The 71498-nt window shown below is 41.8% G+C and overlaps 5 protein-coding genes across 5 annotated transcripts; 2 read left to right on the top strand and 3 right to left on the bottom strand.

Moving 5' to 3' along the window:
* The first annotated feature begins 1866 nt into the window (after positions 1-1866).
* Positions 1867-4724, top strand: LOC133898305 (AUGMIN subunit 1-like). Its single transcript, XM_062338955.1, has 5 exons — positions 1867-2345; positions 2913-3047; positions 3152-3278; positions 4221-4358; positions 4442-4724. The coding sequence occupies exons 1-5, from the start codon at positions 1927-1929 to the stop codon at positions 4550-4552; spliced, it is 930 nt and encodes a 309-aa protein (XP_062194939.1). The 5' UTR covers positions 1867-1926; the 3' UTR covers positions 4553-4724.
* Positions 4725-21147: 16423 nt separating this feature from the next.
* On the bottom strand, positions 21148-23466 carry LOC133899507 (xyloglucan endotransglucosylase protein 7-like). Its single transcript, XM_062340495.1, has 3 exons — positions 23188-23466; positions 22898-23097; positions 21148-21535 (listed from the first exon to the last, which is right to left on the bottom strand). The coding sequence occupies exons 1-3, from the start codon at positions 23464-23466 to the stop codon at positions 21148-21150; spliced, it is 867 nt and encodes a 288-aa protein (XP_062196479.1).
* A 9739-nt stretch (positions 23467-33205) lies between these two features.
* On the bottom strand, positions 33206-34506 carry LOC133899373 (xyloglucan endotransglucosylase protein 7-like). Its single transcript, XM_062340364.1, has 3 exons — positions 34169-34506; positions 33879-34078; positions 33206-33672 (listed from the first exon to the last, which is right to left on the bottom strand). Exons 1-3 carry the CDS (start codon positions 34445-34447, stop codon positions 33282-33284), a joined length of 870 nt encoding a protein of 289 aa, XP_062196348.1. The 5' UTR covers positions 34448-34506; the 3' UTR covers positions 33206-33281.
* A 13940-nt stretch (positions 34507-48446) lies between these two features.
* LOC133898484 (two-component response regulator ORR12-like) lies at positions 48447-49456 on the top strand. The gene is made up of 5 exons (XM_062339200.1): positions 48447-48540; positions 48854-48900; positions 48995-49072; positions 49213-49283; positions 49375-49456. The coding sequence occupies exons 1-5, from the start codon at positions 48447-48449 to the stop codon at positions 49454-49456; spliced, it is 372 nt and encodes a 123-aa protein (XP_062195184.1).
* Positions 49457-55476: 6020 nt separating this feature from the next.
* On the bottom strand, positions 55477-58903 carry LOC133899793 (endo-1,3;1,4-beta-D-glucanase-like). The gene is made up of 7 exons (XM_062340856.1): positions 58607-58903; positions 58495-58516; positions 56555-56672; positions 56328-56415; positions 56115-56204; positions 55892-55992; positions 55477-55817 (listed from the first exon to the last, which is right to left on the bottom strand). The coding sequence occupies exons 1-7, from the start codon at positions 58827-58829 to the stop codon at positions 55677-55679; spliced, it is 783 nt and encodes a 260-aa protein (XP_062196840.1). The 5' UTR covers positions 58830-58903; the 3' UTR covers positions 55477-55676.
* Positions 58904-71498: the final 12595 nt, after the last annotated feature.

Below are 71498 nucleotides of genomic sequence, written 5' to 3'. Positions count from 1 at the left end.
ATTCACCAACCAAGAAAAAAAGATTTAATAAATAGATAACGTGCAACATCAAGCACCTATTCTATTGTTAAACTCCACTCGTGGTTGGTGAAAATGTTCATAATAATTATCTCAATAAAGCGACATGCAGTGTGTATTGTACCCCGCTCTTCTTCCCTCTGCAACAACACCCAGAGCTTTTTTTATCCAATGTATAGCTCTGAAAATAACTTATGTAGAAAAGTGAATTATTGATTTATCAAACATCACGTCATTTCGAGCGAGCCAAATTGCCCTATAGACACGACGTGCCCCAACCAAAATTTGTATTTTTAGCTTTATTTTCTATTTCATTTAACTTTGATCCAAACATACTGTATATACTAGTAGAAGGTCACGGAGTAAGGCACGATATGAGCTGCAAAGCCTTCCAAGGTTGTCGATGATGGCACCATCTGTTCATGTCATCCTTTTGTTTTCCCAAACCCGTAGCAATATACACATGTGTCACTGATCCGAATCATAATCGAAGCTCCCCCCAATTAAAAACAGCTTTCAACTGAGAAAGATTTGAAGTTTTCGCCTTAAAACTTAGAATATTCATTTTTCAACCTCGAACAACTGTCTATGTTAGAGGCACCAGGTTTGGCACAGAGCAACAACACTTTGCAAGAAAAGATGGCACCGGTGGTAATCATGATGTGGCCATTAAGGCAGGTACAATGATTCATGTCAGCCGTCTTATATGTCGGCCGTTTGGTGCATTGCCGTAAAGGATTTTAGGTAACAGAGGAAAGAGTGGGAGGCGAGATAAAGATGATGTTTTACCAAACAACTGCCTAGGAACCTGAAATTTAGTGCTACGTGACGACTGACACACTATTATATCTTGTGTCATTACGATAGATGTATTTTCTACCCTTCTACGGACTCACAAATTAAGAGATGTCGAGTTATTATAGGTGTGTTTGGTTATCCGGATCCTCTCTGGTTCAGCAGATGCATAAAATCCTGAGAAGAAGCTCGTTGTTTTTCTGCATCTAATGTTGTAGTCTGGCCCGATGGATACAAATATATGACATTATCCTGACATTCGAGCTTCACTTCACAATCTGACTCAGTGAATGCAGGAATGCAGGCTCTACATTCGCTTATATAGACGGATTTACTTGTCAGTATTACAAAATTATCTTTATACGAGTAATCAATCATAATCTCAATTATTACATCAGCTTATGCGATCTCAAATTCAATCAATCAAACAAAAATTCAGCTCAGCCTATTCAGACAAATACAACCAACAAGCACTCTACTTTTCAACAAATTTGACTTCACTCAGCCTACTTATATAATACAACTCTATAAAATCTCGTCTAGAAAACCAAATATACTCTATGAGATAACTAAAAAGATAACCTATTATATATCTTAACTTAAGTCGTGTCGAGGTTACATAGAGGCTACAAAGTGGCCTATAAGATGATCTATTGTCATTGTCCTAAGGATTTTGAGTGGGACAATCTAGCATTTTTGTTTTATCGTAATATAGTTCACCTTCACATTCACGCGAATAACCCATGTGTATTTTATTGCACTTTATTGAGATAGATATGCATACTCTTTTATTATTTCCGGAGTAGGAACACGCATTTTTTAGTGGAGAATATGCTTTTTTTTTTTTGGTGGGGAAGGAGAGTATGCATTTTTTTGCCAGAGCAAAACCCATGTTAATTCCAGCCCAGAATCGGCTAGGCCTAAGTGGGCCAAGTGGGCTGGACTTGGCATCCCAATTTACGCCCACGGCCCACTTCTCAGCCAAACCCAACCCAGCCCAGCCCAAAAACGCCCTTCCATTTCTCGAAAATTTAATCCCCACAGAATTCAAACACCAACCTATCCTCCGTGTCGCCGGCTACCCACTGGCCCACCACCCGCTCGACCGCCCCCATGGATCACGCCGGCGACCACCTCGACCCCGCCGCGTCCGCCTCCTCCTCCGCCGCTGTCGCCGAGGTCAACGCGTGGCTTGCCTCCCTCTCCGCGGAGGCCGGGTCAGGGGGCGGAGCGGGAGGGCGCGGCGGGGCGGCCGCGGAGCTGTCTATGGGGCCCGAGCCCACGCCGCGCGGGGTGGCGTACCTCCGCGTGCTCGCGGCGGCGTCGCAGGCGCGGTCCCGGGCCGCCGGGATCGCGGCCGCGGGGCTGCGCGCGCAGGCGGCCGAGTACCGCACCGAGGCAGCGCGGCTGCGGGAGGCGCTGGAGCGAGCGGGACTCGCGCGGGACGCGCTCCCGCCACCCGCCGCGGCAGCGGCGCGCGCCGTCGCCGCCGTCGCCAACCTGCTCGCCATCCGTGACACCGAGATGAGCAGGTGACTGACTGCGCTAGGGTTCTGAGTTTTTTAACCCTCTTACTGTCAAATTATCGATAGGACACGGCTTTTCTTTTCTCTCATCGACGCAGGAAGTGATAGATCTGTATTCCTGGCGGTAGGCTTGTCCACGCGTTCCTATTTTATCATCAGCATTTCATGAATTGCGGTGAATTTTCCATTTCAGTAAGCAGGGTATTGGGGCTACCGTTGAAGATTTTGGCCAAATGGTAAAATCAAGACATGACTGGAGGCACCGTGCTATTTTTTTTCATTGATGCTCTGGTTTCAATCCACACAGAAACTAAATTTAAGAATAAAGGATTTAACATCCCTTGTTGCAACTCGAAGCAAACATCTAGATAGGAGAAACATGAAAATGCTCTTAATGCATCATCTAATGTGTGCATTGAATCTAATTTTGTAACATTGTCATCAACTCTGAGTAAGTGTGCAAATAGTGATTAATAATGTTTAGTCTTTGGGTGTTGTAGAGGCTATCCTGATTATTCTTTTTCTGTGTTTAGTTGTTTTTTTTTATTTGTTTCTGAAATGGTGGTTTTGCAGCTTTGTAGTGGCCAGTGCAGACTTGTCGCTGAGGCGAGCAGAGGTGGAGGAGAAGAGGGACAAAGTGCATAAGGAGTCAAAGGCACTCCTTGATTACACGAGAAAGGCCATAACCAAGCTTACTGAGCTCAAGAAGTGAGTGGAAAATTGTCCAGTTCTTAATTGACTCTAGGATCACTTGCTAATCATTGTCACCTGTATTTCTTGGGTGAAGATGATACAAAATATGTTGTTTTTAGGATGCTGGAGAAATTTAAAAATGATGTTGAAAAGCAACAATTGGGGCAAATGGCGGATTGGCAGACCAAGTTGGTCATGATGGACTCAAAGGAGCGGCAGTATATCCTCCAAGTCTCAAATTATAAGGTGACTAGCATTTCTGTTTATATATATATGTGTGTGTGTGTGTGTGCACGCTCGCGCGCGTGCGTGGTTATGGTTTCCATTGCTAAAGTGGCCTAGGAGTTGCTAGAAACTGTCAAGTATTGGAAGTATGTAGCTAGCTATTAATTCCATGTACTAGTGAATTAGGTAGGGTAATATGTGAATATGTGATATTTGAACTGAATGTACTACTTCCAAATCATTTCAGTTAACGTATTTCTCAATTTGAAGAGGCTCTTGATAAGATATTTACTCAGCTGTCATGCTTATGCATCCAATGTTTCAGTCTGAACATTCTGTTTAAGCAAGTGTTGTCATTTCAAGTCTACGCTCTCAGAATTCGTTTCCTAAGTTTGATGGAGCCTCATAAGGGGACATGCCTTTATTAAGGTGGACTGCAGAACTGAGTAACTGACACTATAATCCTAGTCATATGAACATGCCCACGTATATGGATACTGAGATTCCTTCAATTTTTTTCATGCAAAGACTAAAGATAAGAATTTTTCGATGGGTCTAAAAGGAGCCTGTATATCTTTGACTGGCTTGTAGGATAGGAACATGAGGACGATGTGTATTGTGAAGCTTTGAAATCATTGATGATGCATCCAACCAACCTGTATAATTTGGTCTAACAATGTTATTATTTTCAATCCTGTGATGGTTAGCTAGCAATGAACTAAGTCATATGATCATGAATTGAATAGTATGCAATGCCTGATATTGTTACTACAAAAAATGTGTTGCTACTGATTTTTAGAGCTGATATGTTATGTCTTTTTGTTCTTACCATAGCGACTTAGATATCTAGAGCTATGCGCCCTTTGTAGACCAAGTTTGTCCATTACTCGATTACATACTGTTATCTGATTAGAAAATTTATTTTGGCGCCTTTTAGATTAATTTTCTTCTTCTCTTTCTCAGGCAATGCTTAGCCGAGTGGGATACACACCGGAGATCAATCATGGCGTGCTGATGGAAATGGCGGAGCATAAGAAGGATTTGGAGAGGAAGACAAAACCCATCGCGGACACATTACGGAGCTACCAAGACTTACCTCCAGTATGCCTTTTACCTCTGTTTTGTTCCTTTTCTTTTGATGGAAATCTTTTCTTATTCTTGGGTACTTCTGCAATTGTAATCAGGATAAAGCACTAGCTGCGCTAGCTATAGAGGACAAAAAGAGGCAGTATGCAGCTGCAGAGAAATACCTTGAAGACGTGTTGCAATCTGCTTTAACTACCCCTGGCCTATGATTTGTATGTGATAAAGTGCATACTTCTACTTTGTGTGTCTATGTTGGCATTTATTGAAGGTGTAATGGTCATTAACCTTCTTGTAAGTTGTTACTTGGTACTACAATCCCTGTAAAATCCCTATCCTATGCTTTTTTTTTTGAAACCAGCTGCACCATATATTACTCATCCACCACATTACAATCAGAGTTCAGAACCGAAATTAAGAAAATTGGTGGAAAACTAAACCACGAATTAGAGCACTTATTTAAGCAGCTATGTTTTGCTAACAAGTGTGCCACCTCATTTGCCGAACGCCGTACCCATGATAGTCGAAATTTGTCAAAATCATATGCATTCATCTTAATATCTTTGACAACAGAACTGTATGTCGAGCGATCCATAGATTTAGCCATGATCATATTATGGATGGCCAAACAGTCCATTTCTACCCATACCTTCGGAGACTTGTCTCTTCAGCGAACAACAAAGCTCTTTTACAAGCCAACAATTCAGCCATCTTTGCTTCATGGATTTGTTCCATGAATTATGTTGCTGCTGACAAGAAAGAGCCATCTGCATCTCTACAAATCACCCCGCAAGCACCATGCATCTCTGCAGCCTTATAGGCACCATCAACATTAATTTTTACCTAGCTCGCTGGTGGCGCACGCCATTGATCAGTAGGCATAGATGATGTTTGTTTCGCCACACTCAGATCAGCCCATTCCTGCAGGAGATAGAGCACACGGTGTGCCACCTTACCAGGGTCTTCTGGTTGCCAAACATTCCTAGCATCATTCATTGCCCGCCACAGCTCATAAAGGATGGTGATCAAAGCGCTTAGAGATGTCTCATCCAGCTCCAACACTCTATCAAGTAGCCAACTTGATAGTCTTTTATGATCCGCACAATCCCCTGCCGGAAATTCAAATTGAAAGGAGCTCAATTCGTGGACTTGTGTCCACACCCACAAAGAGTATGAGCATGCCCAAAATCTGTGGTATGCCGTTTCCTCCCTCCCACAAAACAAGAACATAACATCCATCCTAATCCTCCTCCTTTTTAACTCTGAACCCACTGCTAACCCATTTCGAATAAGCCACCAAAAGCGCACTTTCATCTTATTATGAACATCAGCCTACCAGACCTTCAACCATCCCCTATGGTTCCAGGCTAAAAAATCCTGACCATCCCACTTCGAAAGAGGAATACAAAGTATATCCACCACATCACATTCATAAAATAGCATTCGAAGCTTCTCTTTGTCCCATCGCTTTTCATGTGGCAGGAGGAGATTGCACACCCTCATAGCATTTGATTGCACTTTCCTTCCCAACGGGATCCCACATCCGTCTCTAGGGATCCATCTGTCTGTCATGATGTTGATCGATTCACCGTTACCAACTCGCCAAATAAGTCTTTTCCTCAGCAAATCCCTATCATGCAAAATACTTCTCCATGTGTATGACGCTCGGCGTGGACAGGAGGCCTCCATAAAGTTTCCATTCCTAAAATACCTTGCTTTTAGCACCTGTGCGCAAAGCGAGTCGGAACCATAACCAACCTCCATCATTGTTTCACCAATAAAGCTTGATTAAACACCTGAAGATCCCTGAATCCTATACCACCTTCTCTCTTTGGAATACATAACTTATTCCAAGCTATCCAGTGCGTTTTCCTCTTTCCATTAGTTGTACCCCACCAAAACTTAGATGTAATACTTGTTAATTGTTGGCACAGATTCTTCAAAAATTGAAAGACACTCATTGTATATGTTGGCACTTCTTGCAGCACCGACTTGATAAGAAACTCTTTTCCAGCCTTTGATAAAAATTGACCCTTCCAAGATCCAACCTTTCCCCATGCTCTTTCTCTGATATGTTTGAAAGCACCCTCCTTTGATCTACCCACCCGTGTGGGTAGACCCAAGTATTTTTCATTTAACGCCTCCTCCTGGATACCAATAACCTCCATCAATTGATTTTTATTATCTTCCGTGCTGTCCTACCAAAGAAAATGGATGATTTCCATAGATTTACTCGCTGCTCCGAGCTTGCTTCATACCATTGTAGAATTGAGCGCAGCTCATACAAGTTCTCCGATTATGCTTCCACAAAGATCACACTATCATCTGCAAAAAAAGTGGGTGATATGTGGCCCACTGGCCCCAAAACGAACCCCCCGTATTGTATTTTGTTCTTTTGCATGTTTCAGCAGATAAGAGAAACATTCAACACACAAAATGAAAAGATACGGTAGTATTCAAGTCTGGCTAACTCCTCTAGGTTTTGCACCTTTGGAATAAGCACTAAAATAGTAGCATTCAAGTTTGGCGGCAGCGATCTACCGTGCAAAAAATCTCCGACCGCCCTACAAACCTCCCCTCCTACCAGTGGCCAGTGCCTTTGGTAAAATAGGGCCAGTAAACCATCTTGTCCTGGCGCCTTAGTAGGCCCCATCTGGAAAAGAGCTTCTTTTATTTCCTCATTTGTGAACTCAGCCAATAGAATTTCATTCATCTCATCAGTCACAAATGAAGCCATAGAATGTATAACACTATCAATGATGCGCATTTGCCTGATCTTCCTAAAGGTAATATGATAAGTCGATTGGTGAAGCTTTGATGTTGATGATCCAAATACTCTGAACAAAATAGATCGAGAACCCTCGCAATCACTACACCACTACTTCGTGGTTATTTACCGTACCAAGACGCGGTTGATCTCGTCAAGAAGGTTTTTCCTGCAAGCGAATCTAGAATACAAGTAAGAATAGGTAGATGCAATTTGAATATTGCTAATTACCAATGAAGTACTTGAGTTGGGATTCAACAAACTGATAAACGGCGAAACTATCTAAAACAGAATAATCTAAGCTAAACCCGAGCCTAAACTACGACGGCTACTGTGTTTATATAGGGGGGATGTGAGAAGGTCGACCTAGGGTTGTGCAGCCATGGAAAGAGGCATGCACAACCTGGACTTCGACCCCGACACGATTACAAGACCCGATAGGGTCCAAAACAGTGATGCAGCACCTTATTCCTTCGACTCTGATTAAACTATAAGGAATATTTGGTTGAGCTCATATCCATTAGAAAAGGCTCGTCGTAAGCTTTCCAACGAGTCCAAGATCACCTCAATAGGACTTCGTATGAGAGAGTTATGCCAGTTTTACGAACATGATGTCTTAGGACTCCGAACAGAATTTGGAGTTCGACAAGGACTCGATTTTGACTCCGAGTAGACTTGGCCTTCGAGTGATAATATTTAGACTAGGCCTTCGAATGATGGTGTCCAGACTTGGCCTTCGAATGATGACGTCCAGGTGAACTTTGTGATGCTTCCAGGTAAGGCTGTGGTGCTTCTCCCTTGTTCCTAAGCAACAAAACAACACAAAACTTAGTGGTATTCTATTCTCTATGAAAAAAATATGAACAATAAGGAATGAATTCACCATGTGTGTATCTGAGGGAGCTATGGGCTCATCATACTCCCCTTCTTTACAACAAACCATCCTCGGGTTGCATATAGTATTGTCTTGTCCATAAACTTCTACACAAAGCAAAATGCGCAAGAAACTCTCGTTATGCAATATCATAAGTTCTTTATCAAACAATTGTAATTCTCTTTGAAACGTTTGTACCTGATCATCATTGGCCATAGTAGATACCATTGGTACAATGTATGCATGTATCACTTCTTGCTCTCCTTCTTTAAAAGAAGTGATATTTTCTTGCTCCCCTTCTTTAGAAGAAGTGCCATTGCATGGTAACCTAGTAACAATTTGTATATTTTGTACAAAGAAAGGTGAAGCAATGATTGTGGTGCATGGTAACATCCAACAACACTCCCATTCCTGTGAACTGCTCAATGGATTGCAAATAGAAATAGAAAACCTTGACATGACATTAATATTGCAATTGCAGTCCTTTAAATGTTCACAATAATAGGAGGTTTCAGATCTGAACAGATATAAACTCGATGCACCATATAGTCTAATTTGTCATTGTAAATATTTCGTGATAAGCATGGTAAATTAGAATTAAGTTTTAATTTCTCTTCTAAACTATTTAGATCACAAATAACATCAAATTCAATATAATCTATAGTATTTAGAGAAGATAGCAATTTCAACTCTTCTTGCTCACTAGCAATGCATTGAACATGTTTAATTTTAGAATAACTATTCATTTGTAAAACAGTGTTAACACGTTCATGCACAAATTGTGGTTGTGATATACATGAAGCATTACCACACAACTCTTCTTATCACAAGGAACAACAAACAAATTATCTTGTGACAAACGTAAAACAACAATGTGGTCCACTAATGATTGCTCTACAATAGCATGTGTAGTGGGCAATTTCAACACATCAAAGTATTCCTCACCTTGTGTGAGTGTAGCACCTTGTTTATTACATTTGTTTTCTTCTTCGGCTGATATAGGTGCATTAGCATTTGTACCTCTTTGTAACACGCATGGAGCAGCAGGTGTCTCCTCTTTCTCCTTGCTATTCTTCTCATTTTCCTCCTCTTGTTTGTTCGTGTTTTCCTGCAAAATGTTAAGCACAAGCAGAGGTGCAACAAGGGGTTGTTCCTCCGAAAGATGCACTTCTTCTTTACAAATAGATGCATGAGATTGAGTAATAAATCTCTCTCTCATAAGAATTTTCATCTCTATCCAAGTTTGTGGAATATCTTTAGATGCACACAAATTCTTCCACCAAATGGATGCACAACTAGTTAAAACACAAGCGACATTCCTAATCTTCCTCTTTTCACACATTCAGCATTGTGCAAACATTTTATCTATCAGTATTTCCCAATCAATGTACTCTTTGGCACCAAAACCATCATAAGAAAGAGGTGAAGAAAGGGCATTACAACCTATGGAAGAAGATGTAGTAGTAGGAGTGTGGCTCTCAATCAAGTTCTTCTTCTTTTCATCTATCATTTTGTTGATGTTACTATCCTGCAAAAGGTCAGCAACAACAGTAGGCAAAGAACTAGATATATCCTCAATTGGAAATAGGAAATCTTTGCATTTCAAATCATAGCATGACAGCTCATTATCAACAATTTCAGCAAGATCAGATTTAGTGGTAAACATAACACAGACTTGCTGATTTTCATATTCTTGCTCAAGCTCTTTTCTCTCATTTTCATCTATCTCTTTTTCAGCACATGGAGATGAAAATTTCAGCAAGGTGGCCTCCTTCGATTCTTGTAGTTCATTCTGCAAAATATTATTTCCAACAAGGGGCAAAGCAAAAGGTGGTTGGACTTCATTTTGTTCTTTGCAAAGAAAATCATCACATGCATTTGTTTTCATCTCTTTTTGCAACATCTCGGATTTAATTGCAACATCAGGGATATTCTCGTTATGACTCGATGCCACATTATGTTTAATCTTTGCCCTTTTTAGTTCATCTTGCAAAATTTCAGCAGGAGTCATATGTGTCAATTTAAATTTTCTACACTTATGTTTGATCTTGTATGTATTATCTCTCACGTGGTGCAAAACATTATTTTCATATATCCAGGGTTGACCTAGCAACAAAGCACATGCTTGCATAGGCACTACATTAAAATCTGCACTACCATGATAATTACCAAGAGAGAATTGCACTCTGACAATTTTATTTACCTTTAACTCACCACATGAATTGATCCACTTGATGTAGTAAGGGTGTGGTTGCGCAGACAAGCCAAGATCCTCGACCATTTCGGAGCTTGCAAGGTTCTTGCAACTCTCTCCATCAATGGTGACTCGACAACATCTCTCCATCACCACAAACGGAGTCTGAAATAAATTGTCGTGCTGATTTTGTTCCGCTCTCTCCATTTGATTGCTTAGCACTTGTTGTGCAACAATGTTCACGTGCTTTTTCACTTCTAAAGCACTAATGCTTTCCTTCATATCCTAGTTCTCTTGGTTATGCACGTTGTCCTACAAAAGGTTAGACACAGGAGGAGGTACAACAAAGGGTTGCTCCTCACAAGAACAATATTCATCTTTACAAACAGGTGCATGTGTTTGAGGAACAAATCTTTTTCTCATAGCTACCTTTAGACCATCCCATGTAGTAGGTTCTAACCCTTTTTTGCATATTCTATTCCACCAATAGATGACAAAACCTTTGAACTCAGTAGTGGCTTGTCTAACTCTATGCACTTCAAGAACTAAATGAGCATTAAATTTTTATTCTACCGTCATCTCCCAATTTAGATACTTTTCAGTATCATAAGCACCCGTAAAATATGGTACAATAAACTTGACATTAGCAAATGGATCATTATTAACACATGCATTATGTTGCTGAATATTGTCACCTCTCGTACCTTGACGGTTGAAGTTCAATCGGTTCCTTCGTCGTGCATCAAATGCATCGCAGTTGCGCATCTCATTATCATCGACAACCTCAATACTCTCGTTGAGTCATTGCAATGTAGTATTTGTCTCCGCAAACCTCTTGCCGATGGCATCATTAATAGCAAAGCGATGCTTATCCAACAACATTGTGACTTTTTCTCTCAAAACACACTCTTCCGCATTCGATGCTTTACCTGCTATGATTAGTAGCAAACAAGAGACAACAAAAATATATTATCCCTATTGACTATAGGTTGTGGAGGTGAAGGTGGAATCATACACTCTCAAGCGTCTTACCATACTCTTGCAAGTGTTCTTACCAATCACAGTAGTCGACACAACCGATGGCTGGTTCGTGATACCTTATCAGGAGCGAGTGAAGTAGTTGCAAGGAGAGAAACCGTTCTGATCGAGAGAAGGTGTAGCTTGGATAGACAATATTTAGTAGCAAGGAATGACAATAATTGAAATCAGATTAGCAAAGCTGAATAAAAGTCCACAATACTCGTCACAGTTGCTGGCTCGAACACGTTCCTAGAACTAGGTCAAGTAAGCAGAAAACTATAACAGACACAAGCACAATGGAACAAAATTCGCAATGCAAAACCGATTCTCTTTTTTTTTTTGAATTCTCTCTCTCTTCTTTTTTTTGCACTCTTTGCTTATTCTTTTTTTGCACTATTTGATTCTTTTTTGGCACTCTTTGCTTCTTGCTTGCTTTTTTTTTTTGCGAATGTGACACAAACTCAAAAACTCTTCTACTGCTTTTTCTAAGACCAGTGAGGTATGTGGATCACAATTTTTTTTCGGAGAGTAAGGGTATAAAGGTAATAAAAAGATACTCTCTCTCTTTGAACTTTGGCTACCTCTGTTCGGGCTATCGAGTGATACTCAAACTTTGTCGGACAATGCTCGATATGTTGAGTTCGTAGGATGTCCGAGAGCAGCTAGAAATAGATAGACTCTGACTAGGTGGTCGAACCCGAAAGGATGGTCGGATTTGAGAAGGTGGGTGATTTCGACTAGGTGGTCGGAGTGACTGGTCGGGATCTTGAGTGGGTGGTCGGAGTGGTCGGTCGGACCCGGAGTGGGCGATCGGAATAACTAGTCGGGACTCCGAGTGGGTGGTCGGAGCGACTAATGGTAGAACCCGAGTAGATGGTTGACTCGACTAGTAGTCGAACTCGAGTAGATGGTTTAAGCGACTAGTGGTCGACTCGACTAATGGTCGAACTCGAGTAGATACACAATCTCGGCTATAGCAAACAAGGCTAGACCGAGATACACGATGACTAAACAGCAAGACTCGACACTAGAAACTAAAACACGATGACTCTACCAGTAACAAAGATACCGACGATGGACTCAAACTCAATGACGCGAATACTGAAAACCAGATTGTGAAGGCTCAAAGTGGTTTGGACAACGAAAAAATTAAGATCTAAATAATTTTGTGGGGTAATTTTCTGGACTCTAGGTAATGAAAAACGATGAAACAAAGGGGATAACTGAGATTACCTAATGGGCAACCGAGGCTCTGATACCACTTGATGCACGTTTGCCCGATCTTTCGAAAGATAATATGATAAGTCGATTGGTGCAGCTTCGACGTTGATGATCCAAAGGCTCCGAACAAAATAGATCGAGAACCCTTGCAACCACTGCACCACTACTTCGTGGTTATCAACCGTGCCAAGACGCGGTTGACCTTGCCAAGAAAGTTTTTTCTGCAAGTGAATCGAGAACACAAGCAAGAACAGGTAGATGCAATCTGAATATTACTAATTACCAATGAAGTACTTGAGTTGGGATTCAACAAACCGATAAACGGCGAAACTGTCTAAAACAGAATAATCTAAGCTAAACTTGAGCCTAAACTACAATAACTACTGTGTATATATAGGGGGGACATGAGGAGGTCGGCCTAGGGTTGTGCAGCCATGGAAAGAGGCACGCAGAACCTGGACTCCGACCTCGACACGATTACAAGACCCAGCAGGGTCCAAAATGGTGATGCATCACCTTATTCCTTCGACTTTGACTAAACTATAAGGAATATTTGGTCGAGCTCATATCAATAGAAAAGGGTTCATTGTATGCTTTCCAACGAGTCCAAGATTGCCTCAACCGGATTTTGTATGAGAGAGTTATGTCAGTTTTACTAACGTGATGTCCTAGGACTCCTAACAGAATTTGGAGTCCGACAAGGACTCGATTTTGACTCCGAGTAGACTTGGCCTTCGAGTGATAACGTCCAGACTAGTCCTTCAAGTGATGGTGTCCAGACTTGGCCTTCGAATGATGACTTCCAGGTGAACTTTGTGATGCTTCCAGGTAAGGTTGTTGTGCTTCTCCCTTGTTCCTAAGCAACAAAACAACACCAAACTTAGTAGTATTCTATTCTCTACAAAAAAAATATGAACAATAAGGAATGAATTCACTATGTGTATATCCGAGGGAGCCATGGGCTCATCAATCAACTTGTTGCACTCCCTGTGAAGTGTACAACTGCTTATAGAAATCCACAGCCATTGCCCTCATTCCATCATCAGTTTTACACAAAGAACCATCCGCTTGCCGGAGAAAATGAATCGTATTTCTTCGTTTCCTATGAGTAGCTCCTGCTTGAAAGTACCTTGTGTTCCTATCTCCTGCCATTAACCAATCTTGTCTGGATCGTTGCTTAGACATAATTTCCTCCCTTTCATACAAGACTTGCAGTCGCTTCTCTATAGGTTGAACCTTCTTGAAATCTTGAGTTTGCAACGACACTCGCTTAGCATCTTCTAGTTTCTTCCGTAGCATCTTCATCTCTCCTTTGACAGACCCGAACACCTCCTTGCTCCACCTCCTCATAGTCCCTGTTAATTGATGCAGCCGTCGACCTAGTTCACAGGTGCCAGTGCGCTCCTCATCAGCACCTTCCCAAGCCTCTTGAATCATCCTATCATAGTCATCATGTGTTGTCCACATCTCTTCATAATGAAAGCCTCTTTCAAATGTAGATCTGGATAAATTTGATTCCCTATCAAGTTTGATCAGTAGAGCCATATGATCTGATTCCTCAGTAGGAATATGATCAATAGAGATATTTTGAAACAAAGAGACAAGCTGAGCAATCCCTGCTGCATGATCCAAACGTACCTGGACATTTGCATCACCTTCCCACCTATTGTCCCACGTAAATCGTAAATGGATATCTTGAGTACCCTAAATCTTGTAGCTCACAAATATCCAAGCAGTCCCAAAATGCAGTTATTTGGGACTCATTTCTATCATTCAAACCTCTCTGTTCCGCTCCATGAATAATTTCATTAAAATCACCCGCACACAACCAAGGAAGATTGTCTTGAGATTTGAGATATTGTAGAGCTTCCCACACCCTGCCCCTCAACTCAGTCCTTGGCTCACCATAGACACCTGTAAATCTCCATACTCCCTCCTATTCCCTCACCTCAACATCAATGTAAAATTGGCAATATGGTCAAACAGTAACATCTAGCCCTTGCCGCCACAAAAGAGCTAGTCCACCACTTCCCCCCCTACAAGACACAACCACCCCATTGGAAAAACCCAAACTCCATCGAAGTCTTTCCATCGTAGTAGTACTTTTATTAGTCTCACTCAAGAAAACCATGCCTGGGTTGTAGGACCTAATAAGTTCCCTTAATTCATCAACTGTCAAGTCCAACCCTAGTCCCCAACAATTCCAACACAAGATCCTCATTGGTCCCGGCAGTCTTGCTCCGCAGGCGCCGCCGACAGATTAAAAGTGTTGGATTGCATCCTTGGCTCGAGCCGATCCGCCACTCTGATTCTCTTATTTCCCATACCATCACCCTCATACTCCATCTCCTCTCTTCTGCCCACACGCTGCCATACTTGCTTATTCCTTCTCTTCCTCGAAAGCGGGTTGTCCCTAACTTCCGAGTGGTGAACCTCCCACATGCCCCCTACAAAACCTTTTATGGGTTTCCTCACAAAATGCCGTAGTTTAATGTTCAGCTCATGGTCAACAACCTCTTTCTGTTTAGCTGCACCATTGCCCATCGAAACATCATTTTTGGCATCCCTCTGGGCAAAAGTGCTTGTAGCCCACATCCCATCCCCATCAAAGTGTGAGTGGTGTCGTGGGATATCCCTAATACTAGCACTGCCCCTAGTAACAGAATCAGAGCCTCTACCATTGGAACCGCTCGCAGCCACACTCGGCCTAGCAGCCACAACCATTGGTTTTTTACTGAAGAAGCTCTCAGCCACTCACCCCATTGTCCCCCTTTTTATCCTTGTTTTCACATTCATCAACAAAATGATAAACCATTCCACAATCAAAGCAAAAATGCGATATCTTCTCATATTGCACATCAAACCACTGCCCCTCCTCATCATCAGCACTTTATCTAATACGAACACCCCTGATCAAAGGTTGGTCCACCCGAATAGACACTCTAATTCTCAAAACTTTGTTCCATGCCACACCATCTGGTTCAACATCCACTTGAACAACCTCCCCAAACCAGGCCCCGATCAATTCACCATGTGTTTTATTCATCATCCCAAGTGGGAGATCACGCACATGAATCCAAACATCCATTAGGTCAAAATGCATATCCGATGGCCTAGAAGATCCATCAAACTCCTTCATCAACACGACATGGAAATCAAACTGCCAAGTCCCATTGTGCATGACATGCTTCCAATCACTAGAAGATGAAAACTGGACAACAAAACGATTCTCACCGATCTCTCTAAAAAAAGCATTCTTGTGCAGGCCCTAGGCATGCGTCATCGTACGTTCAAGCGCCATGATGTTCAGAGGCCGAGGAGGCAAGGCCTTGCCCACCGCAACCCATCCCTGACTCCCCGGCATGGCCTTCTCCAGATCTGCAATCACCAGGCCCTGATTCTCTTTCTTCGTCAGCAGCAGACCATCAAGTCACGCCATCAAACTCGTGGGCAACAAACCCCCCGCATCAGCCGTAGCGGGATGACTGCCGCCACGATACGCCATCATGCGTTGAACCATCAACACACCACCTCGCACCTGTTCGAAGCGCCAATGCTCAGCTAGCAGATCGAGGAAACCCCGCCGGCGAGAAGCACCACCCCCGTGCAGAGAACCCTAGCCTAGAACACGATCGCCCCCACGATCGTCCCAGAGTAATGCTACGCAAAATGTGGTGGACCCACTACGATCCTATCCTATGTTTTCTTAATTAGTCAAATTTCACCATAATTGTTGTGTGCACGTGTGCATGTGTGTTTTGCATTAGTAGGTATTCAATTTTTGTTGTACATGGATCTGTTGAATCAGTGATGATATATCTTTACATATTAACTGAAATCTGTTGTAGTGGACATACATGTAGTATATGGTATGCATGTTCATGTTTCTCTGCCCTTTCGTGCATTCTTCCATTTATGTGTAAAAATGACCAAATTTGTTTGTGGTGTTCAAAACTTCAAATAGAAGTCAACTTCTCAGGTTAACACTTTGAATTTGTGACTTGTTAGAAGATTAAAACATCCTTTATATCCAAATACTGGAACAAGAAAAATGAATCTTCCAAATGGTGTCAGATACTTAGTTCTCATCTTCCATCGGCCAATACTCTAGCCCATATTTTCATGCTCTGTACCAGATTTGAGCTGATTGGCCAAACAGATTGTCTCTAATCACAAAAGGCGGGCACATTGAGGAAGAACAGACTCTTGGCAAATTTTGGAGAAATAAAACTGTTTGTTTCATAGCTCCAAGGAAAATAGGTGGGCAACTTTCTTCTTAAAGATAATATGGTTATTTTTTCTTAATGCTACCAGCAAGTTCTATTTATTTGCTTCCAACATTCTATTTTTACAGGGTTAATAGGACACTCTCATTACACATCAGTTTCTTGTTAGCATTAATTTTTCCAGCGCTTGAGACAGTGGGCATACGAGTGTGAAAGCAAAATATATGGGGATGTGTTGTTAAATCATGCTAATAACACCACTCCCCCCTTGATGCTAATATTTGTTTCATATATAATTATTTTTCCTGTATTTTCTGTAAAAACTTTGCCTATGTTGTACCAATATAGCCGATTCCAAGCCAGGGTTAAGGAGGAGAGTTATGATAGACTTGGCGAGCCAACGTAAAAAACCCACCCACTTTTATGGAGATAAAAAAATCCTTTGGGGGCATAACCCTCTTAGCGACGCGCCATATCTAAACCTGAGTGTAGTGTTAAATGGGTAAGGGTCTAGCCGTCACCCCTTTGGTAACACGTTGTATCTTGATCTGGATACGGTGATAAGTGGGTAAGGATCGGGTCGTTGCATCCTTAGTGGCGCGCTACATCAACGCCTGGGTATAGTAAAAATGAACAAGGGTCTTCGTATTTGTCTCGATGGCTACGAATGGTAAGGAAGCTAGCTGAGCAAAGTATGACCCGTTTAGGTAGTTGGAACGTGGGGTCTCTAACATGTAAGTTGCGAGAGCTAGTTGATACATCAGTTAGGAGACATGTAAATATTCTATATGTCCAGGAAACTAAATGGAAGGAACAAAAGGTGAAGGAGGCGGATAACTTTGCCTTCAAGCTATGGTACACGGGGACCGCGAGTAGAAATAGAGTTGGCATCTTGATCGACAAGAGCCTCAAGAATAGAGTGGTGGACGTCGGGAGGCACGGAGATAGGATTATCCTTGTTAAGTTGGTTGTTGGGGATTTGGTTTTGAATGTTATTAGAACGTATGCCCCTTAAGTAGGTCACAATGAAAGCTTCAAGAATCAATTCTTGGAAGACCTGGATGACATGATTAGTATTATGCCTATTCGCAAGAAGCTCTTCATAGGAGGAGACTTTGATGACCATGTAGGTACATCTAATGTAGGGTTTGAGGGGGTGTACGGGGGCTTTTGGTGTGGCGGTAGGAACCAAGAGGGAGAAGATGTTTCATATGCTTACACCTTGACAGGTGTGCGGATAACATAGAGAAGTACAAAATGGCAAAAAAGATTGCAAAACTAACTGTGAGCAAAGCAAGGGGTCAGGCTTATGAGGATCTTTATCAGTAGTTGGGCATCAAGGGAGGAGCAAATGACATCTATAAGATGGCTACGATCCGTGAAAGGAAGATGAGGGACATCAACCAAATCAAATGCATCAAGGATGGGATCGATCAGATTCTGGTGAGAGATGATGAGATCAAGACTCGATGGCGAGAGTACTTCGATGAACTATTCAACGGGGAGAATGAGAGCTCTACCATTGAGCTGGACAAATCTTTTAATGATACCAACAAACATTTTATACGGAGGATTCATGAAGCTGAGGTCAAGGAAGCTTTAAAAAGGATAAAAGGAGGCAAGGCGATAGGGCCTGATAGTATCCCCATTGAGGTGTGGAGATGTCTTGGAGACATAGTGATAGTATGGCTAACAAAACTCTTCAACCTAATTTTTAGGGTCAAAAGATGCTTGAAGAATGGAGGAGAAGTATATTAGTGTCAATCTTCAAGAATAAGGGATATATTCAAACATGTACTAATTATCGTGGAATTAAGTTGATGAGCCATACAATGAAGCTATGGAAGAGAGTTACTGAGCATCGCCTAAAAAAATGACGGCATTACTAAAAACCAATTTGGTTTCATGCCTAGGAGGTCGACCATGGAAACAATTTTCTTCGTAAGGCAACTTATGAAAAGATATAGGGAACAAAAGAAGGATCTGAACATGATATTCATTGACTTGGAGAAGGCTTACGACAAAATACTGAGAAATATCATATGGTGGACCTTAAAGAAACACAAAGTCCCAACAAAGTATATTACCCTAATCAAGGATATGTACAATAATGTTATGACAAGTGTTCAGACAAGTGAAGGTGTCATCGATGACTTTCTGCTTAAAATAAGACTACATCAAGGGTCAGCTTTGAGCCTTTATTTATTTACTTTGGTTATGGAGGAGGTCACAAGGGACATTCAGGGAGATATCCCTTGGTGTATGCTCTTTGCTGATGATGTGGTGTTAGTTGACGAGAGTATGATAGGGGTTAATAGGAAATTAGAACTATGGAGATATACTTTAGAATCGAAAGGCTTTAGACTTAGTAGGACCAAAACTGAGTATATGAAGTGCGATTTCGGTGATACTAGGTATGATGGAGAATGTGTTAGTCTCGGTGGAGAGGTGGTTGCCAAGAAGGACACCTTTCGATATTTGGGATTGATGCTAAAGAGGGATGACGTCGTATGTTGGCCAACTAAAATGCAATATGTCCAATAGTTAAGTGTAGTAGAGATACGTATATTACGATGGATTTATAGCTATACAACAAATGATCGGATCCAAAATAATGATATACGTGATATGATAGAGGTAGCGCCAATTGAAGAAAAGATTGTCCAACATCAGTTGAGATAGTTTGGACATATCCAACGGAGGCCTCTAAAGTCACATGTGCATAGTAGGATACTGAGGCGCATTAATAATATGAAGAGAGGCAGGGGTCGACTTAATCTAATATGAGAGAAGTCTGTAAAGAGAGATTTGAAGGAATGAAATATCCCCAAAGAACCATCCACGGATAGAAGCAGATGAAAGTTAGTAATCCATGTATCAGAATCATAACTTATGCATCAATCTCCTTATACTGTTATTAGTTTTATTTTTTACTATTACTAGTACTTTTATTATTATTGTTGTTTTCTCATCATCTTTTTAGTTAGATCTTATAGGTTTTATCTTTAGCCTACCTCAATTTGCTTAGGACAAATGCTTTGTTGATGTTCTTGTATTTCCTGTAAACAGTGCAATGCTGTGTTATGCTATATACAGTGAAAGCCCAGAAGCTAATTTTTTTCTTCTCTTTGGAATCAGCTCATCAGTAAGCAGTAAAGAATACAGCTGATGGTTATGTTAGCAGTAAAGAAAACACCTGCAGAACTGGGGGCTTGAAGGTTATTCTTCTTCTTAATTTTTTTTTTAAAGAATGAGGCAGCAGGCAGCTGATGTTAATACTCAAGCACAAAATTTAGTGACATGAATGCAATGCACTTGACTTTTCTGCACTCTTTCCATTGGAAGTGTTGCATACTTGAATCTATTGATTTCGACTGCCATTCTTTTCCAATCAATGAACTGTCCATCTTTACAGAGACAGCTCTAAGCTCGCTTCAAGTTCATTATTTGCCCTTCTTTATGTTTCTTGACTATAAGGCTATGACGCATTTGATACATTCTCAATTGAAATTCTTTGTTTAGCATTTGGATTCACAGGAGATAAAGGAAAATTATTGCTTAACAATTTTAACACTTCCTTCTGCATTATTACATAATGCAATGTTGTTTCCTTTTTGCATTTTTTTTTCAGATTTTGGTGGGGTACCAATAAATGTGCGTAAAATATATCTTACAGAATATAATGAGATTAGAACACTTAGATAGGCTCTAACATAGAGGTGTATGAATTTTTACCAAACTACTTTTTAAATCCAGGTCTCCAACTTATTTCCAGGGATGGAGCTGGAGGGTTAGAAATTGGCCCAGCATGATTTAACTATTACGAGAAACAACTTTTGTTGTCAGAGAACTTATCTTAAGGCAAGCTCATGAATAACTGCTCACTAGAGTTGGAGCTGTCCTAAATATTATCACAACCAACTTGATGTTATGCTTTCATTATTGCTGCAACTGTTATTGTCTATCTTTCATTATTGCAGTGACCTCGATTTATGTTTTGAAAGCTTGGACGCGGAGCTGTTTATGGTGCTACATCTGAGCAACGAAAGGGGATCGTGCATCATTTTTCTTGGTCAACCTTACTGCTGAGGGTAAGTAGTGAATAAAAAATCTGAGTGACATTAATCGTGTTTAACTTCACATTCCTTTCTTTCATGAAAGTATCTTTCTACGTTGTAACATATCTTGGTTCCAAAATATGAATCGACAAGCATACATGTAAAGTTTAAATGGATCGCCTGGCTTTTACCTGGCACTGTTTGCAATTCTTTTGTTGGATCGTTATAGATCTAACTCATTGCATCATGTTATGCTCTTGTTTTGAGCATTTTCAGCGAAGTACGTTTGATATATGCTAAAAAAACACATGAGTGTATCAGATTTGAATTTTCTCCCCGGAAATGCAATGAACCAAAATCATTTCTTATTATGATCATATCCGTAAAGAAAGGATAAAAATCCTTCAATACTCCTCTCACCTTTTCTATATGCTAGTTTAACAACTTCTACTCTGAGCCACACTCTGGGGGGTACCCATTACGGAACCTTCTTGAGTCTGTGCAGTAGTCATAAATCTTGTGCTGATCATCCACATCCTTCAGTTTCTTCTCCCCCTCCTCATCCAACACCTGTTTGAACCAGCTGCTGTCCCCAGAACTTTGGCCGCAAACCCAGGCTTTCCTGTTTGGGACGCAAGCGTTGGCACTGTAGTTCCGGAAGAATGCTGTGAACGGCGCCTGGGACCAGTCGGTCTTTATGCGTCCGCCCTGCGTCGCCCAGTCATCTGCGTTCCAGATGCTGGCGTACAACCTCATGGGCTGAAAGAGTGGGAAGGGAGTATCATCCCTCATCTGATTCTTCATCCGCCGGATTGGTGTGCCATTGACAAGTATTCTGTAGCCCAACAACAGCCGAATTGATTTAGGCTAACATTTTGAAGTAATTACATTGAACAAGTTGCCTGTCCTGATGCGGCGAATTTTTTTTCAGAATTGCTTGCCACACAGCACAGCAGTGCTGAAATCAGGGTTTTAAAATGCGATGGTTACCGCTCGAAAATCGTGGTTACTGACCTTATCGCTCCACTACGGTTTCAAAATACGAAAGGTTTTCGAATTTGAATTTAAAAAATTCAAAATAATAATAATAATAAATAAATAAATAATCCTAAAAAACTAGAGACAATTCTAAGGATGTGAAAAAAAATTCAAAAATAATATTGTTTGTATCATATCCTATAGGTAGTAAGTTTGAAAAAAAAGTTAAAGCATGCAGCTCATTTATTAACTCATGTTAAAGAAAAACTTAACATACAAACACATATTTTTCTTGTGTAGAGCGTATCTTAAGAGTATCTTTAAAATTAGTTTCACTTCATTTATAATTTTATTAATTTCTTCGTAATTTTTACAAAGTTCACAAGCATAAAGTGAATATGTTAAGAAACAACACTGTAATTAACCTTTTCATATCTACCATTATTTTTCATACATAAAGCATAGTATAAGTAAATTAATAAAGGTGGTTTCACTAATTTTAGAGATGTGATAGGTTAGTTATGAATTAATCTAGTTGCAATATATTTACATAATCCTGCATGTTACAATAACTAATTCATGAGTTCATGTATTTTAAAAGATATAGGATAATGTAAGAAGACTAAAAAAATTGGCTTCATGATTTTTGGAATAGCAAAGAGTAAACTATGCATTTAACTTGGTTTAGCAAATACATTTTCTCACAGAAAATATTTAACTTTTTACGAGTATAAATACTTTTATCATGTAGATCATGTTACAAGAAAACTAACAAAATTTGTTTCACTTGATTTGAAGCTCAGATAAATTAGTTATTGATTTTGCAAGGTTGAATTTTTGGGATTGAACTTCACTGAAATTCGAGAACACTGCTCGATAAATCTCTAAAACCGAGCAGTTACTGATAAAACCGAGCGGTTACCGACAATGCGGAAAATGTGCTTGATAAATCGGCGAAACCGCTCGGTAACCGATGCAAACCGAGCGGTTACCGTTCGGTCGATTCAGTCCAAATTTTCGCCGAATTTCAAATTTGATCAAGCGAATTTTTAGCGAATTCTCGCCGGATTTTGAGTTGTTATCACGATAACCGCGATTTTTCGATTACCGTCGGGTCTTGATTTTCGTGCCCCAAACGCTTTTGTAAACCCTGGCCGAAATGAGTATTGTAGCGCTGCATTGGAACTAAAAATATTAGCAAGATAAGAGGGGAGCTTACAGGATCATCTGCGGGTTCCAGATGATGGAGTATGTATTGAAGTCTTCAGTGGGATCAAACCAAAGACGGTACTGCTTTTCTCGGCCACCTTTCCCTCTGGCATAGATGTTAGTGTGCAGAGTGTATGGTTCACCAGTGGTGTTCCCCAAGAACTCGAGGTCGATCTCGTCATGGGTTTGCCATTGCCCTTCGGTTATCATCTATTCCCAGGGTGACACAACAGAATAGTTAGGCTAAGGATCCATGAGTGACGACCTGAATGATGATATTTTCATTTCTTTGTTACTTACATATATAGTGGTGACAGTCCCAGCTGAGTCCTTGGGGACGAGCTTGATGCCAATGTCGAACCTCCCAAAGAGGTACTGGCTCTTTGAGCGGAATGCAGAACTTGTCCAGTAGTCCAGGGACAGTGACATGATTTGTTGGCCGCTGCTATCGTAGAACACCTGTGTGTTGCCCCACATCTTCTCAATGCTGTCGTTCATGTTGCTGATTGCTGGGGAGACGGCTAGGATGAGATAGAAAACCGCTATGTAGGCTAGGCAGCACGCCCTAGTCTGCTTCATGGCTTTTGGTGGTGTTTAGTGAGTGGCACACTGTGAATGTGATGTGTTCGAACATTGAAAAGATGTAGACTTATATAGACTGTGTGAAGGGAGACCAGGGTGTCCAGGTCTAAGCAAGATCTAGCATAGCGTTGCAGATTCTCGGAAGATTAATAAACTGGACATCAGTGGCTGGCTTCTGAAGAAGCGGGCATAAAATTTGATAAAAGTGCCTGCAATCAAAGCTTGATCAGAAGAACCTGCAATCAAAGCTGGAGCAGGAGAGCCGCCCCACGGTGGTTTCTGCCAAACTAAGCTGGGCCTCTAGCAAGTTGAGGTGTTTATGGTATGAGGGTTTTAATCACCTTGTGGTGCAGTTCTTATGGGTGATATTACTAAATCCACTCAAATATCATATGTACTCAGCTGTAAGGCGTGAAAGATGAAGTTTTGTCCAATCCTTAAGTGTGCTTCTATGCTCTTGAAAGTAAACTTCTTGTACACTAAAGATCCTAAAGCACCTGTTGTCCTGATAATTTGTTCATGATTAGCCCTTGTAAATCTTACCGAATTTGTGCAGTTATTAGTAAATTTGACTTTTCCTCTGAAGGACGGCTGTGTTCTTATATTGTACAGAATGAGGTTTCTTACAGCTAAGTAGCATGAGCAATTTTGTATAGTTGACTGGTTGGTGGTTCCTTAAAGAATGAATATTCCCCAGGTTCAGAAAACAATTTACTAATGCAAGTGTGCTCAGCAAATGAATCAAATGATCTGTAAGTCAAACAAGTAAGTCACCCATAGATCACATGGCCTTGTATGCTGAAGTTCGTAAATGGAAATTTTACATTTACAAGTTCATGATTGTGTTTGCGCACTGCAATTTTTTTTTTTTACATGAGAACTCTGGCTCCTAAAACTTGCAGTGAACAGCCTGAGCATTTCATGGCATATGCACAAGTTTGTGCACCAGTAAAATTATTTGAGCTCGGATTAATTCTGAGGGCAACTTAGCTAGATTTGCTTTACATTTCAGAACATTGATATTTGGGTCCAAACTGGAGTCTGGACACTATCAGCATACAGAACTGTCCCTTTTATTTCGGGGAGGACATACAGTAAATCTAAACAAACTTATAGTATTATTTGCCTTTCTTGTTTATTGTATTATCTGTCCTGTAGAGCATCTTTTGTCTATGGCCTCTTTTTTTGGTACTGTATCCAAATTGTTGTTTTATCGTTCCAATGAATGCAGTTCTGCTGTCCTTATTTGCAGTGCAGGTGGCTAGTGGAACTTATATTCCTCAACCCTCCTCCAACTGTTTATAGTGGTGAGGCTTGATCAGTTAAATGGGAGGTATATGACGTTGAAGTTACACTGACTTGTCGGTGAGTAATCATACTACTTAAGAAATTTTTATATATGTTTTCCATAATTCATATTTTCACATGCATAAATTTAAAAGATCGTAACTCTCCAGTTTCATTTGTGCATTACTAACTTGAACAAATCCTTGACTTTGTATAAAATCGTTGAATGGAAGTGAAGCTGTTATCTGAATTTCTAACTTTGTGTTTAAGTAGATGGCTGTGACACTGGCACAACTCTGTATGTATCATAAGCTGTAATATTTGAGACACGTAACAATAGTGTACTACTTCTTTCTGATCTAATTAGTAGTTCCCGTGTTTTATCTTTCTAGAATGTCTGGATAGACATAGAGACTGCTTCGGTTTAATGCTTTTGTGACTTGCATTAACACTCTTTAATCTTTATTTTTGGCTTCTCAAATTTCTAGGGAAATGGCATGGGTTGGAGGATTGGGAATGCAGAAACCCGACAATATTAGGTGAGCCTGCAGTGAAAATTTGTTGTGTAAAAAAATCAGGGAAAGAGCAGGACATGCAACTTATGGAGGACTGAACAACATTAGACAACTATCAGGTGAGTAGTAAAGATGAAATTGTAATTTACTCACCCTGTTTAACCACTATTCCAGTATTCCACCCGTCAGCTCTAGGTTTCAGTGGGCAAAATTTCTAAGGTATTGTGCTCACCAAGAACAGTAAAATGGTCGAGGTATTGGACCAAGGAGGAGAGGATCTGGTGGGAACACATACCGCCATTCTACGCTTAATGTGTCCTGCCCTATTCCCCATCATATGTTTTCTATGGAAGAGTGCCCAACGAGTTTGACAATTCTCTGGCTCAGGGGAAGGCAATAGGCACAGTGGTGTGCAGGTCAGTCAGTGCAGCCAAGCAGAGGTGAGGCACAGCTGCCCTTGGAGTCGGTGCAATGGTGTAAGTGGAGAAGATCAGAAGAGGCGTGGCACAGGATGCGAAGCAAGTTTTGAGCTCTTTTTTTTTTTAAAAAAAGAAAAAGAATTATTTTTGAGAGGATCTCAGAATGATGATGCAGATCAGATGTTTGGGGTGAAGGTAAAGAAAGCCATTCTGCACTCCCTTGTTTATAATAATACTGTCCATTATATATTGCCTGGAAAGAAGTTTCTTCCTTTTTTATCCTATTGCCCTGTATAATGGTAATGCAATGCAATGTGAAAGGAGATTTTCTGAACCTATGGGCATCTGCCCACCTTCACATATTACATCATGTACTATAAAAAATGTTGCGAAAATATGCATACTCTACTTCATGTTTACTACATGCCTACCCAATTTCAGTATCAAATTCATCTGGATTTTAGAGAAACATAAAGGCAATAGGGCACACGTATATTTTTTAAACCAAGGGCAAGAGCTCTGATATTCATTTCAGAAAGAAGAGAATACACCATCCCCAATGGGGATAAACCATAAAGGAGATACAAAACACTGAAACATACCCTGGTAGCACACACCGATGGAAAGATCACGTAAACACCTCACCTGGGAGGCACACATATATTATAGGAATAAGTCCAGTTTTGACCCCTCAACTATTGCGTTTATCCGATTTTGACTCTTAACTATGAAACTGGGTAACTCTCACCCCCAACTGTCAAAACCGGCTCAATTTCTATCCCGAGCCTGTTTGAGGTGGTATTCGTGTGATGTGGCGGCTATTTTGCCATGTTGGCAGCCACATCACATAGTTTCTATTGACATGTTAGCCCACTCAACAAAAGAAAAATAAATTAAAACAAATGATAGGTCCCACCTGTAAGACCCAATCCTCTCTTATTCATCCTCCCCTTTCTCTCTCCTCTTGCTTCCCTCCTCTCCCTGTAGTCGACGATGCAGATCAAGCCGTCACTGCCGCTCTCAACCAACCAATCAAGCCGTCGCCACCTACGCCACTCTCCATCAACACGTCTTGCACTAGTGTAGACGTGTTGGCCTCAAGTTCCATGGCGCTGCCTTCGTTATCTCCATGGTCGACTGAGAGTCACCGTAATCATCCATTGCATGGCGTGCCCTTCAACTTACGCGTCATGCACCATGTCGAGGACTTCGCGAGCTCGACCTCGACCGGTTGGGGTCCGAGTTGTGAGCTCCGCATCATCGGCTTGAGGAAGCTACGTCTGACCTCTTGCTGCCTCTACGCGTGGAGCCGCGCCAGCTGGAAGACAACCGCCGCCAATGACCTTCAACTCATCGCATGACAAGGGGTGGTGGGCGCTGCTATCAAGGAGATTCCGTCGCCATGGGGGCAGCAGCCATGGTGGGATCTGCTTCATTGATATCGCAATACCGCCAATGGGTTTCTCAAGGATGGCAAGGCGCAAGGCTAGAAACTCATTTTCGGTGGTGGGGAACTCAAGCTTAGCGCGGGAAACTCGATCTGAGCGGCGAGGACCTCAAGCTCTGTGCGGGAACTCCATCTGTGCAACTGGATCTCAAGCTCGGCACTGGAACCTCTATCTGGGCAGTGAGGACCTCGAGCTTGATGGTAGGAAGCTTGATTCTGGCGTTCCTTTGCTAGCTGAGTCGACTCCTAGCTAACCGTCCCAGGTTCTTGAACTTGATTTAGCATTTCCTTGCCGGATCCATCTAGCACAAGTTTCAGGGAGAGAGAGCTTGAAGAGAAAAGGGAAGAGATAGAGGTTGAAGACGAGGAGGAAGAAAGGAAAGAAAGAGGAGAGAATGATAGGTGGGCCCGAGCCACGTCATAAACTAGTTGGCAAAAAAACTGCCAACTTGGAGAGATATGCCAGTGTGGATTCGAAAATTGCTGCCACATCGACCAAAAATAGCTTTTGATGAGGTCAGGATAGAAATTGAACCGGTTCTGACAGTTGGGGGTGAGAGTTACCCAATTTCATAGTTGAGGGATCAAAACTGGACTTATTCCTATATTATATTCACTATTTACATCCACCGTTTGTCTCTTTGGGTTCTCTACAGTACAGATCTTTTTCAACTTGAAAGTTTGCAGCTGTGGATGGCACTACATTTAGTATAGCTATGATATATTTCGGATTTTTTAAACAGTGCAGTTGGCCTTTTTCTGCAATGGTGTGCAGTTGGCCATATGGTCATCTCAACATTTTCAATGCACTCGTTGTTTTTTTGTGCTGCTTATTTACATTTTGGTAGCAGTTAGCATCCAAAAAGTTAGGATTTTTTTTTGAACGGTCCTGTGATCAAATTACAGCAACAATAAATAAGAGCTAACTTCAAGTAGCTAGAATTGTTATTAAATAACCTTTCAGCTTCAACTTATTTTCTAGAGTGAGAACTGGAGCTCTGGAACTTGGCAAAGCAGAGTCTTGTATAAATAATCATATCCAACTTTTGTTTCCGAAATACATTTCTTGTGAGACTCCTACCGATGATTTGTTGGTTATATGCTCTTTAAACTTGAAACTTGTTCTGCTATGCCCACTCTCTACACTGAAAAAAATGGTAGTATTTGTTTTAAGTCGTGTCCTGTTAATTGTACTGATAACGAAATATGATAAGAGAGAATACTGACGAGGTGCTAGTAACGAAATATGATCAGAGAGAATACTGACGAGGTGCTAGTATTTATTCTGGCTACTATCTTATCTGTAGAAACCTATCTTTTTCTGAATATAGTGTGGTATGTTGCACTTTTCAAGCTGACTGTAATACCCGAAAACTGTGGATTTCAGTTGTGACCACGGGACGTGAGGAGTACGTGTTTTAACATTTTGAACTGTTGCTCAGATAGACGATCGAAGACTGTGAATGCGTAGATCTCATCAAGGCGATTCCGTTTTGTTGTATAACATCGTGTTTGAGCACTCGATGAGTCTGTGGTGAGCCCAATAAATCTAGATTGTTGGATAAATTAAAAAAAACTAGGTGGGATTGGCCCCCTGCACTCGCCTCCGCCCGAATCGCCCACCTCTAGCCCTAGCCAGCTCCGGGCCGCCGCCGCTGCCACCCCAAGCTACCTGGCCGATGTCGCCTCCGGCTCCGGTCACCGCTGCCACCTCCTGTTGTCTCGGCCTCGCCACCATGAGGGAGGGGGAGCAGGGGGGCATGGGGGGAGGCGTGGGGGGCTATGGGGAGGGGCTAGTCAGCCAGGAAGGGGAAAAGAAATAAGAAAGAGAAAGAGAAAAAAAGAAGGAAGAAGAATGAAGAAAGAAGAGGAAGAAGGGAGGAAGAGGCCTTTCGCGAGTTTACCGGTTTTCTTTGCCGGTTTGTGGATCTACTCCAAAGGTGACTCCCTCGTAGTCCTTAGATGCTTGTAGAATTTTGAAATTGGTCGTCCACGTCGTCGTTGAGTGCGTTGTTGGTCCGGTTAGGGAGTAGCGTGTCAATTTAATTTGAGGCCTAATCGGTGCCGGTTTCGCTTGTATGGTTAAAATATAAGTTGTAGTTCTTGTTGTAAGCTTTTCTTTGGCGTTAGCGTTTTTCCTTTTGGGTAAGCGGTTTAGGTGTCTTTGGCTAATCGGTGTTGTTGTTTGCCAAGGACTAGCCCGTGCGTTGTGTCTTGTTCTTCGGTCTTCGATCGAGCTAGAGAAGGTTCTTGCTCAACGTCTAGCGTTCTAGTTAGTAGATGTCTTTCTGTAGGTGGTCGGGATTATGGGGTTTTGGGCATAGAAGCTTGCACCTTCTTTTGTTTTGTTGTTGTGGCGTCTTGCTGCTAATGGTGTGTTTGTTCAGGTGGTACCGCTTTAGATCGTAGCTAGTGCCCGCCTTCATCGCCAATGAAGTGAATGTTGCAGACCACGCTTTCACCTGTTATTTGTTTGCCATCATTCTTTTAATTGCAATGCATACATCTAACCTAATAAACTGATTATGAGCTTGTTTCCCTTTTATTCACCTTTCCGTAGTTTACTCGATTCTTGATTTATGAAGTGCAGTAAGTGTGATATGTTAATTGCAGTTGTTTATTACTACATTATGCAATTCTTGAAGTCTTAAGCATATCCTTTTAAGTTATGTTGTTGGTTATGCATAAAGCATGTTATACATATGCATCTCATATATTGGAAGTCATATCACCATCTTCTGACCGTGATCGTATCGGTACAATACTGTATGTTACCCGAGAAAGGGCACGGTGCACACCTTACATTACCCGATGGAGGATAAGGGTGATAAAGAGTATGTCATGTGTATACATATGCATTCATGTGAAGTTCTTTAATTTGATCGCATCAATGTCTTCTTTAATTTGGCTTATATATGATGCAGTTGTGAAGGATCATGCTAGAGGACGTTAAAATGATTGATGTTGCCATTGGACTTGCTTAGCCATATTTTTTTCTTGATGTTGGTAGTCTGTTCTGTTTTTTAGTTTCTATTCAAAGATGATTGCTTAATCAATTATAGCTAAATAGCTCGTTAAAGCAAATTTGCTTGTTGAGATTTTGAATCTCACCCTTGCTTTCTTTTTAGGTACTTTTGAGGTGATGACACATATGTGGGATGGGTAGCTGCATGTCGCTTGCACTCGCTTGTTATGTTGTTAGATGACGACGCTTTACCCTATGATGTATATTTTGGCCCGTGGTGACTTGGATGTATGATTGAAGCACGTTCCTTCGTTGCTAGGATGTATATAATGCTACTGTGATGTTCGATAAACTTTTATCTGTCTTAATGTGTGTTTGCTACCAGTTATACCTCTATTTTCAAGGAGAAGTGCTGCCAGAAGTTTCCTTTGAGCTTTGGTAGTTCTGTAGTTTGGTCTGAGTGATATTCCGGACTTATAGTGGTCCCAATGTGTTACACTGACTAAGATCATGCCGGTGCTACATTTAAGCACTGAAAAGAAGGGGTGCAGATTGCCTATTCCTTGTCGACCTTACCAGTTACCACTGAAGGTACGTATGTAGCCAAGCAAAAAATTCTTATGACACTAAGGCAGCAAATTTGACTTCACATTCCTGCAACCAAAGTGTCATGCACTGTATCTTAGTCCTGCATGCATTTTCTTGAAATGATTTCTGTGAGCTGGTTAGCACTGAACTGAATTATCTGCGAATACATCAAGTTATAAGGTGTTTGGTTTGAAAGACTACTTAAAAAAATAAGCACTGAGGGGGAGGATATCCTCTGAGATTTCATGAAGAAGATGCCGAGCCTCGAATCCGAGGTGACTCAGTAAAATCGCGTTTGATTGATCGTTAGTATCGTGAGAGGCTTGACGGTTTGCAAATACAAAAATAAACAACATACGCTAGCGTATTTACAAAAATAGACAATATATCGGCGTATTTGTAAATCTAGCATCTGTATTCGGCACCTTAAAATCCGAAAACTCAATTTCGGTATCTCAAACTCTAAAAATACGTCAGACCCACTAATTTTGGCAACTAAAGTACCGAATACGACACTATTCACCGTATTCGACACCTCAAATACCGAAAACACGCTATATTCGGCAACTGAGGTGCCGAAAGCCGGCTTGCCGTGCACACTCGAGAGAAGCTAGCAAGCTACAGTAGAACGCAGAAAGTAGCTAAAAATTCATGTTTTTTATTTAACTCACGATTTTATTTGGGAGTATAAAAATAGTCTAAAAATTCTAAACATTTTCATGAACAAAATAGAGGTCACTAGCAATCCGTTTTAATTGGTTTGATCCAAAAAGCATGAGCCAATATTTAATTAAAATTCTCTAAATAAGCTAACTTTTATAAATTCTAGCAATTTTTAATGCCTCAAATAAATTCTCAAAAATCTAGAAAATATCACTAATATTCTTCTAATGTGATGTACTAATTTATAAAAATATTTCAAACCCTATGTTATTTGGTGAAAAAATAAGTTCCTTTATAATGATCCATTTATATGCATTCTTATCATTTAATATGATATTCTCTTTTTAATTCAATTTGAATAAAAATAAATGCATACATTCTCTTTTAATTCATTTCATATGATATTCTCTTTTGTGGAGGATGACCGCCCTTGTTGTCATGGCTGGAGTGGTGTGAAGATATACGGCTGAGGAGATGAAAAGCATGACAAGGCAAGAGTATGTTGCGCACTTGCGAAGGTGTTTCGATCTACCGAGGAGTGACAAGGTTTGGTTGGAAATATTTTGCTTCCTTAGTGCAGACAACAAAGGTGTATGAAAAAACAATTTCAATATGTTCATGTTGACTGCATTACATGAGAAGAATATTAGCACATCTCATCGTCAAATGTGCTAGGTGAGCTTGAAATGATAAAAGAGAATATCATATGAAATGAATTAAAAGAGAATGTATGCGTTTATTTTTATTTAAATTGAATTAAAAAGAGAATATCATATGAAATGATAAGAATGCATATAAATGAGGATGTCAAACACAGGAGATATTAGCACATCTCATCGTCAAATGTGCTGGCTGAGCTTGAAATAATAAAATATTAGTACATGAAATGAAATGAATTAAAAAGAGAATGTCACATGAAATGAATTAAAAGAGAATATGACATGAAATGATAAGAATGCATATAAATGGATCATTATAAAGGAACTTATTTTTTCACCAAATAACATAGGGTTCGAAATATTTTTATAAATTAGTACATCACATTAGAAGAATATTAGTGATTTTTTCTAGATTTTTGAGAATTTATTTAAGGCATTAAAAATTACTAGAATTTATAAAAGTTCGCTTATTTAGAGAATTTTAATTAAATATTGGCTCATGCTTTTTGGATCAAACCAATTAAAACGGATTGCTAGTGACCTCTATTTTGTTCCTGAAAACGTTTAGAATTTTTAGACTATTTTTATACTCCCAAATAAAATCGTGAGTTAAATAAAAAACATGAATTTTTAACTACTTTCTGCGTTCTACTGTAGCTTGCTAGCTTCTCTCGAGTGGTATTTGGATGTAAAATACGATGAACAGTATCGTATTCGGTACTTCAGTTGCCGAAATTAGTGGACCCGACATATTTTCGGAGTTTGAGGTACCGAAATTGAGTTTTTGGATTTTAAGTGCCGAATACAGGTGCTAGATTTATAAATACGCTGATATGTTGTCTATTTTCGCAAATACGCTAACTTATGTTGTTTATTTTTGTATTTTAGCCTTTGCAAGACTACTTCAACATAGCACTGGCTAGTTTATGGATCGTTCCGTGATTTTGGTGGAACGATCCCATTTCTCACATACTAGCCTTGTGCTAATGTAGGATGTGAGGCGGTGGACCATCCCATTCCTCAAACCACAGTACCACACTACTAGCTTTTACATATTTAGCTCACTGCATCATTGCACCACATTTGATATATGCCGTTATGCACATCCAACATATGGATTTACATGATATGCTTTTATCGGTTCATTTTATTTTTAATAAACGCAGCGGACAAAACATTAATTATGCTGTTCATCTTGAAAAGAATGCACTGAATTACTGAATCATCCAATACACCTCTCACCCTTTCTATCTGCTAGTTGAATCACCTCTATTCTGCCATACACTCAGCAGGGAACCCATTTTTGAACCTCTTTCTGTCAGTGCAATAATCATAGATCTTGTACTTAGAATCCACCTCCCGCAGTTGCTGTTTCCGTGTCTCGTCCAGCTCCTGGTTGAGCCAACCTCTGGGGCTAGTTGAACCCTCGCCACAAATCGAGGAGCTCTGGTAGGAGGTGCAGGATGTGGCCCTGTAGTTCCTGAAGTATGCGGTGAATGGTGCTTGTGACCAGTCAGTCTTGACCCGCCCACCCTGCGTTGCCCAGTCGTCGGCATTCCAGATGGTGGCGTACATCCTCATTGGCTGATAGAATGGGTATGGGACACCATACATCAACTTATTCTTGATCTGCCGGAGCAGCTTGTTATCGACAAGGATTCTGCATTTCACCAGCAAGGGCATATGATATAAGCTTTAGTGCTTGCAAGTAAGTAGGTTGAGCAATATCTCATCCTGGTATGGCAGTTCCTTTCCAAAATTCTTTACTATGTACCACTGAATAATATGGCACTGCCAAACTGCGCCTTTACTGGCAACGTACTATTTATGAACTTAAATTTTAGCTAAGATAGCAGGGGAGCTTACAAGGTCCAATCTCTGTTCCAGATGATGGTGTAGGTGTGGTAATCTTGAGTGGGATCAAACCAAAGCCGGTACTGCTTCTCTCTGCCACCTTTACCTCTGGCATACATGTTAGTATGCAGGGTGTAAGGCTGCCCGCTGCTGTTCCCCAAGAACTCGAGGTCGATCTCGTCATGGGTCTGCCACTGCCCCTCTGTTATCATCTATTCTCAAATCGCGACATAAAATGTTGGTTAGTCTGAAGGATCCAGGAGCGGCATGAACATTAATCAGCTCGGTTCTTGGTCACTTACATAGAGTGTGGTCACCGTGCCGGCTGAGTTCCCGGGGACGAGCTTGATATCCATGTCGACCCTGCTGAAGCGGTAGGCGTTCTTCGACCGGATTGCGGAGGAGGTGTAGCGGTCGAGAGTCATCGCGATGGCCTGTTGGCCAGTGCTGTCGGTGACCCACTTTGAGCTGCCCCACATTATGTCAATGTTGTCTGCCATGTTGCCGGCGACATGGGAGACTGCCAGGATGAGGTAGAAAGCCGCTAGGGAGGCTAGGAGCTGAGCCCTAGCCTGCCCCATGGCTGCTTGGTGTTGTTGAGTGGGCACAATGCGAGTGTACTGTGCTCCAAATGGTGTGAACTTATATAGAGAGATGGGCAGTGGATATTAGGGAGTTCAAGTCTAATCAAGATCTAACCTAGTAGCGACTTCGATTCTCCAAAGATCTAAGAAATTATAGAGAACCATCTAGCTGTTGAGTTAGTGGATATAAAAAACTTGATAAAATTGGCTTCAATTAAAGCTTGAGCGGTGAAAGAGTTGACTATGTTATAAGGCTCTATCACAGCAGTAATCTTTGAGCAGCCCCATGGTGCCTTCTGACAGATACAGTTGATTCTTCTGCAAGTTGAAGACTTGAGATTTCTGGGGGGAATCAGTAAGTGTCAGTCCGTTTATTTTGGGAATAGTGTTTTAGCCTCCTTGGCCATTGCGGTTTCATCTTGCTGATAAAATTACTGTGTTTTATTCTATTATTAATTAGGTATAAATTGATATCGCTTGTTCCTCTGAAATATGTGGCATAGATGATGTTGTGCAACAATAAGATATTGTTATAAATGAATCTTCGAAAGGAGTATCAAAAGCTTGTTTGGTCGATTAGGCTGCTTGATCTAATGATAGAATGACACTCCCCATATTATAAATCTATTTACTAATGCGAGTGAGGTGGTGACCTGTTCTTCTGTAGGCAAATAGAGATCCGCAAGTAACAAAAAGGATCACTTGGCCATTCACAAAGTTCCACCCGAGAACTCGCTCCTCCTAGTTTCTGATAACTTTTGTTCGTGTGTTTAGTGCTGTTCTTTTCACGAGATTGTCTGAAGCTCCTAGCTTGCACTGAACAATGCAAATTCATGACATTCTTTCAGCGTGTTCTCATGCATCTATTCTTTGGGATGCTCAAATATATCCTTGAACTAAATCTGGAGTTTTCACTCTCGTAAGTGTAAAATTGTTTCTTTGTGTAGTTCTTCTCGCAGGAGCATTGCGTGGTTACTGCATCAACATAATTCTTCTGCTTTCTTTTTTTCATGTGTTCGAGGGCGCTAAGGATTCTTTACCCTCCATTAATAAATAATGGTGGGATTTGAAACCTGTTTAAAGTGAGAGAATTTTACAGCAGCATCCATTTTTACAGATATACCACTGAAGTTATTAAAGCGGCAGTGTTATGGACCTCTGGGTGAGTGATCATATTGATCCTGCCATTTTCCGTCCAGTTTTACTCTGACAAAACTACATATATCTCTCTGCAACTTATTTACGGATCAAGCATTCATTCGTACCATCTGCTGTAACTTGCCAGTACATATCTTTTGCTTGGTACGAGTACCGATTCGTACAGGTCTTGGGTTGACTACGTACCATCAATTGGTTCGTAGTATTTTAACTGCGTGTCTGTGTAGAAGACCGTGAAGCATGCAGGCTGGTACTGCAGGTCACATGGGCCGTAATTTTTCGATGTACGTATGTCTAGTCTAACCCCTGATTAATGTCCACATTTCTTTATGCATGAGATCCCATCGATCGACGCGGTCGTGATTTAGATCAGTGTAACATTGTTTAGACTTTGCAAATGAGAGGTGTTGAGTTGTTTACGAGGGACGCGGATCATCTGACTTATTCTACGTGAGTAAGTCAGAGGATCCGTATTCAAGATAGAAATGAATTGTGTTGCACCGGCGGTTTGCTAGGAGAGCATAGCATCGCATGTGTACTGCGTCTGGGCTCTATTTTTCTCTTCCTTTTTCTGTAGTCTTGGTATTGATTTTCAAACTCTCTGACTTGAGAATCGGTTCCTCTGACTTTGCTAAGCGAAGTTAGATGTGAACAGTATCATGACTTTACCCTGCTATGTTCCGTTGGGTTGGAACTGAACCGTCCAGATTTAGCGCTACAACACTCTCACAAATAACTGTTCTCGGTACTGTTTGTCTCTGACTTGACTTAGCAATGTCAAAGGAGCCGGTTCCTGACTTTGGATGCTTTGTAGGGAAGGTACTTCCGCTCAGCAGGCGAAACTGGAACGGAAACTGCGGATCAGAAGTTACCAATGTCAGTGTGTACCGTAACTTGCTGGCTGTGTTTCTGACTATGAAACTCTATTGATCCTAGGCAGCAGTGTGCAACTTCTGATTTGGAATTTGGACGTTGGATGGGGCTGCTAGCTGCTACTATATGCCTGTCATGTTTTAGCTGCTCGGAAGTGTCAGTTTTGGCTTGGCCATGTAGCAAGCACGTTGGCATCAGTGCAGAAATCTGGCCGTGCAAATTCTTGGCAGCACGGAAGAATACAGGAAGCGACCTGCTTGCTTCACTGGAAGATGAAATGTCAACGTGTCTTGTGATTGTACGATCGAAAGGCAAGTTTGCTTTGGAATACATTTTCATTGAGAACGGGATGGCCCCTGTTCTCATAGTTTCCTTTTGACCTCACTGATTTATATGACGAGGGTGAACTTTCGTGGGGCAGTCAAAACAATGAATTCAGAATCCGGGAATCGACAATGTTGTTAAACACCTATCTGCTGATAAAGCTCCATGCTAGGATGGATTTAATCGGATTATCCTAAAAAAATGCTGGAATATCATTAAGGAAGATTACTATGAGTTATGCAAACAGTTCTTTGAAGTAAATATATCACTTCAGTCTACTAGTTTCTAAGATCTCTCCTGTGAGGATTAATGATTTTGGGCAATTCTGACCTTGTTGCGAAGCCGCAAAAACTAGAAAATCTTATCATGTTCCAAATAGCTATACTATAGCTTTTTTGGGACTCTGTCGCAAAGCTGTGAAAACGGCAATTTAAAACCTTGATTTTGCGTCATATCATTACCAAATTCTTCCTAGAAGTTGATGAGAAAGATTTTAGGTTTCGGCTAATCGACGGATGCCAAAGTCATTAAGTTTTGGTTAAAAAAAGATTGGTTCGAATTCATCAAAACAAGCACAATAGAAGACTGTTTTGCATGCATGCTTGCAAGAAATCAGGGCCGGAGTGGAGATAGTATTTCTGAAACTGGATTTTCGAAAAGCTTTCAGTTTGCTTGAGCATGAGACACTATTAATGAAAACGAGACATAAAGGTTTGGCTATTCGTGTATCTGTAGATTGGTGAAATACGATTCAGATAACGTGACCCTATCACTTTTGGCATTTTCAATGGTAGGTGAACTGCCATTTTTCTTTGAAAAAAATTGTAAAAACCCAGTTATGCGACAGGGGTTCTCATTTACCTAATTACAAGAACTTTCAGTTCAATCCTATACCTGCAAATTTAAAGTATTTTTAGATACCCCTTAGATCCATATGTCGCTTTGACTATCACATGTGTGCACCATATAGCCGTGGATCCTGCTGCGTGGCCTCCATTGGCTTGTCCAGCGTGGCGGGCGTGCGGATTAGCTTATCTCCGTAGCTTTCACTGCTCTGCTCCACTGTATCACTCCCCTCCCAACTCCCGAGCTCGTCGCCCTAGCACCGCTTTGCCTAGCACTCCTCTGCCCAACGACGATCATCTGCCCAGCATAGAGGGCCTGATCGCACTGATTGGGTTAGCACAGGTTGATCACGCTGATCATCGTGAGAGATATGGAGATGAACCAATCCGCCCGTCCACCACGCTGGACGAGCCAACGGAGGCCATATAGCAGGATCCACAGCCATGTGGCGCACAGGTGTGACGGTTAAAGCGATATATGGATCAAAGGGGTATGTAAAAATACTTTAAATTTGTAGGTATAAGACTGAACTAAAAGTTTTTTTGAGTGGGTAAATGAAAACCTCCTATCATATAAGTGGGTTTTTGCAATTTTTCCTTTTTCTTTATACATGAGATCAAAACGATCAATGCAGTCGTGGTTTTGAGAGCAGCTGTGAGGACCGTGGAGGCGATGTGTGGATGATCTTGTGACTTGGTGTCATGAGAATGCCAATTGTGATGTGATGAAATATTGGATTTTGTAATGAAACTGGTAAAAGCAAAGTGTTTAGCATAATGACGATACGATGGTGTTCATGTGTTGCTATGATATTATGTGGATTGATGCGAGTCAAGTTTGGAGAAACTTATACTCAGAATTGGTTGTTGTTTCTGTTCATGTGCAGGTGTGTCCTGAGAGCAAATATGGTCGGTGACTGGGAGCGACACTAGGTTCAGGTTGCAACTGAGGTCAATGTGGTTAGAAGGTTACGCTGGACGTTCAGGGCTAGGGAACGGTGCATGTGAAGATGTTTTTGAAACGAACCGATAGTAGAGCTGCCTGTTGTATTAAATAGGGGAAGAGAAGTTTACAGAACCCTTAGAACAAGGGAAACGAGCAAAAAAACCAGCCGAAGAGAGCCGGTCTGAAAAGGCAAAAAGATCTATTCCCCTGAAAAGAGGTGACCTAAGCACCGTGCTCCCGCAGCTGTCCAGAAGTCTGCCTCCTCTCTGATCCTCTGGGCTAAGGCCTAAGTGGATTGCTCGATCTTCCTGAAAATCTGTCTGTTGCACTCTTTCCAAATTTCCCAATAGCAAAGACCACCCATTATAGTTCACAAGTCTTTTTTCCAAGGAATTGATAGCTTTCAGATGCTGGGTTACTTGGATTTGACGAAACAATGTATTGTTTTACAAAGTTCCCCAAGTTATTTATCTTGCTAATATTCAGCTGGTAAAGGGAAGGGCCCCAAAGAAAATGAAGGATGGCATTCCGGCTTGGCTGCGGTATTTTTACTAGTTCTTGGCATATTCTAAAGGAATGAGTCTATTTGAACCCCTTAACCATTGTAGTTGTCTAAAAATCGCTCTTGATTATAAAGCTACACAAACCGACTATTGGAGCAAGAGTTCGTCTTGTCTTAGCAAGTATGGCGAGAGTTTCTTCTAAGGAGGAGACTCAAGCTTAGAGACGAAATTTGAGAGGAAGGAACACCATGAATGTATTGATTGTAAAGATATGGACTGAGCTAGGGGAGTATCATAGGAAAACTTTGTGATTATGCTCCTCCGTGCTGTGTTGAGCATGTCCTCTGCTCAGACGGTCATGACCCCTTATTTATCGGGTTGGGCGTAGCTTAGCGTGCAAATTACCGCTATGTGCAAAATATCCAAAATAAGGCCGAGTTACATGCATTCATCCTGAATAGCTACTTTTTACTCTACATAGGAGATAGATATCTACAATGGTAATTGTTGGGGGTGCCTGTACCTAGAGGGGTGAACCGGTCGCCAATTGAGGCATGGCGCCGTGATGTCAGGGATGTCGGGATAACCTCCATTGTGCTGGGGTGTCGGGATGGTGCCCACTGGCCTAGTTAATTAATGCCGGTCACTTCCTTGCAGGCAAAGAATGACCGGTGTTCCTCCTGGTAGATATTTCTTGGGGCCTGATGGCCTACCCCATAGCCTTCGGGAAACCTGTCCGAGCCTCGGAGACGAGGGCTCCGGGGGGAGGCGTGGCTCCGGGAGATGGAGGCTTCGGGAGGCATGGCTTTGGGATATTGGGGCTTCGGGAGGCATGGCTCCAGAGATAGTTACTCTGCCTAGAAGTTAGAAAGCAGCCTTCGAGATGCGTGGGCCCATGGGCATGAGCCAACGAAGCCATGGGGCCATTGGGGGTCCTTAACAACGACCCCCAACAGTAGCCCCTTGCGAGGGCGGTGAGCGGAGCGGTTGGGCCCGTGATTCTTCGGAGCAGGGCCTCGGGCGGTCCCTGGATTGTTGTCGATGACTCTTGATCCCTAATATAGCTTGGCTTGCCTGGGAAGAGTCGGCCCACGTGATCTGAATGGTCCGTCCGATGACGCTGGTGACAAGGGGCATTGAATGCACCCTGTGAGAAGGGCATGACTACGCCTTGTTAGGCGGACGTGGGACGTGTGGCATCCTGTGGTTAGGGGGTCACGGGGAGCGGTTCTGCTTCCCTATGATCGTGGCCTATTAAGACAAGGGATAGGGTATACGCTCATTTTTCTAGAGCGTGGGGGGGGGAATCTCTCCCTTACCTTTATAAGCGGAGGGATTTCCCTGAGTGGCCTTTTGGCTCGCGCCGTGTTCTCGTGTGCCCTTGGCCTCCATCTGTCCTTGCTTTGCGTGTGTGTCTATCGATTGCTGCTCTTCTTTCTTCTCCACCGTCTAGCACCTTTCACCGTCTTCCCGTGCTCCGTATGGCTGGCTCGAGTGCCCCAGGTGGAGTAGGAACTTAGACGATGAGCGAAACCGCCTGTGCGGCCGCGGCGAGGGGCCCTTAGGTGGCGTCGGGTCACTCGTTGTTCATGGGGCCGCTGCCTGGGGTGGAGCTCCGCCACGTCAGCAGGAGTCATCCCCAGCAGACCACCGTGTTGGGGGTGTCTGCCATCGATGATGAGGAACTTGACCGGATGGTCAGGGAGGGGGAGATTCCCTCCAGAGCCATCGTTCGACCTCCGCTGGACGAGGAGGTCCCAGAGCCTCTAGCCCATGAAGTCGTGGTGTTTGAGGCTTTATTTGAAGCGGTCCTGGGCTTTCTGTCGGCGTCGCTGCTCGAGGAGGTGCTCCGCCACTACTATGTGGAGCTTTCGCAGCTCCATGCCAACGCCATCGCCCACCTGGCCACCTTCGAGTGGGCCATGCGGGCAAAGGGGTGCGAAGGGAGGGCGGATTTCTTCGCGGCCCTCCACTTCACCAGTTGTCAGCCGAAGATGGTCAAGGGTGAGGGGATGAAGAGGCCCCTTAGCTTCAACAACGTTAATTTCCAGATACGGCCGTAGTACCGCGATGCCTTCCCGACGAAGGCTATTAACTGTCGGTGGTATACCGGCTGGTTGCAGTGGTGATTGTACTATAATGTTGGCCTTGTGTCCCCCCTTCGCTCCTCCAACCGAGATATTGCGTATGTCCCAGAGCCAGAGACGGGGATCATGGACGACCAGTTCGCTTCGCGGTTGGCCCTTCTCCGGAGGGTGGCTGAAAGGATGAGCATGCGTGATCTCGTGGAGGAGTTCACCATGTTGTGTATTTGGCCCCTTCAGATGGGCTGGGATTGCGCCTTTGAGCAAGGTGCAGAAGAGTGGCCAAGGGTGTACTCTGGCCCCCACGTCAGCTCTGGTGAGTCTTCTTTGTTGTCTCATTTTTTGATTCGCAGATGTGAGATGCCTTTTTTTCAGAGAGTTGTCTTCCGCTGGAGCGCGCGACGGAGATTGCCGAGGTGATCCTGGGCCCACCTACTCACACAGAGTGGGAGCGGCGGGTGACTCTAATACGAAGCTGGGAGCGGTACAACCGCGTCTGCTTTTATCTCGGGGTGGAGGCTCTGGCGTGGCAGGATCCGCTGGAGCCTAAGGCTGCCGGGAAACGAGCGCGTGCTTCTCCTACGATCCGTGCGAAGTCGCTCCGGGCCTGACGGCCTTCTGTCTCCGAAGGTTCATAGACTGGCTTGACGGCCGAACTCGACCAAAGTATGCTTGTAACCGATGAAACATTGAAAAAAGAGTTAGCATTCTTCGACCTTGAAGTTGTTCTAAGAATTTCACCCAAGAATGTGTCCTTGAAGTAAGGAGGTATCCATGATGCACGAATGTGATACCGGTAAGCTAGCAATTCATTGCCTTCCAATCTGTACTCCATAACATTTTAGTCCATTTTGACTCAAAATCCTCAGCTATTTCAGATGAATATACGCAATGGTTGACATGTTCATAAAACTCTTTGTCCTCCCTCACAAGAGAACCAACCTTGTATGGAAACTTCATAAAATGTTCCACATGCATAATCTATGTAGGTAGTAGGGAACACTTTAGCGATGGCCGCCTTCATGCTAGCATCTTCATCAGTTATGATAAGTCTGGGTGCAGACCCTCCCCCCCCCCCCCAATTGCTTTCAAGAATGTGTTGAACAACCATACATATGATTCTATTATCTCATTAAGAATCAATGCACCCCAATAATACACAACTTCCATAGTGGTTAACTCCAGTGAATGGTGTAAACTTCATGTTGTACTCGTTTGTGCCATATGTAGAATCAAAAGAGATTAGCTGTCCAAAATGTGAGTAGTTCTTCCTGCAAGTTGTATATGATGTGTACCAACTTACCCTCTTCATCAACAACCTAGTCAAAATAAAACCCTGAATTGGTGGATTTCTTTTTAGTAAGATTGTTAACAAATATATGTGCATCTCTTGTCTTTATCAAATTTGTTAAGCTACTGTGATAATTCTGCAGGTCTTTCTTCATGCATCCCACATTCTCAAAACCCCATCACTAACACGAAGATATCTATATGCTAACGAGGTTCCAATTCTTGCTTTATGGCAATCAAATAATGGCACCTTAGCTTTCTCACTTACTTTCCTTTTTGACCATAACATGTGACTGGAGGGAGGTGAGACATGTATGTGTGTATGGATAGGTTGGAACATTTCAACCATGTATCTATTCTCTATGGTACATTTTAGGGCAATCATGGCCTCACAACCACACCTACTCAGTTTTTGCACTTGCTCTATCTTCTTGTTGTCAACCAATTGGAGTGGTGCCTCAAACTTTTTCTTGTCTTCACGTTGAAATCCTCCTCTCAAGCAATAGGATCGCTCCCACGTCAATTCGCCATCCACCACTTTATGTTGTCCAATCCAAAATGAAAATCCAGCTTCATGAGCATAGTCTTTGTAAAATTTCTCAGCTGATTCTACATCAGCAAACTCCATCCCCACAACTAGCACTAAGTGATTGGGCACTTCTGGTGCACATGTTAGTCCCTACAATATAACAAATGTATTGCAATCAACAATGTGCCAAATATACAAATTACAAATGATGGAATTATAACACACCTATTACGATCAATTATGCTCATGTTAACTGAACTTACACACGGTGGAATTATATGCTTTCCTAGAGTACTACACCCATCTTCCTTGATTGAAAAACCATTTGGCGTCACCGTTGTGCTTGTCGCCACCATGCTCGTTGCTGTCCAGGTCGTCATCGCACTCGTCATCGTCAAGCCCATCGCAATTGAGCCCGTCTCCGTCCAGGCCATCTCTACCAAGCCTATAGGTGTCGTGCCCGTCGCTGTCCAAGGTGTCGCGCCTATGGCCAGCACGCATTTGGCGGCGTGCCTATGGCCGTCACACCTATGCCCATCACGCCTGTGGCCGTGATGCCTATGGCCATCGCGCCTATGCTCGTCGCGCCCGTGCCGTCGCGAGCCCATGCCCGTCACGCATGTGGCTGCCATGCCGGTGGACACAACGCCTATGCCCATTGTGCTCGTGGCCATAGCATGGGTTGCCACCACGCCTATGGCTGTCGCTCCTATGCCCGTCATCGCGCATGTGGCCATCACGCCTATGAACGTCGTGCCATCCACTGTCGTTGCCGTTGCGCATGTGGCCATCGTGCCTGTGGCCGTAACGCATGTGGCCACTGCGCCTATGACCATTGCACCCCTGCTCGTCATGCCTATGGCCGCCGCGCTAGCCTTCGTCGTCGCTGAGGCCATCGTTGCCTATCCAATTGCCATCCAATCCATCGTGGACATGGAGTCTGACAGTGTATCCATTCCACACCACAGAGGGCATGAAGGAGGAGATCGACGGCTGAGGCCCCTCCCTCAAAACCTACTGGGAATTGTGGCTGCAGACGGGTCAGCAAAAAGAGGGAGGACAAAATCGAGAAACATTGAAATTGCATGGGGGGCTTTCTCTGAATCCGTCGGATGGGATAGTGGGATGACCGGATGTCATGTGATGTGCATCGGACGGTCCACAATGGGAGTTTGCATGTTTGCACCATGACTGTGGTTTGCACAAAAGATTTCGCCTACAACTTACAGGATTGAAGCCAAAATCTATAATGGATAAAATTGTAATACCAATCATAATAGCAGAGTTATACAGCAAACCCAACAATTTCTAATTCTATCCGAACAACCAGTGAGTAATGCACACGCAAACACTATAAAGGCAAGAGTGAGTCTGTCCTCTAGCACACGCCTAAAACTACCACTACTAAAAAAGGGTCATCCTTGCCCTCCTTTCACTACCGGTTTAGTAATAATCAGTAGTGATAATATATATCACTGCCGGTTTATAAGCTTAAGCACACATAAAAACCGAGCTAGTAAGAACCGACAGTGATTTCAGATTATCACTACCATTTTTTCGCTATAACCGGCATAGATACATCACTGCTGGTTCGTATTACGAACCGACAATGACACCAGTTCATAAAAGACATGTCTTTAATAACCGGTAGTGATAATGGCTTATCTCTGCCGGTTCGTATTCTATATCGGTAGTAATAATGTTTATCACTGCCGGTTCATATTCCAAACTGATGGAGCAATAATTGACGAAGACGAACCGATAGTGGTAATTATTATCATAGCCGGTTCATATTCTAAACCGGCAGTAATAATTCTTCTATAAATAGAGCTAGTCTCCCTCAACCGCTTCCCATCTCACTTCGCTTTCAATCTACTGAAGCCGCTTGAACCGGCAGTAATAATTCTTCTATAAATAGAGCCAGTCTCCCTCAACCGCTTCCCATCTCACTTAGCTTTCAATCTACTGAAGCCACTCCCAAGAGGTGGTGGCGATGGTCACTGTCGCCACTGTGACCACCTCAACCACTTGTGCCCGTCTTCCACGTAGCCACCTCGCCATCTCCGAGCCCATAGCCACCTTGTCGTCTCCTGAGACAATTCGCGGCCACCCTATTTTCTCGAGCCCTCATCGTCTTCGAGCCCGTTTCTGACGTCGTCGTCTCCCCATCTAAATGAGCTCATCTCCCCGTCTCCTCATCTCCTCTCCCCATCTCCTCATCTCCCCGTCTCCAAAGCGAATGTTGTTTGGCGATAGTTAGATCTAAACGAATGGCAAAAAACACAAATGTGTTAAAGATGATTGTGTTTTGCCATTTGTTTAGACTTACTATTGTCACTAGGAATGTAGATTTAGATATTACCATTCATTCAAGCTAGATTGTGACAATAGACAGATCTAAATGAGTAGCAAAAAATACATTTTCTTTAAGATGATTCTGTTTTCGCCATTCATTTTGATGTATTATTATCACTCTAATACCGCAAGATGTAAAATAGATATTTTGCCATATAAAATACACTATCTCAAATATTTTAGCATGGTGTCTCTGTCTTAAGTTTGATCTCAAACTTGAGGCAGATCCCCATACTGAAGAGTTCGCGGTAGAGTATTTATGCACATGTGGATGGATTATCACTGTCGGTTCTAGTGTTAAATCGACAGTGATAGATTGATTATTACTATAGGTTCAAACCATAAACCTGTAGTGATAATCCATGATTATCACTACTGCTAATTCACCGTTGGTTCAAAAACCGACCACTACTAAAAAAACTCCTTCACTGTCAGCCCATAAAGGGGTTTCACTGCCGGTTTTGGAGCCGACAGTGGGCAACAGACAGTGATAGTCCCCGGCCTGAGGACCAGCAATGAAGGGGTTATCACTGCCGATTGAGGGCTTCAACCGGCAGTGATAGTCGGGTACCGAATTGATGTTTTTGCGGATGGAAAAATTGGAAAAAAAATTCACCTGAGGAACCCCCACGCCCGCGCAAGTCATAAGTCATGTGATTTTTTGCTTGAAATACACGTGCGTGCGGTTCATGGTACTCGAACCCAGAACATCTCAGCTCGCGCGATACGTCTTTACTATCCCACACAAAAGTACTAGTGATGCCATTAGCATATGCAATCTTTTTGACATCTTCTGTCTGAAATTTCAAATGATTATTTGGATATTTAAATGACATCTAATGAAAAACTTTTAACTATAAAGTTGTAGAACTCATCGAGGGCTACAATTTTGATATAAAGTTTGTCCCCATCCAGCATCACATGAAAGAGTAATAATTTTTTTAAAATAAACTATCATCCACTATCACTGCCGGCTCTAGCCACGAACCGGCAGTGATAGTATTACTGCCGGTTCGTAGATAGAGCCGGTAGTGAAACCTTGATTATCACTGCCGGTTCGTGGCTAGAGCCGATAATGATTATCATGTTTCACTGCCGGTTCTATTCGAATGGTCTCTTAGTGCCAGTCCTTGATACGAACTTGCAGTGATATTTCATCACTGGGCTCGTAAGAAACCGGTAGTGATGAGTCAGCACATAAGCCTATTTCTGTAGTAGTGGACAGTGATGCTAAATTTGAATCGGCAGTGATGACATTTTTTATAGTTGTGTACTAGGGCTAGTGATATGTCCATGACCCCACATAGTGAGGGGCACACATTTCATTTAGACAAAATGGCGCGTGCATAAAGCTGTTCACCTCTCCTCCCTATCCTTCATGTGCTCTTTCAAGATTTACCTATTTGAACCCTAATAGAACCGTATCAATTGTACGGTTTCCAATATCAATATTTTAGGGCCTTTTGGAGCGTTGCCATGGAAGAACAAATGAATCTGATATGACTGTAAATGCAACATAGTGGATTGAAAATTTCAGGAAAATTTCTAGGAATATCCGCTTGAATTGAACGAGAAAACTGCAAGAGAGAGAAAGATACATATAAAATTGCCATGAATTCTACCTCATGTTAGATTTCATCCAAATTTTGTACGGACTAACACATTCTATGACCAATAATTCAAAGGATTAAACAAGGCATATTTTATCTTGTAATGGGCCATATAAGGAAAGTTTCTATATAGCTTAAATTCTAAAACATCCTCTAAAAATCTGAACCTAAAAGAGAGGTTTCTAATCAATAGAAATAACTCGAAAATTGAGATATACTCTTAACAATGTAGAATAACTAAGATGGCCAGCGCATGCATTTTAGCGGGAAAATTGGCTACTTTAAATAAAACTTGTAACCTGCTGCTCTCATTTCACGTTTGACACCTGAGTGAGCCTACATATGAAGGGAGCGTTAAAGTATTAGTGAATTGTCTATCTTTCCTTTCATTTTAAAATTTTGGTTGAGTGTGTTAGAGCTTGCAACTCAATACCCAGTCGCACATGTAAAGTGTAAGACTCCATTGTTGCGTTAGTGGAAAGTTTAGATTTGTGTGGTGACTGTGGCTAAAAATTTTGAGCAGGCCAATTGCAGGCTGGCAGGCGCTGCCAAGTTTGTACCGTGACCTCTATATTGTTTACTTCATGGGCTGCCTTGTTATTGGATTAGCGGAAAGGCTTCAATTTGCGCGGTGTATGTGGCAAAGGTTTTCAAAGGGCCAATCTTGTGAATTGACCACTAGGTTGTTTCTTTCATGGGCTGAAAGGACACCGTTCGGCTGTCTCATGGGCTACAGTTCGAAGGTTGCTATGTTGCATTGGCCAACAAAGAGGGGAATTTCAGGGTCCAGATGTGACATTGCGCTTTTGCAAGATATGCTCACTTGTCATTGTTATGTTGCAAGATATGATAGCTAGATCCGACTATTGTTTATTGATTCTATCAGCACTACAACCACAAGTTATTACATGAACATATCTTTTTGACTTCAATTTTTCATGAGCTGGCCGGTAAAGAACATCATTTGGCCGTCTTGTGGGCCACGGTTGAAGGTTGTGATGTTGTGTTAGCCAACAGAGAGGGAAACTTGCAGGTTCATATGTGATTGTGCGCTTATGCCAGATATCCTCACTTGTCATGTTGCGAGATATGATAGACAGTTCTAGCTACTGTTTATTGACTCTCTATCTTAAGGATATTGTTACTACAACAACTTGGCATCATTCTTTCATGGGATACAGTTGGAAGGTTGTTATGTGCTGGCTAATGTAGAGAGGAACTTTTAGGTCTAGATGCGATAGTGCACATATGCAAGATATTTTCACTTGTCGTGTTGCAAGATATGACAACTAGTTCTGGCTACTGTTTATAGATTCTCTATCTTAAAGATATCGTAAGTACAACCACAAGTTACTATATAAACATGTATATTCTGGCTTCAATCCTTCAACGACATTGCGATACAAACAATCATATATCTAAGGTTTGCACAGTCAACCTTTGAGGACGGGAACTATCCCAAAGGAACTTGAGGGTATCATGGCGGGTGCTTCTCCCCATGTGCTCGTTGTCGATGATTCCCGTGTTGATTGTCTTGTTGCATCCAGGGTCTTAGAGAGTTGCAACATTCGAGGTGTTGTGATTATTATGCATTTCCGCTATCATTGTGCAATCAATCTTTTGCCAATAGAAAATGTTGGTAAATAATAGAAATTAACTTGAATACGTTAGCAACACGCAGTTATGTTCTTATGTAATGCTATTAACATTTTTTTATTTTAATCGGGTGCACCTTGAACTGTGTAGTAAATGGGAAATTTGAACTAACTATGTAACAACTATATAAAGCAGAGATAATATCATTTATATAGTTCATTTTTTTTCCAGTCCTCCATTCTTCTTTCTGTCCAAATAAGTGTTTTGATTTTGATTTTTCTTTTTTGCAGTGACAACTGTGGACGGTCCCAAGCAAGCCTTGGAGTTCTTGGATTCGGTATGTCAATAGTATTTGCTATAATTTACTTCTTTAAGTTAATGTGGTTGTTTATTATATTTGACATATTCGACTTCTTGAACTTTGGGCATAGGAACATGATGTGAACTTGATTTTGGCTGACTATTGTATGCCAGATATGACTGGCTATGACTTTCTCATGGAAGTGAAGGCAAGTCCTAATTGGGAAAAAAATTTCTAATCATCATTGTTGTATAATTTCACAGTGTTTTTGTTCAATATTTACTCTCTAACCTCTAAATATTTTAAAACCTTATTATTTAGTAACCAAGTTGTTTTTTCCCAACTCAGGAATCACCTAAGCTGGAGCACATCCCAGTGGTGATTGTGTGCTCTGACAAAATCCATGAAAGAATAAACAAGTGAGTGAAAACAGACCTATCAAGTACTACATTAGTTAAATATTTGTTATCTAAGTATTGAAATTATATTATTTGCAATTTTTGTATGTAGGTGCCTGGACGGAGGAGCAAAGGAGTACCTCTTGAAGCCTCTCAAGGTTGCTGATGTGACTCGCATTCTCAGCTACATTTGATGAGCTAGAGGGAGGCATATTGAATAAAGATGGAATGCAACTCCCATGTGGGATTATCTGTCAACTTATGTATTAGTCGTGTTTACATGTGACCAGTTATGGTCTTGTATTATGTCATCAGTTGTGTTTGATCCATTGTAACTCTTATGACACTATTGTGCCTGTGGATTGTGTCTTTGAAATCCATGTGATACCTTGTCCTCGATTCGAATGAGCTTAAGATTTGATGCATCTCACCATGCTTTTATACAAAAATCATGTCAAGAAATAATGGAATGGCAACCTGCTCCAAACTTTTTCAGTGGTTGTAAAATCCCAAATTTTCAAATAATTAAAAAGGGTTGACCGGGAAGATAAGAGGTGGCCAAAAATTGACTTTTCTTGTCGTAAGAATCTTACTCATACAAAGTGATTGGAAGTTCAATTAGATGTTTAAGATTATTTTTAAGAAAAAAGGAAAGGGCAAAAGTTGGTCCTCATGGCCAACTCGGCCTCTTCGTGCATGCAGCGGCGGAGGGAGGGGGATTGAGATCCTTGTGAAGTCAGTGACTTCAAGCGGATCTGAGCCATTGGATCAAAGGTGAACAGTACTGGTAAACAGTACCTATGCTATAGTAACCGACTGCAAAATACTATTCACTAAGACTCAGTTTATTGTGCGTTTCTGACTTCATACGGCTGAAGTTACAGGATCTCGATATGAGGGAGGGAGGGGTGGCTCCCACCCCTGCCGTAGCGCTGCCTAAAGCCTTGACTCCTAGTCGCCGACCACCTCGCTGCGGCCAGCGGTTGCTGCCCACACCGCGGCCACAGCACCACTACCGCTGGCTGCCTGCCAGCTTGCTGCCATTGCGTTTTGCTCTGTGTGCTACTTGTTGCTGCTAAGAAGGGAAGAAGAAGGCAAGGAAGAGAAAGGAGAAGAAGGGAAGCAAGAAAGGGACTACTTGGCAGCTACATGCTTTCAGACTCTATCCATTTACGTTCCTGTCTAGTTCGGAATTCTCAAGAAAGAAGTTGACCACAGGGACGTGACACCCTATCGTGTGTATAAGCACCCTGCTTAGTGTTTCATGCCGTGATTCCCTGAATTGTACACAAGCAGCAAACCTGTAAATTGGAGCTTGGTCACGAATAGTGATCGCCTAAGTTGTATATATGCAAAGTTACTGACTCGCTGCAAATGTGAAATGTTATTGTGTCACCTCATGCAGTCTGACCAATATGTGCACCCTCAAAGCATAGCCGCCCAGTCAAATGAGGCGTGGGCCATCGAGTCGATCTCCCTGCAAATTGTGAAGAACCTCTCCGCGTGCAGGAGTCGTATCACTCGCGTTGGGCCATCTTGCGACGAGCCTTTCCGTGTGTACCGCGCTGAAATTTCTCCGTTTTATCGCCACGGCCAGCGCTATGGTCAATACTGTTGTATATAAAGTGATAAAATAAGCATTGATATTGTTCCACAAATATAAAAACAAAGAGCATAAGCATAACAGTATGAAATCATTACACATTAACAAATAACAGAATAACAACAATTCTATAACAACAGAACCATAAATCATGTGTAAATCATGAACTGAACAGCATAATTTTTTTTTTTGAAAGTGCTCTTAGTATAACAATTGGCCTAAGGACTATTATGTTTCTGCTCCCTAATTGTCCTAGCGAGTACATCATCGACTGGACACTGTTCATAACCTCTCATCTAGCAAATAGAACCTAAACTGAACTCCCAATTTAAAGGCTTATAATAGATAGTGTTGCAATGTAACTTCAGAGTACATAACATAGGACAGTAGAATTTACTCACTGCCAAGATAGAAATGAAGTTGAACAACCAATTGCAAAAGACATTAACAGCAACATGGACTGACAATCCATCTAGTATCAAATATGTAAAGTACACTCTTATCTCACTACAACACCGACCTACCAGGTGTATCTCAGAACATAGGAACATAACAGATACACTCTCTGATAAGCCTCTAGGAACCACCAATTTCAGCCAAATAACAAGAGAAATTACAGGCCTAGGCTAGTGTACCAGTGAACATGTCCAATCTCAGAACATCTAAACATCATTGAGCGAACCAACATATATGATCCCATGCAGATTAGAGCATAGAAAAAGGGGAAACCGAAATACTCACAGAGATATTAGCTGAAAAGCAAAATCAATCGAGGCAAGGCATAGCAATAAAGCTATTGTACCAGAAATCCTATTCACCGCCGTTACCACCAACGAGGAAGATGGAGATATAGAGCCTCACCGCACCGGGTCGACTCGTGCGGGCAAGCCTCAGTGTTCACAGCTCCAATAAGCAACAACACAGGAGCTCCACCACAAAATCACCCGAGTACTAAAGCATCAAAGTCAAGATCAGAATCGCTATCCAATCAAGCTCAGAGACAACCGAAATAGGGAGAATATAGTGGAGAACCAAATGCGGAAGGAGATATGTTCTATGTCTCTCACCGAGAGGAGCTTACCCTCTAATAGATGTGACCTCGCCCTCCAGCCCTCACAACCCCCGAAGGAATCAGGGAGGGTGTTTGTGCCACCGCTGGTCCACCAAAGCCGCTACCATCATTTTCCCTTCTGCTAATACCCTAGTTGAGAGAGCAGATGCTCCCTTATGCTTGCCATTATGGGCTTGGGCCAAGCACAGGCAAAACTGGGCCAACAAAACCAGCTAAAGGAAAAGGTCCATAAACATTAAAATTCATCAAAAATTTTTAACAATCCCCACCAAATTTTAATATTGGAGTTATTTGGTTTGATAGAACCAAGGAACTTAAGGTTCGCATTGAGTACCGATGGAATGAATCCTTTTGGTAACATGAGCACCTCACATAGCACTTGGCCAGTGGTTCTGGCCATCTACAACTTTCCTCCATGGCTATGCATGAAGCAAAAGTACCTTATGTTGTCCATTCTTATCCAAGGACCAAAACAACCTTGCAATGATATAGATATGTTTTTGGAACCATTGATGGAAGATATGGCAAAACTGTGGAATGATGTGGCCCGGGTGTGGGATGAGTTCCGATGACAATACTTCACACTGAAAGCCATGAGTTTTGTTACCATCAGTGATTATCCCGCCCTTTTTTCCATATCAGGACAGGTTAAAGGGAAGTAAGGATGTGTAGTGTGCTTGGATGAAACCGTGTATGTGCACCTTCCGTACTCACAAAAAGTAGTATACACGTGACGCCGATGATTCTTACTCAAAACTCACAAATACGTAAGATGAAGAAACATTTTAAAAACACAATTAAGCAAGGTACTGGCCCAAAACCTCGTAGCGGGGCACTAGTGTTTGAAATGGTCAAGAGCATCAATGTTGTTTTTGGGAAGCCGCCGAAGAGTAAAAAGAGGAAGAAAAGTGAGACGTCGACAAGCATGTTGTGGAAGAAGATACCAATTTTTTTTAAGTATTTTCCCTACTGGAAGGACTTGGACGTTTGCCATACCATCAATGTCATGCACGTTGAGAAAAATATGTGTGATAGCATCATTGGCCTCTTACTAGACATAACAGGCAAGACAAAGGATGGAATCAAGTCACGTAAGGACCTGGTGCATTTTAAAATTAGGCTAGAGCTACACCCTGAAGACAGACCAAATGGGAAACATTATCTTCCCTCGTCTAGCTACTCTCTGACACCTAAGGCGAAAAAGGCACTGTGCAAGTGCTTACGTAGGGTGAGAATCCCGACTGGTTACTCATCCAACATCAAGAAACTAGTCTCGATGAAAGATTTGAAGCTAATCGGCATGAAGTCTCACGATTGTCATATGATGGTGACACAGATGCTCCCTATTTCAATAAGGGGTATCAAACCAGGATACATAAAGGTGGTCATCACACGGTTGTATCACTTCTTTAACGTAATTTCTCAGAAGTTGATCGATGTTGAAAACTGGGTGCTCTACATAGTTACTTGGTAGAGACTCTGTGCCAACTTGAGATGTGCTTCCCTCCGTCCTTTTTCAATGTCATGGTACACCTCTTGGTTCACATCATGAATGAGATAATTGCACTAGGCCCTGTATTCTTATATCAGATGTATGTGTTTGAGTGGTACATGGGCATTCTCAAGGGCTATGTACAAAATCATGCTCACCGAGAGGGTTCCATGATCTAGGGCTACAATATTGAGGAAGTCGTTGAGTGTTGCATCGATTACATAAAAGATGCTAAACTGATTGGTGTACCTGTATCTCAACATGAGGGAAGGTTGTGTGGGATAGGGACCAAAGGAAATAAAAGATTCATCAATCATGATTACAAAGTAGTGGAAGAAGCACATTTCACCATCTTGCAGCAGCTCCAGATAGTGGCGTCATACGTCGAGCAACAACTGAATGAGCTTTACATAGAAAATCAAGGCTGCTCATATCATTGGATCTTGAAAGAGCACAAGTGTCGTTTCACCACATGATTCAAGAACCAAAACCTTCCAGATGGTGAATCCGTAGATAAGAAAAAATGTGAAAATGTTGGCTTGTTGCTCATCAAATTTAGTTACATCATAAAAAGTGTATGCCATTAATGGGTACACATTTTATACCAAAGAAAAAGATAAGAAGAGCACGGTCTAAAACAACAATATTTGGATAGAAGCCTATGACACAACAGGGGAAAATATCACCTACTATGGGTTCATAGATGAAAACTGGGAACTCGGCTATGGAGTGAATCTCCAGATCCCTGTCTTTCGGTGTACATAGGTCAAACACCCAAATGGCATGGCGGTGGACAACTATGGGTTCACAACTGTCAACCTTAGCATTGTAAGCCACAAAGATGACCCGTGGGTACTCGCTGATCACGTCGCATAGGTTTTCTATATAATCGACCCCGCGAATGAAAAGAAGCACGTAGTTGTTGCCAGAAAACAAAGAATTACCGGAGTTGAGAATGTGGAGGATGAGGAAGAATACAATTAGTTCAACGACGCGCCACCTTTTGGAGATCCAGAAAAGATCAAACTTGTAGAAGCAACCCTCGATAGATCTGTGATGCCCTACATGAGCCTTGATGGTGTAGGAAAAACAGTTCAAAGCAAATAGTGTCATGTTATGTAATTTAGTTTCCAATGTGATTTTCATGTCATGCAATTTATTTTCAAATGTGACATTCATGTTATGTAACTTAATATCGAGGGCATGTATGGAGTACTAATATGCTTTAATTAATATACGGGATTGTATTAAGGATATGTATTAAATATATGCATATAGAATATGTAACAGAATAATTTTTCCCAGGGAGAAAATAAAAAAACATATTTAAAATGATTTTTACAGGTGGTTTTGTTGAGTCAACCGATTTTCACAGACGGTTGACTTAAGAAACCGCCTGTAGAAATATATTTCCACATGCAGTATCTTAAATCAACCGTCTATGAAAATCAACCGTCTCGAAACCCTAGTCCCATTGACAAACACATCAGTGCCATGCCGTTAGGCTGCCTCATTCCACCGCCGCCTCTCCCTCCAGCCTCCGTTCCGCTGTCACGCCCTCTCCATCCGGCCTCCGTTCCTCCGCCATCTGCCACCGCTGATGTCGTCACCGACACCATCCTAGAGTTTGAGCACCGTACCCTCTCCCTTTTGTTCCATTGCTGCCGCTGCAGTCTCCTCCCCGGAGGCCGCCGCAGTTGCACCATACCGGAGCACCGTTGCCCGCCAGGGGTTCATCACCTTCGGTCTCGCCACCCGCTCGTCTTCGCTGCAGTGAACCGTCTATGAAAACTATTTTCACGGACGGTTGCGCTAAACTCATGTAAAAATTTTCACGTACGGTTGCGCTAAACACATGTCGGGTTACGAACCGCCTTTGAAAATAGTTTCTGTAGTAGTGATAAAAGAAACAAAGATATCAAATGTTTCAGAAATCTGTGGCCTAGCCTAATAGTTTGAACTGTCAAAGTAAAATATCAGAACTATCCGATTCAGACGGATACCCCTGTCCAATCCAACAAATATTATCCAACTCGGATTCTGGATCTAACTAATATCCGAGATAACTGTCCTAATTCCCTTGGTGGAAATAAAAGTGAGGAAAGCTTGACAAGAGAAGGGGCAATAGACATTCACAGAATGATTAATGTGCAACTTTACAATGTGGATGCCATTAAGTATTATTCTCTTTTCTGCAATTGAAACAATCGTGGACAACTTCAACCATGTGCAGTAAACTAGTTATCTTCACTTCACGTATTTGCCAAACCAGTCGAGCATGAAAGCAAGAGCTTGTTCAGCGGTTTTGACAGCCAAAGGGTCGGTGGTATTATATCTGCAAGCAAATCCATGGGCAACTCCCGGGAAGATCTTGGCGAAGTAGTGAATCTGCAACCACCGGTGTCACTGAAATCAATATGTGCATTTGGTTTCCAGTGTCACTGAAATCAGTGGGAACTCACCCCTGTTCTTTGTCGCAAGGCGTGCACAAACTGGTACACTAGTTTTGGTGGTGTGGTTGTGTCATTTTGAGCTCCAAGGATCTCAATTGGGCATTTGATCTCTGAGTTTTAGATGAACTTAATTAGCACAGGTCAACTACAGAGGGCTAATTCCAACATAATATCCTCCAAAACCATGCATACTGCAAGGTTACAAACACAGTAAAAAAAAAAAAGAGCAGACCTTTCATATCATCAGCAGTCACTAACGCGGGATGAGAAATGCAAACTGCTTTAACATCATCGGTTTTCGCCATCTCCACGGCAAATTTTCCTGCCAATGTAGGAGCAACAAGGTAACAATTAGTATTGTTGTGTATGTTGCTTGATGAAGGATTTTTTTTTTCAGCCTGGCTAAGCTTGTGGAGTCATAGTAATTGTTGTGGATTTCACTCACCACCCCAGCAATAACCCCCAACCACAATGGATTTTCCTTCCTTCCTCAAAGCAGCAATGAGTGGCTTGGCATCTTCAGCTGCTTTGACCTGTAAGATCCATATCAATTAATTGGACGCAATCAGTTATTTGCAACATGTTATGCACTCTAATTACTGCATGATTTAACAAGTAGCCGAAGATTGAAAGGAACATGAAGAATAATTGTGGAAAGTGAATGGTACAGACCGGAGAGTGAGACTTGAGCCATTCTGAAATGTTTTTACTTGTGTCATAAAAATCTCCATGGAAGAAATCAGGCACCACAACGAAATATCCAGCCTCCGCAACTTTATCGGCTATCTTTCTGCATTATTAAACGTCCACCGCTATGAATAAGTTTTCAACTAAACAGAGGGAGAAATGTAGTTACAGATAAAGGTTTTTACATCATCAAACCCTTAACGAAACGCAATACAGGGCGATTTTTTAATTAGATTGTACCGAGGTACAAGCCATGGTTATTTGTTTTAACAACAAAGTCAAGCATCGTTCAAACGTCAAGGTAGAAGTAAAATTGGTTGGTAACACGAGTTGTCTCTGTTTCTTTTTTTTTTTGTCAGAAATTCATTCATTGGTGACTCAACCGGAATCACTGAAAACCTGATCTAAAATTTGACCCTTTTTTCTGTGCAGTACTAATCTTTATTGGGACCCACCAAAAATTCTCCCCGATTTGTTATTGATTTTTCAAATAAGCAAGCTGCTCGCTGCACTGTTTGATGATACAGAGTACAGACTGTCTTCATATCAGGACTATGGTGGGAGTGTCCCAAAAGTTGTAACAGCACGGTTTTAATTATTAGATCTTGTTCTTTTTCACCACATAATATTGTTAGATGATAATATGATTGTTATATCGAAGAGGTGCTCGCGTAGTTTCCCAAGAGGCGATATGAGGGCAAACCCCACCGCTGCCAAACCACCTCCACCACTGCGTCCGGTGACCATCACAGTTCTCTTCCCCTTCCTCTCGCCTCTCCCCCCCCCCCCCCTGTCTTCTTTTCCAGCAGATGCTGTCTAGTTTGCGAGAGATCCATGCGTGGTTTGGATGGATCTGCAAGGTGGTGGGTGGTTCTACGTAGTGGTACTCGGATCTAGTCGGCGCCGGTGGTTTGGACGGATCTACAAGGTGGTGGGTGGTTCCATACGGTGGTACTCGGATCTGCAAGGTGGTGGGTGGTGCATGCGCGATGGCTACTCTATCTATGGCGTGGCTTCGGCGGTTGTGGCTGCGCATGTGTGGTTCAAATGCATGGTGGGTGGGGTTTAGGAGCACAGGACGAAAGTCTATCCCAACTTGCTACCGGTGCCAATGACGGTGATGCCCTCGGTGCCGCTCCCCTCTCTTGAGACATTGTCATGGTGCTTCCCCCCACCCATAGGGAACTCTCGGGTGATAACCCAGATCTGAGCTTCCAGATGGGCGATGACGTCTCCTTAGAGGTCCCTCCTCCTGTTTGGGCTGTTGGCTTATGGTGGCAACGATGACCACATCGTTTAGCTAGGTGGTTGGTCAGGTGCTCAGATTTAGGGTGTTCGGTGGTGTCTTAGACCTACTTTAGCTAGAGTGTTCACTTGTAGTTCTAGTGGTTTTAGCCTGGTTTTCCTTAATTAACCGCGTGTTGTATGGTTTGGTCTTGCTTCTCTTAATATGAGGTATCTTCTTCTTATATGAAATGATAGTGCTCCCACCTCTAGTTCGAAAAAATATAATGTGATCGTTATCTAGAAAATAACTTAGCGTTTTAATTTCAGAGGAACATGTAAAATATTGAAAACCCATAAAGCATGCAATTGAAAACTCCAGTTAGTTGAGTGCATGTTCCCTCAAAAGCTATATAAAATTGGATGGGCTCTTGTTTGACCACGAACAAGCCTCTTCCTTTTCTGAGACTCAGAATTATAGAGCCTTTGTGAGACAATATTTTTCCAAAATGCTGTCTTCTTTGAAGCTGCTGGCCTATCAGCCAGTATAATCGGGCCAATTATTCTAGTGAGTTCTCTAACAAGATTTTTCTAGTGCTTTGAAGGACCAATTGAAGGGAAGCAAAAGATTACAATGGAAAAACAAGAAGGACTAAAAAAGTTCAGCAATCAAAATGAAGGACATATACGTATGCATGTACCTCAGTATAGGTGCCTCGAACCCTGACGAAATCGATCAAAGAAGGGAGACAAGTTTTTTGTCAGAACGTACGCGCAAAATGACAATTAACGTAAGACGATCGATGCACCAACCGAAGACGTCGGAGGCTAGGACGACGGTGAGGCTGGAGCTTGCAGCGCCGGTGACGTAGGCCTTAAAGCCCTCTGGGAGGTCGTCGACGACCTTTCCGGTCTCGCTGCCGCGCAGCGTCAGGTCCGGTGGGTTGTCGAGGCACTGTGAGTGCTCATGAATGGTCGCCGTCGCCGCAGCGGCAAGCACGGCGCCGATGCAGAGGAAGAACACCGCCGACCCCATGCGTACAGATGCTATGCAAATGCTAGCTTGTCGCCGGTGCTTTGTCGCAGCGCGTGTGGTTATAGGCACAGCAGCACAGCACGGTGGCCGGTAGGTTAGGTGGCGTGGGGATGTCACCGTGGTATCATATTCGTCTGCAGGCGTACGGTCGCTTTTACGTCGCCGTCATGCGCTCTGCTGCTTTGCGTGAGCATCCAACTCGGACGAGCCGACTGAAAGGATAATAAATTAAGGAGCTCCAGGAATTTTGATGGTTAGCTCAAATTTGACATTCGTTGTTCTCTCCGGTTCGTGCCACAGTAGCTATCCCGGTACTACGTTGCATTCAGCATTTTTTCATGTTAGTTTTTCAGAAACGTGTGGTGGTCGCCACTGAAGAGCCATGGCATATGATGCAAGTTGGCATTTTGTATTGTGAGTCTATCGTTACACGGCGGTGGATTAGGTGGTCTGGTGTTGTCAAAACGTAGTGTTTCATCAGTCCTTGTCTGATTGTCAGTAGAAAATTGTTAGGAAGCCATTTTCCGGAAGGATCGGCCACCGTACCCGACTTGGTTTCCAAGCCGGCCAAAATTCAAAAATATACAGTATATAAGACCGTATTTAAAAAAAGACAATAAACTACAGCTGAAGCAAAATATATTATAGAACAGTACATGAGTTGCATTATTCTAAACAATACTAATGTATTTGTCCAGAAACCGTTCTTATCATGAGGCTCATTCGAAGCAATATAAATGATAATCCTTGTGCAAATATGAGATATATTGTATGTAATCTAATTATCACAAGTAGATCATCTGATTCAGCAACCTCCGGGAGGCCATAGTTTCTAATATCCTTCCCCATCAGATCCCTTATGTCTCTAAGGACCATTTGCTCAACTGCAACGTTGGAGTGGCTACGACAGTAATCTTCGAACATTGACTCTATATGCTTGTCCCACAATGCTCGGATGTTTGCCGCTCACAAAATCAAAAATTGTCATGAACAACCTTCTCAGAGCACAAGGTATTTGGAAAGTTGCAGCTTCATTCATGCAATCATCAAGGGATGTGTCAGTCTCAATGAGACCTCTTTTCTTGCACACTTCTCTGAAGGTAGAGTACATCACACCATAAGCACTTCGCAAACCCTCAAATGAAGTTGCACCTCTCACATAGTTGAGGAGCACCCTCAAGTAGTACCTCTCTCCTTCAGCAGGGTGTGCATAAACAATCCTTCCAATCTGTCCCCTCTATTGTCTTCGCTTCCACTACTTGCTACCCTTAACCCACCGAAAGTACTCTAGGAACTCCTTGTATAAGAAATTCCGTGCATAACTATTGACCTGGTTCATCTTGAAGTACTCAGCTAGTGTGGTCCTTGAAGAAGTCGGACGATTTACAACATCCTCCAAGTTATCATGTCCTCTGAATGCAACATACTGCATGTTGGGCAAATGAAACTGGAGCTGCAGAACTGCAGGAGAGACACTGAACATAGGGAAGCCAAAATTCCTAAGGACAGCCACCTCTTCTGCAAATCCAGTACAATTGAGCTATGTTTAAATATCTAGTCCCCTACTAGTATAATATCATAGCTCTTGAGCTTTTGTAATTTGAATGAATCACAAAATTCTTCCCCACAAACTGAGTATGTTAGATTTTGCACCATACCGTGACCAGTTCTCCTCCTCCTGCTACTATCACTCTTTTGGCTGCTACATAACCCAGCTTAAAGTTATTTTTTAAGGCATACTCATAATCCATAAATGTGTTTGTACTGCCACTGTCCACTAAAGCAACAACTCTCTTATCCCTAATGTGTCAGATCAGAGAAAAGGTTATGGGCCCAAATGTTCCAATTTACAACGTTCAATGGTATTTGCATTAGCTCTTCAGATTTCTCTACCTGTACTGGTTGATGAGGGCTACTAGGTGCAGTAGTGAAACCCACTTATGGAGAATTTTCTCTAGGTCCATCACCTTCCTCTTGTCCCTCTTCATCCATTGTAGGAGCCATGGGTTTATCTCTGACAGTGGACTCATTGCCTTCATCCAAAGCCAAAGCCATCAACTTTTCCTTACCTTGTAATTATGTTGCGGAGACCAAGGTTCCTGGCAAAACCAACACTGTCTCTTTGGGTTGACGGGTGGTTATGCTCATTGGGAGGAATCTGCTTTGTACCATTTCTGTTGGTGCTATTGAATTGAGTGACAGGATATATTTTTTTGCAGTAGTAGCTTGTTCAAGGTGTTTTGAATACCAGAAAGCCTCCAGAATACTCCTTGGCTGGTAGTAGATTACCTGATGCTTAATTGTAGGTTTTAACCCACCAATAAAACAACTAAAAAAGAAAGCATCTTGTAAATAACGGTGATCACTCTTCAGATAAGCCATACACTACTCAAATTTATCAATGTAACTAGTAACTGAAACCAATTGCTAGAGATTTTGGAACTTGGACACTACCTCATGAACACCCATTTCAATAAACCTGCCAGTGATCATCATACATAGCTGGTTCCATGTGATACAATGCCATGGCACCCATAACATTATACCATAACTTAGCCCTTCCAATGAAATGAGAAATAGCTAGGTTTACCCATTGATTATAAGGTGTACCAGAAATCTCAAAAAAATCTTTCACATTGCATGATCTAACTCAAAGATTGTTCCCCATTAAGCAATGGTAGTTCTAATTTTGGCCCACGCGGAACAACTTCAGGATAAGGCAAAGGACTTTTGTCAGCATAGAGATGCAAATTTATGTCAGTAGTATGTGCAAATGCCTGAACATTATCTTCTCCCAAAAGTTCCAACTGTCTAGTCCTATGCATTCTACTACCACCAACCATAGCATTTTGATCAATTCCAAAGGATTGAATTCAGTGAGCCCATCTGCCAAATAATCATATCTATTCCTAATTATCTGAATAGCTAGAATAGTACGGTTAACAGCATATGTGTATATTGGTTCAGTGATACCAGGTGCAATATGGGTCCTATTCCTAGCATCTTCAGGCAGTGGGCTGAGCAAGGATATAGGATTTGTAGGATTTACCTGAGTTCCAATACCTACAGAAGTAGCTGCTACATCTGCACTGGATAGAATCAGATTCACCTCCATGTTGTTGGGTCCTCCTCTTGCCACTGTTCTAGATCCCATCGCTAGCAACATCTGCTTGATCTCAATGAGTTCCCTTTTAGAGAATGCATTTCCCCCTTCAACTTCATCAACTCTTTGACATCCTGTTTGATCTGCAAGATCTCCTGCTTCATAACCTCTTCTTCTCCTGAACCCATACCGATTTGAAAGTTTTTAGGCTCAAGTATTGACCATCCACCAGCTCCCGAGGTCAGCTCAGAACAGATTCTTCGCTATTAGCCTCGAGAGCCCTTCCACCACCTGAATTTGGAGATCAACCTAGGGATTTTACATATTAACTTGTCACACAACCCGACTCTGAATCCAAATTCCCGCCATCGCCTCCTGGCCTAAACTTACTTTTTGGCATCGGGATTTTACAGGATGAACCGCAAGCAGTCCTCCAAACCTATGTCAAATTGCAAGCCTAGCGAATGAATCCGAGGAAGATCTTCTAGCTCTAATACCTATTTGTCAGGATCTCGCTTTGCAGAGAAAAAACCCTGAAAAAATAGGCATGATTTGGTGGAATTTGGGTGGAAATCACCGCTGCAGCGGAGAAGAATAGAATACGCTAGAACCCTAACTATGAGAGAACAAACTAGAGAATGATTCTTCTTACCTTTTCATTTCACCAATCCCAGTTATAAGCATCTGGTTTTACAATAGCTTAACAGAATTAACTGTCTATTACAGCGGTCTTAACGAAAATAAATGTGAATAGTAACAATGCATCCTCCCGTGGTAATACATCTTCGTCCTCAGCCACAGGATCCAAATCGGACGGCCACCATATCACCATACCGATTTGTTTTTCTGAAGACTTAGCTGAACTAACGAACTGAAGAAGCTCTTCTTCTAACAAAACTGAACAATCACGAAACTCTAAATATTGCGGTCCTATCAGCTCTGCTCGTCAATGGCACCAAATCATTGTCACTACAACTCCTCATGCTCGACGGTCGCGACCCCACACGCCACCAGCAGGCATTGCCCCTCCCTCCTTTGAATCCCACCCGCAGGCCTCCACCGCTTCCTAATCGACAAGAGAGCTTGCATGCCTTGTTACACTATCTCCTGATGCAATGCGCGGGCTTGTATGGCTGCATACTTTTGCGATGCTGCCCTCATACGTTGTCGACGGGCCATAAACGTCGTCGCCTTCACGACCACTGAAGGTTGTCGACCTCTAGTCACACCCGCACCACACGCAAGCGAGCAAGAGGCGGCAGCTAAGGTTAGGGTTAACCTTAGGACACTACCATATCAGGCCGAAATCCTTTGGACAAGGGAGTTGGGTCATGGCCAGCCCATTATCAATTGTGCTGGCCTAATCAGAAAAGAAAAGAGAATTGGGCGGTCAAAAATTGGCCCATCTCGAGAAGATATTGGGCCAGCCCATTAAGGAATTTGGACCAATTTGCGGAAATAGGGAAAATCATAAATTTTTGTAGATAGGCCCCTGGACCTTAAGAAACTACGCAGACACCCTAGGATTTTTAAAAAACACCCTATACTTTCCAAAAATTGGGGATTTTTTATGATTGTTGCAAATAAACCCTCATGGAACTCAGATTTTCGTGAGTATCATGGGTTTTATGGTTTATTTGCAGTATAAACCTTCTATTTTACATATTAATAGTATTTTGAATATTTGCAAATTCCTATATATCATAAACAGTATTTAATCTATATTTTATTATTGTTATCACCTTTAATCATAGAAACATGGTTTTAGGTGTAGGAGCTTTCTTAATCTGGTAGAACCTTATATTTAGGCTCCATTTGGTTGGGCTTATTTCTAGCTTCTCGCCTCCAGAAGCTGAGAACCCAACCAAATAGGTCACTTTTGTAAGACACTTCTCATAAGCCAGCCTCCTCCAAAAGCCAATTTTGTATAGGAAGCGAGAAGCAAGTTCATACGAGCTTCTCAGTTTTTGTGGGTGGACAAAACGAGAATGCCCCTAGACTTTGGGCATATTTACTAGCAAATACCATCTCATAAATACTTCGAACCGGTGTTTTTCCACCTCTCTCACGACGAAACCCGACCTCTGGGGAATGGATCTCGCGACCTCAGGCGATTAGGGTTTCCCTGTCGCCGCCACCAGTGGCATGCCGCCTGGCACACCGCTTGACTCGTCGCCTGATTGCTCTACCCTACCGAGTAACCCCTCCCCCCCCCCTTTTTGAGTGCAGATCTAAGCATGTCCAACACCTCCTTGCTCCTTCAAATCCCAAATCCACCTTGCTACCATCTACGGCAGCCACCACCTCACCGGCATCTAACACCTCACTGGCAGCTGGATCATCGCGACCTCCTCCTTGCTTCATCTATCCCTCTTCGCCCGAATGTGTCTCCACTCTCCAAGCCTCCTTCCCACCAAAACAATGAGGGCTGCTGCTGCACTGCCTAGCATCTCTATTGATCCTCGGTACCAATTGTTGCTCCTTGGTTGATAGATAAGTGATCCAATCTCAAACCCTAAAACTCCTCTACTTCTACAAAATCACTATTGCTGCCCTATTCTAGTGGTTCAATTGGTGATAGATTACTGAAATTGATGGTTGCATACTTGAAATTGGTGTGTAGTGCAGTTATTTAGTAAGATCCTTCATTGCTTGATTCTGTACATCAGCTACATGTGCATAGGTCTTCAGGAATGTTATGAGGATTTTTGCATTTTTTTTAGCACAAACTAATGTACAGGGCTATGGGCCTTACCATGATCTGTCATGAGCCTTTTTTCCTGAAGATTTTTAATGTTGCAGGAAAATGAAAGATAGTGGCAAGAAACATTCTTGTTCAGCTCATGATAGATCATTTCTGAAGATTGTTAATGTTAAAAAAATAAACGAGAAAATGAAGGTTAGTGGCAAGAAACATTCTTGTTCAGCTCATGAGAGATCATTTCTGAAGATTATTAATGTTAAAAAAAATAAAGGATAGCTAGTCAAAAAGATGTTCAGCTCAATCTACTAATTTTTAATCATGGCAAGGTCCATCTTTAGAAAAAAAAACCTTATTTTTTTTTATCATGAACTGAACATTAATAACCAATCTTCAGAAAGGATAGTGGCCCAAACATTAATAATCTTAAGAAAAAGCACATGTATATCCTATTTTCCATAGAATGCTCTGTGAAACAAAAAAAAATGCAGCAGAGAACTCGCTGGTAAAAGACATCAAAGTCTAACATTTGGATTTAACCTTACTGATGTGATAATAACTGGTAAATATTGTAGTTACATCATACACTTCATTTGGCTAGTATTTTAAATTTCTAATATGCTGGTACATGATTTGGTAGCAGAAATTAAATGGAGATATGCTGCAAAAGAGAAGGGGAGTGGTGCTTGCTCCGTTGAATACTTGTCTCTGTACACGCACATAAACTTTGTTATTCACAGAAGGCCAATATGGTATAAGTGAGAAATTTTTTTCTGATGTTTGTACTGAGATGGTGGATAAAATCAAAGGGAGATGTGTGTACTAACATACTGAAAATTTATATTATCTGAATATTATGTGTGGCTGTGTGTGTGCTCTGCTCACATTGTTCTTAGATAACTTTATCTGAATGTGTGTGTCATGTGATTGAAGCAACCAAATAGTTTTCATGAAGCAAGCAATAGTTGTTACATACTTGATATATTTTGGACTCACAAATATTTTTGAAAAATTATAGTATATAGATTATCAACTATTTACTTATTCCAATAATACTAGATACATGTACATACACCTTTTTTTTCTCCCTAAATATTAAAAACAGTCACTAAAACAATTTACATTTCTAATAAAACTAAAACAATCACTAATACAACCAGTAAATATTAATAACTTTCACTAAAACAATTTACATAAATGAATACATTCACTCTATACAGCCAGGGGCATTACAGATATTGCACACTCTATTCAGCTTAAAAGTCATCAGCCAGAAAGGCTAACCGAATGGCTTATCAACTTCTCCAAAGCCATCAGCCAGAAGTAGCTTCTCAGGGCCATAAGCTAGAAGCAGCTTCTCAAAAAACCTCAACACAACCAAACATTCCCTTGGTACTAAGAGAGCTTCATATTATTATTTTTTTCATGGCAATTGTGTGAATAGGGTATTTGATTTTATATGGGTTAGTAAATCAAGAAATTATATATAAAAACCTCAAAGGATTCAACACTAAGGTCAATGAAGTGCTTCATGAAGATATAAGGACCTAGTGCTTAGACAAGTGATCAAGATCTAGAGAGCATAACTTGTGTACTACAAAGAGTGGTTTGGTTTTGGTAGATTATCTAGTGTCTTTAGGAGAATACTCTAGTATTGATGCACACTAGGTTTATCTAGTCCATGTAGACCAAGAGATACATGAAAGACATCAAGAATTGAAGCCGCAACAAAAGAAGAGAAGTGGGGATAAAGAGATGATTGAATTTGACTTGTTCTATGAATTTAATTTTTATAAAATAGTTTTGAGCTCAAGATTTTAGTGGAGACATGTAGAGCTCCTCACAAGCTTTCCATAGAGTCCAAGATCATCAAAACTAGAGTCCATGGTGAAAAGTTATGCCCGAAATATGGATTGCAAAGTTCTTGAGTTGTACATCCAGATGATCCCATGTGTACATAGGAGAATTGCATCGGATATTCCAATGATCAACAGGATAATTGTATCGAATGTTCTGATGATCAATGGATGAATTCATTAGAGCATTTACATAGAGATAATGTTCGGCATAAGTTTAGGATGCTACACACACCGGATGCTCCAATGCTAAGGGTTGAAGAATCAATGGGACATCCTATAATTAGGATATGATAATATGATGACCTCATATGAGGATTGCATTGAAACATCCAATGTTCACAATTTTCTAGACCGAAGGTGCAACGGCTAGTCTTTAGAGTTGGCTCACACCTTCACCCGGCCATTTGAAGGTACTGGAGCTCAAGGGAAGGTTTACACACACACATTTGGAGTTTCATAGCTACAAAGTTGATGATATTGAAGATCAAGGTAATTAACACAATATTAAGGACTTGATTATTACTAGTTTAGGCCTAGTGTGCACCTAGACGTCTTGGCAGTGGTGTTATCTTATGAGACCCTTCGAGGAGGTTGTGAAGTAGTTGTAATCTTTGTCAGTGGGAGGTGTGTCTTGTTCCAGAACGGTGAACCATTACCATAGTGAAGACGGCAGTGAGTATTCAAGGAGAGGCCTAGTAGTAAATCCACCAACATGTGAGGAGCTTAGATGGCTAGAATCCTTGGAGTTGGTAACGAGGGAGCTTGGCCCTTGCGAGTGAATCCAATGTGGACTAGGGGTGAGCGGCAACCTACCAATACCACAGGAAAAACTCATTGTGCCAAGTTTGCATTTTTTTTCTATCCTTTACATTCGGCATTACCACTTGCACTTACTATTCTTCATTTTCCTTTTCTAGAATTTCCATGTGTAGTTTGTAGGATTGCTTTCTAGGGTGCAAAATTTTGTAGGGTAGAGTAGAAACACTAGATGAACCTAGCACCAATTTCGATAGAAATTGATTTATGTTTATCTTGTTGAAATTGAGTCAATAGTTATAGAAACTCAAATTCAGGATGCCAACAACCGTGCAGTTGAAACTCAGGATGAGGAGGTCATCGCTTGATCTATAAAGCATCCTTGTTATTTGTGGTTGTTCTCCTAATATCACTTCGAAGAACATGCAACACGAAATCCTAGAGTCACCCTATGTTTAAATATCGATCCCTCAGGGAGGTAGTTTGTCTACAAAGCTCGCATCGTGATCTAACTCTGTAGTCACTTAATGTTTTGGTTGTAATGTAGGGGGATTAAATACTTATAAATATAAAACCATAAATAATAAATATACTATTAAATGTGAGAAGTAAATGATGTTGAAATTAACAAGGATGAAAACAATGATTAAAAATAGGGTAGAGAACACACTGGAACCATGTAGCTAGTTGGTCATGTGGATCAAGATATGATCTAAATGTTAGTGAATAAGTTATCATTTGGGTGGCAAACCCTAATCTTCTCCTGCCCTCAGGTCTCTTATGTAGGCTATTGGATAAGAACGATCATCCATCACTGCATATATCCTCATCGTCAAACGCATCTACTAAGGGACAAATCTTAGAATAACGTCTTACTTGTTGTGGTTGTACCATTGATTCTGTACGGAGATATTTTGGCGCATTTATTCGGAGTGAAGCTAACTAAAGAAAAGGGTAAAGAAAGAAATAAGAAGAGAGAGAAAATAAAAAAAGGGACGGCCTGGCTGGATGCCGGCCCCTCTTCCTTTGATGGCCCAAGGACTTTTGGCCCTGGCCTCTCTTTTTCTTCTGCCCGAGGGATGCCGCCGGCCCTCTTTTCCTGCAGGGCTGTCACGGCCCAAGCTGCTGCGCGGCCCGCTTCTCCTTTCTCTCTCCCTCTCACAGCGCCAGCTCATCTCCCTTGCTTCTTCTTCCCTGCGCCCCTATCCAGCAGCTGCTCCCAGCCGCATCGAGCCGCAGCAGGAGTGCAACCATTCTCTCCTTTTCTCCCCAACAACCAAAACGGATTTGGTCCCCTTCTATCTCCAAGTTCGGATCTAATCTCCACCCCAAATCCTCAAGCAAATCTTGTTTTATCTCTATCCGATTTCGAGTTGGTTTAAACCCAAAATCGGGATGAGCTTCGGCCGGCAAAATCTCTCTCAAAGTCCTAACTAACCCCGGCCTAATCTCTTGGCTACGATGCCCTGCTCCCCCGCCTATATAAAGATGGGACCGATCTGTTGGAGAGGGGCAGGCGCAAAGAGAGGAGGCTGGAGGCCATGTTGCCATGCGGGTCCTGCCGCCCTACAGCCGCCGTTGCGCGGTAAGGAAGAAGGGCCGAAGCCCCCTGCTGACACAGCCGCCCGCCGAAGAAGGAGGCCAGGCAGAGCCCCGAGCCGATGGGCTGATTTACCTGTGCACTGGTGAAGCCCCTCGAGTTGGCCACGATCGAGTCCAGGAGTAGCCACAGAAGTAGCGGCTCCCGCAACAGCCACCACCCCGGCCTCACGTGTTGGACGGCTGGCCTCAGGTGGTGTTGTGTCGCGCACCATGGAGACCACAAGCTCAGAAGCAGCAATAGAAGCTGTGGCTCCCATTGCAGCCACCCCGACGGCGCGAATTGTGCTGGCGTCAGCAACCGACGTGGTAGCCTGACTAGCAGAGGAGGTCTAGCTGCCCCGGAGCATCTGGGAGGCACACCCAGTGGCCGATGGGGATTTCGTGCCGGACGAGTGAGTCTCTGTTAAATGATCCTGCGAGAATCTGTCAGAACATCAGCTGAACTTGAGGTTGGGGATACAAATTAAGAATCTCTCTCTCTCTCTCTAAACTCCGAATTGTATGTTCTCAAATCAAATAATAACACTACTAGAGACGCGAATACTCCTGACGGCTGCAAATTTTCGTGACGTGTCCACAGCTGTGTGTTTGGAATTCTTCTTTTTAATGTGTTATGCGAGGAATACTACCTCCATTTTTAAATATCATCTTAAAATATGTACAGTTAAATTTTAGAAATTTTGATTACTAATATATATAAAATTATTAAAATTGAATATATGAAAATGATAATAGTGAATTTGTCATGAAAATACTTTAATATCATCTAATTTTTATCAAAAGGTAGTTGTCAAAAATAATATTAAATATGTTTGTTAGAGATCGTATCGATATTCTGAACGATAAGTAAAAGAGAACGAAGATAGTATGTGTTAAAATCTTTTTTTACGTGAACTGACACCGTCAGGATTATAGAAATTCCTTCTGACGACTCCCCGTCACATTAATAGAATTTCCCTGGCATGCCAGCAATGACGGATTTTAGCTGAAGGGATGTGACCACGTCAGAATGAATTCTCGTGACATGTTTCGTGCTATTACTAACGGATTCTGTCCGTCCGGAGTATTCGAGTTACTGGAAATGATCGGGAGGCTAACGTGGAGCTTCAAACCTGGAGGAGGCCACGAACGAAACAATACGGGCGTGTTTGGTTGTTAGTATTAGGGTATTTTGGTTTTGTTTGCGTCTATATTTCTATGAAAAAGTTGTTTTTTATCTGTAAATGTAACTATACGGTTAGAATCTGAGCCGATGGATACGTTTGAATCGAGCTTCTCTATCAAACCTGACTCGGTGAATATATTGTATCTATTATAGTACTATAACGAGTCTATTTGTTAGTCTTAAGTGTAGGATCACTATATTCGCTTATATAGACAACTAAACATTTTTATAAGTTCATTTCATCTGCAAATGTAGGGTCAATATGTCTGCTCATATAAATAATTAAACACTCTTTTTTTTAAATTACTGCATTCATTTAGCCTCATTCTATTCATCTAAAATATAAACTATAGCTTTAAAAAAATTATACAGATAACCAAATACACCCTACAATTCCGATCCGTTACGAGTATGAGAACTGGCATGGTACGCATGGTACAGCCAGCAGTGCAGAGTATCAAGTGGAAAAATGTATGTGCACGAGCTCATGTGGTTTTTTATTTCCCTAGACAGCAGCGACCTTTCGCCATTGTTACAGTAGCGAAACCAGACGCTACATTACGACCATCCTCACCATTAACCAACGAACCAGGATTATCGTCGATCGGTGATCAGAATCTGTGGATCATATATACACCACTACAGAACTAGTTATATATACCCATATATTATTATCGATATTTAATAGACCAGTAATGATAGGATATTACTATCAATATCAATTTAAATGTCACGTGAGAAGAATCGGTTAATATGACTTATGAACTGGCAGATAGTGATGCTTTACTACCAGGTGACAACATCGATCGATAATGATACCTGAACTATCACTATTGTTTATAATCACGAACCAACAGTGATAGTTCGTTAATTATTACTGCCGGTTTATATTATTAACCGACAGTGATAATGGGTACCACTACTGGCTCTTGTGATGAGCTAGCAATGATAATGGATGACAGTATATCTTAAAAAATTCATAACTTTTTTATATTAAATTGGATGGCGAAAAATTTTATATAAAAATTGTAGTTTTTGATGAGATTTACAATTTCTTAGTTGAAAATCTTTTAATTTAAGATCATTTAATGCCTAAATAATAATGACAAAGTTTCAGTCTTCCTAATAGCTAATCTTAAATAATCATAATTTTTTCAGACAAAATCAGATAAAGACAAACTTTTTATGAAAATTATAGCTCTCGACAAGATCTACAACTTTGTAGTTGATCATTTTTTATTTGACACCTTATAGATGCATAAATAAATATCTAAAATTGATACAGAGGAAGCCACATACTTACCACAAACTTTTGGCTTAGATCTAGTATAAAACTAGTATGAATCATTGAAAAAACCACACAAAAGATCACAAAGTTAAAAACTGTAAATTCAAATATTTTTATCACGAGTTTGATAACTCGAATGGATGAAACATCTGTACAACATTGACTTTTAGATGTAGCAATATGTCTCTAAAAATT

This window comes from Phragmites australis, chromosome 18, assembly GCF_958298935.1.
Source record: "Phragmites australis chromosome 18, lpPhrAust1.1, whole genome shotgun sequence".
NCBI lineage: Eukaryota > Viridiplantae > Streptophyta > Magnoliopsida > Poales > Poaceae > Phragmites > Phragmites australis.
Note: the sequence above shows the minus strand (reverse complement) of the source record. Positions and strands in the feature narration are given on the sequence as shown.

Coding starts and splice junctions, on each gene's coding strand:
- LOC133898305 (XM_062338955.1), top strand. CDS start 1,927: ATGGATCACGCCGGCGACCACCTCGACCCCGCCGCGTCCGCCTCCTCC. Junction 2,346..2,912: donor CGTGACACCGAGATGAGCAG/GTGACTGACTGC, acceptor GTGGTTTTGCAG/CTTTGTAGTGGCCAGTGCAG. Junction 4,359..4,441: donor GCTACCAAGACTTACCTCCA/GTATGCCTTTTA, acceptor AATTGTAATCAG/GATAAAGCACTAGCTGCGCT.
- LOC133898484 (XM_062339200.1), top strand. CDS start 48,447: ATGGCGGGTGCTTCTCCCCATGTGCTCGTTGTCGATGATTCCCGTGTT. Junction 48,901..48,994: donor CCTTGGAGTTCTTGGATTCG/GTATGTCAATAG, acceptor CTTTGGGCATAG/GAACATGATGTGAACTTGAT. Junction 49,284..49,374: donor ATCCATGAAAGAATAAACAA/GTGAGTGAAAAC, acceptor TTTTGTATGTAG/GTGCCTGGACGGAGGAGCAA.
- LOC133899373 (XM_062340364.1), bottom strand. CDS start 34,447: ATGGGGCAGGCTAGGGCTCAGCTCCTAGCCTCCCTAGCGGCTTTCTAC. Junction 34,079..34,168: donor GCACGGTGACCACACTCTAT/GTAAGTGACCAA, acceptor ATTTGAGAATAG/ATGATAACAGAGGGGCAGTG. Junction 33,673..33,878: donor TGGAACAGAGATTGGACCTT/GTAAGCTCCCCT, acceptor GGTGAAATGCAG/AATCCTTGTCGATAACAAGC.
- LOC133899507 (XM_062340495.1), bottom strand. CDS start 23,466: ATGAAGCAGACTAGGGCGTGCTGCCTAGCCTACATAGCGGTTTTCTAT. Junction 23,098..23,187: donor GGACTGTCACCACTATATAT/GTAAGTAACAAA, acceptor CCCTGGGAATAG/ATGATAACCGAAGGGCAATG. Junction 21,536..22,897: donor TGGAACCCGCAGATGATCCT/GTAAGCTCCCCT, acceptor GTTGGGCTACAG/AATACTTGTCAATGGCACAC.
- LOC133899793 (XM_062340856.1), bottom strand. CDS start 58,829: ATGGGGTCGGCGGTGTTCTTCCTCTGCATCGGCGCCGTGCTTGCCGCT. Junction 56,673..58,494: donor TTCGAGGCACCTATACTGAG/GTACATGCATAC, acceptor TTAATAATGCAG/AAAGATAGCCGATAAAGTTG. Junction 55,818..55,891: donor CCTTGCGACAAAGAACAGGG/GTGAGTTCCCAC, acceptor CGGTGGTTGCAG/ATTCACTACTTCGCCAAGAT.